Source organism: Leuciscus leuciscus (genome assembly GCF_965113295.1).
Source record: "Leuciscus leuciscus genome assembly, chromosome: 25".
Classification (NCBI taxonomy): domain Eukaryota; kingdom Metazoa; phylum Chordata; class Actinopteri; order Cypriniformes; family Leuciscidae; genus Leuciscus; species Leuciscus leuciscus.
The window spans coordinates 2,479,403-2,547,095 of record NC_138724.1 but is presented as its reverse complement, the minus strand read 5'-3'; the positions used below and the strand labels follow the sequence as shown (position 1 = coordinate 2,547,095).

The 67,693-nt window shown below is 41.2% G+C and overlaps 2 protein-coding genes and 1 pseudogene across 4 annotated transcripts; 2 read left to right on the top strand and 1 right to left on the bottom strand.

Moving 5' to 3' along the window:
* Positions 1–13,657: 13,657 nt before the first annotated feature.
* LOC309490519 (uncharacterized protein) lies at positions 13,658–28,109 on the bottom strand. 2 transcript variants are annotated; one of them, XM_082159735.1, is made up of 6 exons: positions 28,081–28,109; positions 27,211–27,380; positions 20,685–20,814; positions 16,160–16,278; positions 15,467–15,611; positions 13,658–15,384 (listed from the first exon to the last, which is right to left on the bottom strand). In XM_082159735.1, the coding sequence occupies exons 1-6, from the start codon at positions 28,094–28,096 to the stop codon at positions 15,284–15,286; spliced, it is 681 nt and encodes a 226-aa protein (XP_082015861.1). In that variant the 5' UTR covers positions 28,097–28,109; the 3' UTR covers positions 13,658–15,283. The 2 variants fall into 2 exon arrangements, with proteins under 2 accessions (XP_082015861.1, XP_082015860.1); XM_082159734.1 differs by having other exon boundaries at positions 13,658–15,611.
* A 492-nt stretch (positions 28,110–28,601) lies between these two features.
* Positions 28,602–39,415, top strand: LOC309489991 (uncharacterized protein; the record flags this gene model as incomplete). The annotated part of the gene is made up of 5 exons (XM_082158945.1): positions 28,602–28,610; positions 29,950–30,100; positions 30,291–30,421; positions 30,862–32,958; positions 39,392–39,415. The coding sequence occupies 5 exons, from the start codon at positions 28,602–28,604 to the stop codon at positions 39,413–39,415; spliced, it is 2,412 nt and encodes an 803-aa protein (XP_082015071.1).
* A 2,815-nt stretch (positions 39,416–42,230) lies between these two features.
* On the top strand, positions 42,231–43,632 carry LOC309489990 (annotated as a pseudogene). Its single transcript has 4 exons — positions 42,231–42,353; positions 42,551–42,576; positions 43,319–43,431; positions 43,622–43,632. The product of its transcript is annotated as an uncharacterized misc_RNA (transcript).
* The last annotated feature ends 24,061 nt before the right edge of the window (positions 43,633–67,693 follow it).

Below are 67,693 nucleotides of genomic sequence, written 5' to 3'. Positions count from 1 at the left end.
GGCTACCTGTAAAAATGTTGGTCAGGCGATCGAAGGACTGGTTTTATTCAAAATAAGTTATTTTAGGAAAAATATTATTCTAATTATTGCACTTAAGACTGATAGCACATTGCATTTCAAATAACAAAAAAAAAGTGTCATATAGCTACACACTATAATTTTGGCAGAATATGCCTTCCATAACACACTAGCAAGTGACGATCAAATGCACCTAAGTGAGTGACGTCATTCATTATGGCACGCAGCATGTATCCGTGTATCCATGGCAACGCTCAGCTGCGTAGTGACAGTTAACGTTCCTCCTCAGTGTTGCTCCTCAGGCCTTGTGTTTCTCTTTCGACAGTCTAAAAGGTATTTTTAATTTTTAGATTAGTATACATTAGATATCGTAACCACTATACATCATTACATATTATGAAAATTTGACCATTTAAAACGTTTGCTGAAGTTGTCCGCCGTTGTACCACTGCTAACCGTTATGCTAACACTACGAAACTAACGTTAAATGTTGCTGAAATGAAACGACGTTATATTTCACATATTCATATATAGACATATAACACTACTGAATGTGTTCATTTTGTTGTTTTAGATGCCAGGGGGAAGAATTGCCAACGGACTAACCCCACAGCTGACCGACCGAGACACAGACACACACACACACACACACACACACACACACACACACACACACACACACACACACACACGGAAAGAGCACAACACCTTTACAATTGTTTAAATAAATACTTTGTTCCTTACAACGTGTCTGTTTTCTTTGGTTAGCCAGAAGTAAAATAAAATAAAAGGATGTTAAAAGGACTTCTAATGAACGTTCTGTAAAGGTCCCCGAATGTTTTCCAAACGTCCCACTAAGGTCCCTCGGGACGTCGCACAACGGTCCTGCAAACGTCCTGCGCACGTCCCCCGCGACGTCCTGCTAACGTTTAAAGAACCCTACACGAAGACGTCCAGAGGACGTTCGCAGGGGACGTTCTAGGGACGTCTTTTTGTTAGCTGGGATCCTCGTCGACTTCAGTTCCAGTCTCGTCAAAAAGCGGCCTCGCCCTGACTGGAGGCGGGAATACCAAATTTCATAAAGGCTGTGAAGTGTGAACAAACCAAAAATCAAATGAAGCCAAAATATATAACCGTTAAAATGTGAACACACTACTACTAACTTAGTTTATACGTCAAATTAAGTTACCTTCATCCAGGAAATCCGAAAGTTTCGCATCAGAAACTTTAACATATTTCTGAACGTCTCCGAACTTAACTTTAAGGAGCATATTAAACCTTTCAAAAACACGCACATTTAGTCATTTCTAAACATGTTTAACGTAATTATATTTTTACTATAAATGTTAGCACAAATGTATATCCTAATTCATCTTAAAGAGAGAAACGCAATCACACTTACCGTCTCAGTCGCATGAATACAAAATGGCGTTGTCGTCGTCTTGCAAGGCAATTGAGGGGCGGAGTCAAAACAATTTGGCGCTTCTTTTTTTGCACTTTCAGTGTAAAAATAAAATTACATAATTTAACAGCCTGTAACTACACTGAAAGAGAGTACTCATTAACACTGTAGGTTGTTAATTCAACTCTTTGGGAATTAATAAAATGTAACACTGCTATTTTTACTGTGTATCAGCACTCTGAAATCTTTGTTGGGGATCGTCTAGCCCGGTGGGGCGTCAGGAAATAATTTGAACTGCTGTGGGAAAAGCTCTGTACAGGTGTCCCAGTTCATGCCGCTGTGGTAAAGAGAGGAGAAGTTCTGCTCTGTGTGTCGTTGTGAAGATCTGCATTCTGCCATTGCTGTCCTGTGGTAAGAGAAGACTCAGTTATTAACTGCTGGATTCTGTACTCACCATTGCTGTTCTGTGAACAGAGAGATCCCGTTATCTGCCTGCTGCTGGCCTGTGAAAGAAAGGTGACACTCAGTTATCTGATGCTGTCCTGTGAAAAGAGAAAGCCCACTGTCTGCCGCTACCTACCTGTAGTCCCTTGTGTCTTGCCCACCACCTACTGTTGTCTGCTGCGCTGTTCTGTGAAAGGAGAGGACTAACTGCCGGCTGGCCTGAGCCTTCCTCCATCGAAGACTCCTCTGACCTGTTTCAACGAGCAGCCCCTATGAGGAGTCCGGTGTCAGTGACATTCCCTTCAAGTTGTTTTTACATTCAATAAAAAGAATCAAGCTTTTATATCACGTCGTTGTCCTGCCTCGTTGGTGTGCTTTGGTGTAGCTCTTCCGGAGTGGTGGTTGTTCTCGGCCCTAGCGGTGACACTTATCCTGTTTTTTACTCTCAGTGTCACTTTCATTAAAAAAGAAGTCATTAAAAACCTAAAAAAGGGTGTGTGTGAGAATGACGCGAGTTTAACTTTAACAATGGGTTTATTTGTCCATTTTTGTTACAACAGGGTCCCATGCGCTACTTTTTAAATTATTTTTATGCAGATTGAATTATTTTGCCCTTTTTCCATAAAGAATTATGGAAGTATATAATATTTCCTTCAAACTGAACAATTACAAGACAACAGTGTCAGTGAAGATGCTCGAGATGAAATATGAGACATCTGATGAGTGAAGAAAATAAAGAAAAGTCTAAGTAAATATCAGAATATCTATGAACCATTTACAACTAAGCTGTGTGGAAAAGTATGAAAATATAATTTATAATTCTGTTTTAATTTTTTTTGGGATGCATGAAATACTAGCTGAAATTCGCCTTGGCAAGACTAAGGATTTGGCATTTATTTCAAAAATAGAAAAGAAAAAAAAAATGTCCATGACAGAATGCTATTAAACAAAACAAAACATTTGAGATTTGATGGAAATGACACTGATTTTGCTTCATCCTCAAAATGACATAATTGTTAATGTTCTATGAAAAGGAGATGACTGTCAATAATTCTGTAGTCTTCTACAGAAACATTAGACTGTATTTGATGGTTTGTAACCCCAGTATATCTCCAGAAACTAGAGAAGTAGTGTATTCCAGTAACATGAAGCTCCTGTGAGGACGCTGAACATCTGCTGATGGAGCTGCTCTATTCTGAGAGGAACACAATCACCCTGATGATGCAAATATGAGTTTCACTGTCTGACACTTTATTCTCTCAAGTGAGTCAGAAGAGTTGGACTAATGGAGAGATGAGGTTTGTTCATATTCATCAGTTTATAATGAAACACTGTCAGGGTCTGAAGCCTCTGGACTGCTGAGATCGTCTTTGACTCGGTTAGAGAGTAAGAGCTCGAAGAGTTCAATCCACAAAACTATTAATGATACGCTGGATTCATAAAACAGGTCACGTCTGTGAGCAGTTGTGTTTGTATGAGTGTATGAGTCTGAAACTATGCTAAATTATGCAAAATAGACATAAATATGAACAATCATTTTGTTAAATTGCTAGAGATATTAATCATTTCCCATCCTAAACATAAATGAATAATAAACCATTAATGATGTGAAATTCACTGGCACTTCCACAAATATCATGTAGTGTGTCAAAATAAATAATCTGGTAACATATTAACAGTTAGACATTAATATAACAATAAATGCATGATAGATTTGCATCAAAGCTTGATAAAATAACATCAACTTGTGCAAATACAAACTTAAAACAAACAAAATGATTAACGTGTATATCTCTACTTGAAATCAGATACATAAGCTTGAACACACACAGCTTTTATGATTCGAGGCTCACAGTAACTCAGATTGTTTAGTGTATCGAGCACATGGACTGAGTCTGAAATCACAGAGCAGGCACTTATTTATTGTTAACGAGTAATTACTTCACGGCCGCTAAAAAAGTATTTTCTTCATAGTATGAGTGTGTGTAGTATGAGTGTGTGTAGTATGAGTGTGTGTAGTATGAATGTAATCTGGACGTACTACATTCGCCATGATGTCATTATCATGTGATCTACTATCGTCAGTTGCGTCGCTTCACTGTCCTTCATAAATCCTCTCCTGTGGCCTCATGGGATAGTAAAGTGTCCATCATACACACACTTCAGAATCTCACTGGAAGTAGTAGATCATCCGGGGACTTTTTACCTGTTGTTTTATGAGTGAATTCAGACATACTTCTTTAGTCACAAACTATATTTCACCTACTATATAGTAGTGAAGTATGTGATGTCAGATGCAGCCACGGTCTTAGAGGAAAGGTGAACAGAAATCGAGCGCAGTGTTAGTTCAGACAGGCCACGTAGGCATAGGCTGCTGCGATCAGCTGTCAAATCACACCAACCACTACCATTCTCCTATTAGACCGGGAGGATATATATACGTGGCACTACTGCTCGGTAAGCACGCTCAAACCGCTCGCAACCCTCCCGCCCTCACCACTGTAAGTATCAAGCATATTTCTGTGCACCTTCTGGCTGTCGTCTCTTTGTTTCAGATTACTGAGGCTTTCAAGTCCTAGCTGTCACGGACATCATCGCCGAGAGACTGTCATCCTCATAGCCAAGCCACGCTATACGTCTACATGTTAAAACTGTTTTACTTTAAAGACATTACTGAAGTGTCTTAATCATCTGTATATCACTCAAGCTGATGGGTCCATGGGGGGTTAATGCTAAAGCTCTGTATGTCATTAATTATGGAGCAAGAACCCCCATGAGGAACCATACCGCCAAAGATAAATTGTTTAATAAACCCAAGTAACTTGAAAGAGTGTTCTTGTCTGAACTCAGTTATGAAAAAGACATGTGACCCTCTAGTGGTGAAGTATGGAAGTGCAATTAAAGAGATTGACTTTCCTACAGTTAATAATATAGATAATATTGTAGTTGCAAGTTTTGCAGGGACAAGCACCACTCACATCATTTTCTCCACATTTTAGTCCAGTTTAGTAAGAGATATAAGATTATATGTTAACTTAATTAGTACATCATAATAATCAGGGGCGTCAATTTGTTTTGAAAAGTGGTGGGGACAAAAGATCAGATGAAAAAAACATTACAGCAGGACGGGAAAAATATTGAATAACGGCGCATCAAAAATGGGCATAGCGTAGGCCAGTCAACGACAGGAAAATACTCAGCATAAATCCCTCAACAATGTCGACTGCACATGTAACAGTCCCTGCAACACCAGCTCAACCGAACAGTGCCAAAGCACCATACTGTAGAAAACAGCAGCGCGTTAAGTCAATGATTACAATGAAATTCATTACATATGTAAAAGAAAACACACCATAAGCATACAACGCAACATATCTGCATCAAATAACACCAGATAAAATTAAAACAATGTGGGATTTGCAACCAACATAGAATGCAGTGCAGTTAGAGAACCAAATCCACAAAATGTGAAATCCTCCTCTGCCATCGCACATCGCACCCTAACCAATATAAAGTGCCGTGATAAATACTGTCATTATGTATGCCACAAAAAAACCCACACTAAAATCCAAACTATTTTAAAACTATAAGATGGCACGCAGGCCTTCTCTCTCACGCACACACACAAAGTCTTTTTTTTTTTTATTGATCTGTAAATTACTTAATCGGCTACAATTAACTAAATCAATCACAGTGCAAATATATGCTATATAAAAACTCCCCTACCTGTACTGTTGATCAACATCTTCTCTTAAAGTTGAAAAATGTTAAAACTTCAAGAAGAACTAACGATGTTAGCTGGCTAATACATGGATAAATGACACCTCCTCCCCAACACTTCGAGGTTTGAACGTAGTGCATCATGTCCATCCATTCCTACTCAGGCCAGAGCGCAAATCCATGAAGCTGGAACCCATGGAATTTCTAACTAACGTTAGCTAACTTCCCGCTTGAGGGCCGAGAACCGGCTTCTGTTGTTTACAGACCACGCAGCCTCTGTGTAGCTAGCTAAACTTAGAGTTCAATATAAGACTGACATTGGTCAGTAGCCAATCTGCGTGTTCGGGGCGTGGTTTTGCGAATGGTCAATTGGACAGAAACCCGCCCAATATGGCAACACTGCACAGATAATCAATTGTAGAAAAATGCAGTAACTTATCTAGCTAAACATTTAACCCTTTCGCACGTACGATCACACCGGTGTGATCAGTCTAGGCTGGTCCCTGGAGCGTATGATCACACCGGTGTCATCAGTCTAGGCTGGTCCCTGGAGCGTACGATCACACCGGTGTGATCAGTCTAGGCTGGTCCCTGGAGCGTACGATCACACCGGTGTGATCAGTCTAGGCTGGTCCCTGGAGCGTACGATCACACCTGTGTGATCAGTCTAGGCTGGTCCCTGGAGCGTACGATCACACCTGTGTGATCAGTCTAGGCTGGTCCCTGGAGCGTACGATCACACCGGTGTGATCAGTCTAGGCTGGTCCCTGGAGCGTACGATCACACCGGTGTGATCAGTCTAGGCTGGTCCCTGGAGCATATGATCACACCGGTGTGAACAGTCTAGGCTGGTCCCTGGAGCGTACGATCACACCGGTGTGATCAGTCTAGGCTGGTCCCTGGAGCATATGATCACAGCGGTGTGATCAGTCTAGGCTGGTCCCTGGAGCGTACGATCACACCGGTGTGATCAGTCTAGGCTGGTCCCTGGAGCGTACGATCACACCGGTGTGATCAGTCTAGGTTGGTCCCTGGAGCGTACGATCACACCGGTGTGATCAGTCTAGGCTGGTCCCTGGAGCGTACGATCACACCGGTGTGATTAGAACGGTCAGTGCATGACGAAGACCTGAAGACCTGGCTGCGCTCTTCAATGTCACAAACCCGACTCAGTGTGGCTGTTTGTCATGTTCACAGAGAGAGAATGTATAACTTGGACAAGAAGAAACTGTGTCAAGAATTTGTTCAAGTTACTGATCGGCACATGCATGTTTTTGGGTCATTTTAGAATCAGTAATAGTTTATTTTGTTTAAGTTACTTTTTTGGTCAATGTACATTGTTTCTTTCTGTATCTAAACTGCATTGCATGTTTTATTTTGTGCAAATAAACCTTTAACATTTCTTGGTTCGCTTGATTTTTCAGAACATTTTAACCAAATGTTTTAAAAAAGTGGTGGGGACAAAATCAGCCAATTCAAAAAGTGGTGGGGACATGTCCCCAGCGTCCCCAGTGTAAATGACACCTATGATAATAATGAATAAAGTGTGTGAAAGGTTTGATATTGTGTAGTTTGTGATCCTCCATCAGCAGCTGCAGTTTCTCTCAGCTGTATCAGTGCAGTCACTGTGACGTCTGACTGACAGAGGTTTTTGTACGACTCTTTATCACTGTGTGAACACATACTGACTGTTGATCCAGTGTTCACTCAGACAGTAATAATCTCCTGTATCTTCAGTCTGGACTCCACTGATGGTCAGAGTAAAGTCACTGCCAGATCCACTGCCACTGAATCTAGATGGAGTTCCAGTATTACGGGTTGTTGCTGTATATATGAGGGGTTTAGGAGCTTCTCCAGGTTTCTGTGAGTACCAGGCTAAGTAATGATTACCACTACGATCACCAACATACACATCACTGCTGGTTTTACAGTTTATTCTGACTTCTTCTCCTGGTTGAACTGCTGGTATTGATGGACTCTGAGTTACAGTGATCTGTCCTCTACACTCTGAAAGAAAACAGAAATAAAAAATGATTAATACATATTTCACATTTTAAGATAATTAATAATCATTATAAAAACTGTATTACACAAACCTTGAATAAACAGTGCAATGGTCCAGATGAAGATGTTGATTGTGTTCATTGCTGTAGTTTAGTCTTGTGTGATGATGAAGATTGTGTTCTGCTCTCAGTCATGAAGTGTTAAACTCACAGCACTATAAACACTCTCAGAGCACTGAAGCATGTGCTGACAATGCAAAGTGACTCTCTCTATTTAAATCATTATCCTGAAGACTGTAGATCAGTCACAAACACATTTCGGTTACACTTTACAATAAGGTTCATTAGTTAACATTAGTTAATTACATTAGTTAGCACGAACTTATAATGAACTGCACTTATACAGCATTTATTAATCTTTGTTAATGTTAATTTCAACATTAATACTTTATTAAAATCTTAACAACATTGTTGAACAAACAATGAACAGCTGTATTTTTAATAACTAACGTTTACAAAGATGAACAAACACAGTAACAAATGTATTGCTCATTGTTCGTTCATGTTAGTTAACCCTCTGGGGACCAAGCTGTTTTTGGGGCCCTTGAGATGTTCTGACATGCTCTGACATTTGTGCTTTTTTCAGTTATTTATAAACATGTTAATGGCAAAGGTGTAAATTCACTCTATATAGCACAAACAGGCCTACCATAATATGCGAGCAACATGTATGTAGATGTTTGTATTTTTAAGAGAATAATGTTTATGCGTGGTTATTTAAAAAAATAAAAATGAAAGTTGCTGAAATAAGACCACAAAACTCATACAAAATATGTGCCCACAAGACTTTTGACTAATGGATGTTGTCCCTTTCAGTTCTAGCTTCAAAATTATGTGAAAATAGTCTTGCTTTATCGTTCACAAAAAAAAATACATTGATTTAAATGGTGTAAAACAGGTTTTGCTTGGAAAGCCAATATGCGAGGGGGAGGAGTAGTTTACACCTTAGTCCCACCCACTCTGCATAATGACTCTGCATAATTAGCCATTCATTCAGGTGTGACACTGACTGAGCCACAATACAAGGACAAAATTTATATTTTGAAGAAGACTTATATTGACCATTTAAGATTTTGCTTACATCTATCTTGTAAATATGTTTTGCTATTTTATTAAAAAGGTTACAATTACAACAATAATTACAATTTCAGCAATATTTCTGCAAAAAAGTACTCTTTCTTTGTAAAAAAAAAAAAAAAAGATTATAGGCCTACATTTTATCATATGTATTCATTAGTTTGAATATAGCCAACATTGGAACATCTTAGTCTATGACTTTATTTTTGACAAAATAGTATTTTATATATATGAGCAGAAAAGCTTATTTGATGTGACAGTATATTCTACAGTAAAAACTGTACCCAAATCTAGTCAACAAAATGTTGTCTTTCATACTTCGCCTGACTGTAACGCAGTAACTGTAACTGTAAAAGCAGTTTATTCTTTCACACACAGACGCGCGATTCATATTTAGGCTAAACACTCTTTACAAATATGTACCCTTCATTCATCTCACAGAAAACGCGATTCATATTATAGAAACGCGATTCATCTTTTTGTTTACATAAGCCTACAACGTTATTCCATAACGTTATTCCACATTAACACTTGAGAAAGGATAACTTAGCCTACCTCACTCCTCAGCGGGATCTGCTCCTCATATCAGCACGGAAAATTTTCTCCATAAGGTAGGCTATATTATGCCTCTTTGTTTACAGCTGATGTGGGGGCGTTTCACAGACTGAAATGGTTCTCAGAATTTGCGTTTGAATAGCACGCGCTCTCCGGGGAGTGGTCAAATTACTTTTGAATGGCTCGTAATGAGCTCGACTGGAGTCGCTCTCTTTTTATACAGATTACAGAAGCTGATAATATTTGTTTTTTATATAAATTACTTCTTTTAAAAGCTGCGATCTCAAGCTTTATGCCCGTGGGTCTGTTTGCCTGTTTGACTGAATTTTCGCGGAGTTATAGATAATTTTCGAACGCGTTTCAAATGGGAGTTTACTGACAGAGAGAAGGCAGAAATAGCATCATGTTAGTTTTTCTTTATTTGTCAAAAAGCAAAACACTTTATTTGTATTGTGAGTATACAGAAAAAAAATAGAAACTGAACAGGATCGATTGATGTATTACACGAAAATGAAAGATCAAAATTAACAGAGCATTTTGTGTTTATTTTTCATTGCTAAAAAAAAAAACGAGCAAAACGCGCGGGCGCGTTTTTGGTCCCCAGAGGGTTAATACAAACATACAATACATTTGTAATGATTCATGTCTGTATTCCTCTGTCTTGTCACGTGTTTAGCAGTTCCCCGTTATGTTGATTAGTCTCCCCAGGTGTTTCTGATTAACCACGCCCCCTTGTTATCTTGTTTAGCTTGTTTACCCAGTTAGTCTCAGCCTTTTTATACCTTGTACACTCATTCTTTCCCTGCGAAGTCTTGTTTTAGTGTCACACTGCAATTCCGAGCATTCTCCCTGGTTTCATGTCACTTGGTTTTTGGATTTCTTGCCTGTTCTGTGGATTACTCTCTTGCCTCTGCCCCCTGCCTGTTTTGTTTGTTTGTTTGTACGGACTGCCTGCCTGTGTTTGACTTTGCCTGTACTTTGGATTATGCCTTTGGATTGCCCATAATAAAGCTGCATTTGGATCTAACCTTCGTGTCTCGGAGCAGTTTGTGATAACATTAATGTAATACATTACACACAAGGGTAACCAAAGGAACTAATAAGACACACCTGGGAGACTAACCAACATGAAAAACTACAAAGAACTACAAAATATCGCACAAGACAGGAAATAACACACAAGACAGGAAATAACACACAAGACAGGAAATAACACACAAGACAGGGGAACACAGGCTGGGATCATAACAAATATTTTGTAATGTTGTTACACTTTCTATTGTTTATTCTGCGCTGTGCAATCAGTGTTTGGTCAAGATCTTGTATTGTCAATGCAATGGTCCAGCACTCAGTAAAGTCTCCTCTAGGACATCCCAAACACTTTCAACGAGTTTAAGGTCTGGACTCAGCTGTGAAAATGATTCTTCATGCTCCTCCCAACCATTCTCTTACAGTTTGAGCCTGATGAGTCTTGGCTTTGTCATCCTGGAATATGACCATGATGTGTTTTCCTACATGGTTGTTTAAGACATGAAAAGCTACTCACTCCATAAATTAGGGTTAGAAGAAGGGGTTAGGTCTTATATTAGGTCTTATATTAGGGTCAGTCAGTCGGGCCATCTGATCATTCTGATTGGCTGTTCATCTAGCGAACCAGTGCACGAGAAAAAACCCTGGAGGTAATGAAGCAAGTAAACGACGAATGTTATGTCAACCGTGCGGCGAAAGCTGAACTGTGACGTGAGATCAAAAATAAACTTGTCAGTTCTACCAGAAAGACTCGGGAGGCAAAATACCGTAACAAGTCTACATTTATTAACAGCCCAGCAAGCAAATATTATGATATAAAGTTCTTTGGCGTAGGGCCCGACCGTAGCTCATAATCCGAGGATCCAGACTCTGCATTTCCGGCCTGAAGACGACGGCAGGGGCGCAGATTCTTATGTTGCAGCACACTGAAGCCCCTCTGTCGCTGAGTGACCAGAGCGCGCTTCGCATTCAACCCCTAGCCATTCGTGCAAACGCATGGGCAAGGCTACCCGGGGTTTCGAAGTGGGTGCTAGACATTATAGAAAGAGGCTATTCGCTACAGTTCGGTCGACGCCCGCAACGCAAAGCGGCGCGAATCGAAACTACGGTGAAAAATGAAGTAGCACACCTACTTCAAGCCGAAATAGCGAAGTTACTGAGCAAAGGGGCTATAGAACCCTTATCACAAGCTCAGAGCGAAGGGGGCATGTACAGCAGATATTTTCTGGTACCCAAAAAAGACGGGGGTCTCAGACCCATTCTAGATCTAAGACGACTAAACAATGCACTTCTGAAATGACGGTTCAGAATGCTCACGACCAAGAAAATCCTCTCGCAAATTTGCCAAGGGGACTGGTTCATGTCGATAGATCTGAAAGACACTTATTTTCAAATACAAATAGCGTCACGTCACAGGCGATTTTTGAGATTCGCCTTCGAGGGTCAGGCATATCAGTACACAGTCCTGCCATTTGGCCTATCCCTGGCACCTCGCGCATTCACGATGTGCATGGATGCAGCGCTCGCACCCCTCAGGCTCCGAGGCATACGAGTGCTGAATTATTTGGACGATTGGCTGGTTCTAGCTTGATCACAGTCGGAGCTCATAGAACACAGGACCATATTACTCGATCATCTCGAGAATTTAGGTCTCACAGTCAATTGGGCGAAGAGTTCGCTGTCTCCCAGTCAGAAAATATCTTTTCTGGGCACAGATCTGGACTCGCTGTCTATGACAGCACAGCTGTCGCCGCAGCGCAGACTAAGTATTCAGTGCATGACAGAGATTTTTCGCCACGACGCTTAGTCCCGCTCAAAAAGTTTCAGAGGATGCTGGGTCTCATGGCTTCAGCATCCTCAGTGCTTCAGCTGGGTCTGCTTCGCATGCGCCCACTGCAGTACTGGTTGAGAGCGCGCGCGCCGCGCAGAGCTTGGACCTCCGGTCTTGCACACCTCAAGGTCGATCAGAAATGCGTCGCAGCTCTGAAACCTTGGACAGTGACCGACTGGTACCGGTCAGGTGTAAGCCTGGGGACTTCCTCGAGTGTGAAGGTGGTGTCTACGGACGCCTCAATCTCGGGATGGGGAGCGCTGCTCGAGGGCAGACCGTTATTCGGCCAGTGGTCGGAACGGGAGAAGCTTCTGCATATAAACTGCCTGGAAAGGATGGCAGTCGACAACGCGCTGAGGCGCTTTTGTCCCCAGATAAAAAGACACCACGTCTTGGTCCGTTCGGACAACATGTCAGTGGTGGCTTATATAACCCATACAGAAGTCACATATATTGAAATATATTAATAATAAATAGATTTTCATATATTTAAATGTCTTAAATCTAAATAGATTAAAATATATGTTATATTTATATGTAAATATATTTTGAAATATATATTAAAAATATATTTAAATATTTGATTTTGGCACCTTTTTTATATTTTTCACATATATTAAACATGTGTAAATATATTTTTATTGGAAATATTTACATATATTTCTTTATTTTATATGTAAATACATTTAGATATCAATCTATGTAAATATATTAATTTGCAAAATATGTGCATATATTAATTTCTAATATGTGTTAACATATTAGATTTCTTTATATGTAATAAGCGGGTTTCGGCGCCGAGTCTATTTTTGCTGCGCAGCTCACGCTCAATTAAAGTGAAAGCACACTTTTGATGGACAAAATAAATATGATTTCTCACAAAAAGTGCCTAAAATGCACATAATTTGCATGTCTAGTGTGTTTTAACAGAAAAGTGTTGATGTCAGAAAATGAAAACTCAAAAATATTTATAGAAAATGTACCCATTTAAACTTGTCTTAATTATTCAGTTTGGGTAAAACTATATAGTTTTTTATTTTAAAAAAATAGAACATTAATATTTGTGTGTGCTGTAAAGTGGTTACAAAAAATGAAATCGGAATCGGCTAAAATCTGTATCGGCAGGTCAAACTCAATGAAAAATTCTCTATAAACATCTCTATAATCTTTCTGATTGGCGTTTATCAAACACCATCACATAATGTGATGTTCACCTAGATGTTTTATTTATTTATTTCTACATTTGCCGTAGTATTGTCGATGGGTTCAATAACACATCCTGCAAAAGGGGGGGTTACTTGGTTACTTGAGAACCAAGGAAGTTGACTCATGAAACCATTTGTCAGGATTCTTTTATGAGTAAAAAGTTCAAAAAAGCACTATAACAGCATTATAAATCTTTTGTACTACCTTTCAAAAGTTTGGGGTCATTTTCTTTTTTAAACAAAAAAATAAATAAATACTTTTATTCAGCAAGGATGTGTTAAGTGATAGTAACGACCAGGGATGTGAATTTGAACAAATTCCCATGATCGATCGTTGTTTAAATTAACAATCAATTAATCGATTAAACGTTAGCCATAACACTGCGTTATGAGTCTGCTGCTTATGGCCAACAGCAGGACAGGGTGTGCAAATACTGCACAAAACGCTATGTTCCTCACCAAATGAATGAGAATGGTTTTTAATCTAAATAAAGGGCTAGTAGGATTGTAAAATGTTTCAATGTGATTGATCATTTAATTAAATACATTTTTTAATAATCAAATATAACGACTAATGAAAACCAACGGCAACGCCTCAGATGCGTGCTTGGAATATGTGACTGTTGTGGACGTGCTCTTCCTGGAACAACGCGCTGAAAATGGCAACTAAACCCAATGAATTCACAACGATTTCATAAAACAGTGTTCTCATGTTATGTAATATGACAGTCCTAATCATAGTTATTATTAACCGTACACTGCTGTTTGAGCTGCGCGCTGAATGAATACCGTTAAACTGAAGCACTTTGCTGTCACATTATTTAACTCAAAGAAACGCATCCTATATGAGATTAATCAGATATATACAAAATAAACATAATATTACAAATTATATCTGCACAAAATGAAGCGAATGCACAAGTGAACTTGAACTAAGTTACGTGCCATTCAGAATGATTCGTGTTGTGGACGCACTATTTCTGGAGCAACGCAACTATGGCAACTAAACCCAAATAATTCACAATATTTTATTACAATATTGTTCTCTTTATAATGTTATGTAATATGACAGTCCAATAGTCATTATTAGTCGTGCATTGCCGTTTGAGCTGCGCGCCCTGAAACAGAAGAGGGTCACCGTAAGCTTTACTACATTCATTCTTAACCAAATTCTTAATCAAATAACCATGAGATAAATCAGATATAGATACGTTAGGCCTACACAAAATAAACACAATATTACAACTTACATTTGCACAGAACAAAAGGCTGCGAATGCACACGCAAACTTATAGTCATGATGAAGGTGTAAAATGGCCCCAAACATAACTCCGGCGTGCTCGCTATACATGTTTTGCGGTTGAGCAGCATGAACCTGCTTAATCGATGATCGATAAGTTTTATCGATTAAATGTATTATCATCAATTAATCGATCGTCGATTAATCGTTAACATCCCTAGTAACGACTTAACATTGTTAGAAAAGATTTCTATTTTGAATAAATGCTGTTCTTTTTAACTTTTTATTCATTAATGAATCCTGAAAAAAAGTATCACAGGTTATAAAAGAAAATATTAAGAAGCACAACAGTTTCCAACATTGAAAAATACCTGAGTATCAAATCAGGATATTAGAATGATTTCTGAAGGATGTGACACTGAAGACTAATGATGTAATGATGCTGAAAATTCAGCTTTGATCACAGGAATAAATTATATTTCAAAGTATATTAAAATATAAAATAACTAAATATAAATATAACCGATTACATTTTTCCCCCCGTTTTTCTCGGGGGAGCACAAAATATTTGCGAGAGAAAGCAAAACCCATGTAATTTTTCACAAATTTTTCCCATCAAAATGTCTCTTTCAGGGCTGTTTATGACAGGCTCAAATACAGGAGGTTTCTATATTTGCAGTCTATGGTTCAGTCATACGTTTAAACAGACCAATTAATAAACTTACTCATAATTGCTTTGACCTTCCCTGAATCCAGGCCATCTCTTGCCTCTTCACCACATGCGGTCTTGGATTTTCCACCTAAATACCGGAAACAGTGATACTTGTAGGAAGAAACATTTAAAGTATAATGGTATATTACTATTAGTACTTGTAAATGTACCTCTAAGGTTACTTCGAAGAAGAGTCTCCATGTCAAAAACACTACAGAGGAGACACCGGACCATAGCAGTGGACGTATTAGCATATGATGCTGCCCTCCATGCACTTCTGGAAACAAACACTTCTGATCCAGGATAGATTTCAACCTAAGGATACAACAACAAAAATGACAAGATAACAAAAGAAAAAGGAAAGACAGACCATTTAGGCCAAAGTAGGGGTGGGCAATATGGCCAAAATCGTATTATTTTATCTTTGTTATTAAAAATAAGAACAAAGATGCCAATTACAAGTAGGGATGGGCACTTTTCAAAAATATTGCATTCGAATATTCAGGCTCATAAAAATCAAATGGTGCTTGGTGTCATAACCTTATTTTTTTATAATACAATAAAGATGCACAATTCTGGATAAATTGAGAATCACGATTTTTTTCTGAAAATTATTAAATCGAATCGAGAATTGAAATCTTGCGAATCGGAATCAAATTGAATCTGGACATCTGTATCGATCCCCAGCACTAGTGTGTGTCTGTATATTGTTAAAAACACTCACTGGGGTTAGGCTTATTCTTAAAAAACTGGAAAAGTATTAGAACGGTTAGAATAATCAAAAACAAGGAAGTTTTTTTTGGTCAAAGAAAACTACATATCAAAAGAAAGAATTTAAGTGATTTGGTGTCTGAGAAACTTACACTTGTGTTGGCTGCATTATCTGATGGTACTGGGTATTGTCCAGGTGCTTTTACCATGTTTTTAAGCTCCTCAATAGACTGTTGAATAACACGAAGAGACTCTTCCATGTTTCCCATTTCTAAAATGCAAAATCAACAAGATACTTCACATTGAGGGTACGAAGGAATTTGCAAAAGAAATAGGGCTGGACGATTTTGGCTAAAATCATAATCGCAATTAATCAAACAAGTTACCTCGATTACGATTATTGAACGATTATAAAAAAAATGTAAATCCTATGTCACTGGCAAGGCTTATACTGTAAATACGTTCACGGTTATTTTTTCTAATGAAAGAGTTAGGGATGTCCCGATACCACTTTTTCACTTACGATATGATACCGATACCGCAGCTTTGGCTATTTGCCGATATCTTTATTTTATTCTTGAACTAATACTACTACTAATAAAATATATGGAAGCACGTTGCTCAATTAGCCACATAAAAACATCTCACTCAAATGGAGAACAAATACTTCTCCAGTATACAGGTCCTTCTCAATAAATTAGCATATTGTGATAAAGTTCATTATTTTCCATAATGTAATGATAAAAATTAAACTTTCATATATTTTAGATTCATTGCACACCAACTGAAATATTTCAGGTCTTTTATTGTTTTAATACTGATGATTTTGGCATACAGCTCATGAAAACCCAAAATTCCTGTCTCAAAAAATTAGCATATCATGAAAAGGTTCACTAAACGAGCTATTAACCTAATCATCTGAATCAACTAATTTACTCTAAACACCTGCAAAAGATTCCTGAGGCTTTTAAAAACTCCCAGCCTGGTTCATATCTCAAAACCGCAATCATGGGTAAGACTGCTGACCAGAAGGCCATCATTGACACCCTCAAGCAAGAGGGTAAGACACAGAAAGAAATTTCTGAACGAATAGGCTGTTCCCAGAGTGCTGTATCAAGGCACCTCAGTGGGAAGTCTGTGGGAAGGAAAAAGTGTGGCAAAAAACGCTGCACAACGAGAAGAGGTGACCGGACCATGAGGAAGATTGTGGAGAAGGACCGATTCCAGACCTTGGGGGACCTGCGGAAGCAGTGGACTGAGTCTGGAGTAGAAACATCCAGAGCCACCGTGCACAGGCGTGTGCAGGAAATGGGCTACAGGTGCCGCATTCCCAAGGTCAAGCCACTTTTGAACCAGAAACAGCGGCAGAAGCGCCTGACCTGGGCTACAGAGAAGCAGCACTGGACTGTTGCTCAGTGGTTGCTCAAATTTTGCATGTCATTCGGAAATCAAGGTGCCAGAGTCTGGAGGAAGACTGGGGAGAAGGAAATGCCAAAATGCCTGAAGTCCAGTGTCAAGTACCCACAGTCAGTGATGGTCTGGGGTGCCATGTCAGCTGCTGGTGTTGGTCCACTGTGTTTTATCAAGGGCAGGGTCAATGCAGCTAGCTATCAGGAGATTTTGGAGCACTCCATGCTTCCATCTGCTGAAAAGCTTTATGGAGATGAAGATTTCATTCTTCAGCATGACCTGGCACCTGCTCACAGTGCCAAAACCACTGGTAAATGGTTTACTGACCATGGTATTACTGTGCTCAATTGGCCTGCCAACTCTTCTGACCTGAACCCCATAGAGGATCTGTGGGATATTGTGAAGAGAAAGTTGAGAGACGCAAGACCCAACACTCTGGATGAGCTTAAGGCCGCTATCGAAGCATCCTGGGCCTCCATAACACCTCAGCAGTGCCACAGGCTGATTACGGCCATGCCACGCCGCATTGAAGCAGTCATTTCTGCAAAAAGGATTCCCGACCAAGTATTGAGTGCATAACTGAACATAATTATTTGAAGGTTGACTTTTTTTGTATTAAAAACACTTTTCTTTTATTGGTCGGATGAAATATGCTAATTTATTGAGACAGGAATTTGGGGTTTTCATGAGCTGTATGCCAAAATCATCAGTATTAAAACAATAAAAGACCTGAAATATTTCAGTTGGTGTGCAATGAATCTAAAATATATGAAAGTTTAATTTTTATCATTACATTAGGGAAAATAATGAACTTTATCACAATATGCTAATTTATTGAGAAGGACCTGTATAGTCCACAACAACAGCTGATAATGAAAGACTGCCACACTTTATTCAAAAGGCCTTGAGATATGTTTGGTAACCTGAATGAATTTAAAATTAATTAGCTATATTTCAGATCAATATATTTGTTTCCTTAAAATTTAAATTAACTTTAACTTCTCATCTGAATTATAAATCATTTATTTCTGTATAAAATAATACTACCATTAAAAACACATTTGATTTTATTTTTTAATCAATGTAGAATGTGTTACTTAAAAATAAAAAGATTAGTGCTCTGTTTTAGGACAAGAAATGAAAACCAATGCAATATTATAAATGTCCAAAAGATGAGATAATTTTTGCTTTTTTGATAATTTTATAAAAAAAAATGTACACAGTGTGTGTGTGTGATTTTGGTTGGGTGACAGTTGTAGGTTACAGTTTGACAAGAGTTTACAGTTTGACAAAAGCACAATGTTTTACACATATAAGTAGGCTGAACACTTTGCAGTTTTAATGATGTCCTGTATGAACAAATTGACGTTGATGTTATAATGACGAATGATGTTTTTATGTTTCCACTGTTAGATCGCGCCCGTGCCTCTCTCTCTCTCTGACACACACACACACACACACATTCCAGCATCACAATCTTGACATCGCAGCCTGTTCATTATGCTGCGTTCACACCAAACGCGAATAGAGCGTCAAATTCGCGTCTATCGCGTCTAGTTCTACGCTTAAACATTTTGAATCCATTCGCGCGTCCAAAGCGAATAGGACGCGCGTAAAGCCTTGTTTATACTCGACGCAGCCGCAAGATCGCGAGGCGCGCGCGGCAAAAATGACGTCATTGCGGAGTGGGCGGTCTCGCGCGTTGGGTTCGCAAGACCCAATTTCGCCTGGCGGTGTGCACGGCACTTTTTGTAACATCGCGCGCGGCGCCGCATCCGAAGATGAACGATTTCGAGGCGACTTTGTCCGAGCTGGTACGTCTGTACCAGCATGTTTATGATCCTTCCATGCGGGACCATAGAGACAGTCAGATGGCACAGAATTCCTGGAGGGAAATTGCGAAGACGTTGGGGAAGGAAGACGTATTTTGTCGAAAAGTTTGGAAAAATCTTCGAGACAAATTTGTCAAAGCCAAGTTTTAGCTGACATGCTTGCAAAAGTGGACCCAAGGAAGAAGCTTGATGTAAAGTTCAAGCTGAATCAGGTCCTTTTTGATGCACTGAGGGACAACGATGCATAGACTTTGTTTGCCATTACACACATTACAAAGTACTTAGAATTTTAAATAATACACAATAGATAAATTTTTTTTAATTCATTTACAAAAGAGATTTGTATTTATAGTTTGCTGTGAAATAAAAACAAAAACTTAAGATTTTATTTTGTGTTTGCATTCATAAATGTCTTCATAAATAAAAGTGAGGCAGTACAGCTGTTACTGATGGTAACAGACAGTGATTAACCTCATTCTTTTGTCTCTATACACATAGAAACATTTACATTGATGGCGACCAATAAAAGCCTCTCATTTTGTGAATAGAAACACATTTCTATTAAGCACCCAGTTTGCACTTGTCTAAAGTAACTGCTTACATTTACAGTAGCAGAAGTTTGCCCTGCTGATAAAATTAAAGTTTAAACACTCTTCAATAAGGCTTCAGCTGTTTTATTTAGTTTGCATGCAGTGAAAGTACAATAAACCTACTGCATGTAGTTTTGTATTACAATCTCAGTTACTGTAAATGCTATATTAACAAAAAATAAAAACTAATATTTTTATTAACATTGCCAAAGAGTAAAAAGGTAACGCATGTTTTTATGTTAGTTAATGCCACATGACTACATTAGTCAACATTTTAAGTGGATCTTAAAAGTTTATCAAAGTTGTCTAAAGACAGCAACAGGTATCATTCAAAAATAATTGTAGAATTTTGATGAAAGGTTTTGATCCACGCAAACTACTTCTTCACTGCTGTTTCCCGGTGGTTTAGAGGTAAATTACTCCGAGTCGCCCCCTGTCGTTTCAAAGAATAACACAACGGCGCGCGCGTCAAGTATAAATGCCTCGTCCGTCTGGAGAGGTGCGCGCGCGGTCTGCGGTGACTCGCGCTCTTGCGGCTGCGTCGAGTATAAACAAGGCTTAAGCGAGTTTGAAGCGAAATAGACGCGCGTTCAGAGCTAAGAGACGGGGCGGAGTCACGTGACTACACACGCGGTAATATGTTTTAAGGGGAAAGTACATTAACACACAGTGGGAAATAACCGAAATAACCGACTTGGTAAAATTATGTCGGTTATAGGCTCTGAATTTCGGTTTCGATTACTTTTCGATTAATCATCCAGCCCTAAAAAGAAATATAAAATATTCCTAAAATGTTAGATCTTAAGAGACGTAAATAAATAAGGCACATATTGTGCAGATCTTACTCTCTACAACAAATTCTTGTAGCTCCGATATGTCCTCCCGTATGTCCTTGTGTGGTTGTGGCAAGTCTTTTTTCTGCATCTGGATCTTCTCCATAAGTGCTCTCTGCTGTGAGACTTTCATTGTCTTCATCTTGGTGTATAAACAATAAATAAATGTCTGAATAACATGCACCTCACAAAGAAAAAAATAATAAAATGAAATGGCCTCTGCACGGACAATAAGGAAATAATATGAAAATAATAAGAGTCATAAGAGTTCTAGTTAATAATAATAATGCATCAATGTTTTTGCAAAAAATATCAAACATTTTTAATATTAGAGTAATAGTTAACATCTTTAATATCACTGTTTCAAATAACATCATTGTTGTTTGAGCTGTGTGCGCTGAAGCTGAAGAGGTGAATTAACACCCGTAATCTGAAGAGCTTTGCTAGAAGGTTAATAACTCAACGGAACGCATCCTATAAAAGATAAATCAGATATTTAAACAAAATAAACAATATTACACCTTACATTTGCACAAAATCACGCACAGATGAACTTTAACTATGTTACGTAGTCAGAATGTGTAACTCCTGTTGTGGATGCACTCTTACCTTAACAACACACTGAAACGCCAATGGAAGTTGAGCTTTACGCTCACGCGCAAACAAGAAGATCAACTATAATTTTTTTTTTTTTTTTACTTTCATGCGTTTAATTTAAATGTTTGTATACGAATCAGTTCATTTTAACCTTCAGTATTATAGTATTGTAGAACCAACTGACTTCCTGTATAGTTTACAGAATTGTGATGTGATCTGGGAAAACCCGTCGGATGTCGCGCTGGTACATTTTCTGTAAGGTCTAAAAATAGGTAAAATATCAGTTTTTTTGTCAAAATTGGTTTTTCATTAAATTATTATTCTATAACATCTTGTCTATAATATCTCTGAATATATCTTGGCAAAATTCACTAGTTTAGTGCAGAAAAATAGCGATTTATAGTGGCAAGCTGAAAAAAACACTTTCTCTTTAAGAACACGCATGGCTGAGGTGCAAAAAAAAAAAAAGTAGCCCACAGCTCTCTTATTTCAGCCAGCGCACATACCTGTATTTACATCCTGTTTTCGGTCGAAGTCCATAGTAATCGATTGTCAAGTTCACGCGCATAGGTTTAGTTACATATGATCACGCGTGTGAACTCGACAATCGATTACTATGGACTTCGACCGAAAACAGGGTGTAAATACAGGTATGAGCGCTGGCTGAATTAACATCACTTTTATTCATATCTTTCACATCTACTGCAGTCAGATTCACCGTGTTCACTCTGAAGGAATCACTCACATTGGCTGTGCACTTGTAATGACACATCAAGGATGTTAAGAGGCTAAAAGCAGGTTTAAAATTTGCCCCACTGAAGTCAACAGGGTGCAAATTTTAAAAAGAGGATAACACGGTGTAGGCAACACCGATTTTTGTCGTTGTTCTCTGTATTGACAGCACTCCAAATTTACAAAAAAATGAGCTCAATGTTAAAATTGACCGGAGTTCTCCTTTAAGTTCCTTGATTATTATGAATGAGAGTATAGTTCCTAGCCATATCGGCCTAGAAAATCCCAACTTTACATTTTGCGTTGGTCTTAGTACACGATGTAACTACAGAAGAGTCAAGTTTTAAATAGGATTTAGGACTTTTTTGAGAGAGATGCTAATGGTCTAATCCGATTCAACGATCTATGCTAAGCTATGCTAAAAGCGGTACCACCAGACCCGAAGATCGGCTGAATGGATTCGAAAACGGTAAAACTCAACTGTTTAAAGGACAAGTTCGGTATTTTACACTTAAAGCCCTGTTTACAGATCAGTGTTTCCCCTACAATGTATTGCCGCTGGATTTTCAGCGCCGCTGCAAAATCTTCACATGATCAGTAATATCACGTCATTCACTTACACACCTAAAAACACTGAAACATGGTGAACGGCGGCGCTGCTAGCAGCTAATGGGCTCTGAATACACTTTCCAAATAAGGAAAGAGCAACAAATGGAAATATTTTTGATTAAGCTAATGTCACGTTGCCATAAGGGGCCGTTCACATGCAAATATTTCAAATGTGGGCGCGCAGCAAGCGCGCTCATAATAGAAGCGACAGTGTTCATGGTTGCATAGCAACAACAGACGCCACGGGAGAGCGAGCAAGCGCTTGTGGAAAGGAGAAAGCGGTACAAACTTTTCTCCGTTGAAGTCTATGGGGTCGCTGTGTCCATTTTTTTTTTTTACTGTCTATGGAAAATATGCCGTCCCGCCCCTCCGTGTTCGGCGATCAGGTTTCATTCTCGCGCAGCTTGTTTAGTAACTTCACGTGCGGGTCTTTTCCGCGCAGTGTTTGCGCCGCGCTCTCGGTTCCGTGTGTGTGTGTGTGTGACTGTGTGTGTATCGGCGCACTGCGCTCTCTGCACTGTTCCGCTCTGTGTTTGCGCTGCGTGTTCTACTCTGTCATTAACGGCCCAAACGCTCCAATCATGTACCGATCACGCACTGGAAAAGCAAAGTCCACTCATATAACGTGAAATTTCTCAGTAGTAGGCTTCTGTTTGCTGGGCAACAATGGTAAAATTACCTGCTCAGATCACATGCTCTGGTAATAATAGCTTTGTATGACTAATACTATACTTTATTTTGATAATTAGTCAAAAAATAAATCTGTTAAATCTGAGTATGTTTCATAGAACTGAATGAAGAATAATATATTGATATTTTATATTTTAATATAGGGCTATTTCTGTCCAATTTGTGTGGACATTTTTTCTTTTTTTCCCCTTTTTTGTGTGTTTGATTTAATTACTGATTCTACATTTAAATATTGATGACTACAAGTTTGGGGGAAATGCGATTAATTGCGATTAATCACAGCAAATTGTGCGATTAATCACAGCAAATTGTGCGATTAATTCGTTAATTTTTTTAAATGTCTACAGGATAAAATAAATGAAAGTACTGGTTACATGATGATGTATCTAAGTGCTAAAGTGTGTTACAGAAAAAAAGTTCAGTAGTGCAGGTGAGGGAGGAAAGAGTTACATTTTTTCACTATCAATTTCTACCTTACAGCTGAAAATTAACACAGAAGAAAAACATGAATAATCATGCCTTCTGTTGATGGTATGTCAAATTTGTATGTCTCAAAATGTCCATTTCTATCCACAAAACTTGCCAGAAGTCATGGTTTAAGGGGTTATTAAAAATAAAAAAATCTTCCGGGGGAGCATGCCCCCGGACCCCCCGCGAGCGGCTTGGTAACAACCTCTGGCAGGTCACAGCACCGCTGCTGGAAAATTTTATAGGGGAAACACTGCAGATCGTTTCTGATGAAATAGAACGGTTAAGATTACACATGCTGCTGTCCCGAGAATTTTAGGTTTCTTTCGCTTTCCCCCCGACCAACAGAATGGCTGCCTATGGGCACTGGAACAATCCTTCCTAAAACGCATTAAACTTTCGTTTACAAAGACGTTGAAACTCACCGTGTGGTCAGGGGTGTTCACTGATATGCTCACACAAAAATCGCTGCAAAAGATGCTTTCCAACAGGTGTTTTACCATTCGTTGTAAAACTGTGGACCTATTTTTTCAAACGCCTCACACCCGTACATTCATCCGTTGAGAGCTTGAATAATAGACTCTCTAGTCCGGTTTCCGGTGGCGGAGTAATACCGTACCTCACAGCACATCCAATACAAGTCAATGGAGTTGGGACAAAAACTACGATAAAACCTGTTGGAAAGCATCTTTAGCAAACATTTTTGTGTGAGCATATCAGTGAACACCCCTGACCACTCGGTGAGATTCACGTCTTTGTAAACAAAAGTTTAATGCGTTTTAGGAAGGATTGTTCCAGTGCCCATATGCAGCCATTCTGTAGGTGGGAGGGAAAGCGAAAGAAACGTAAAATTCTCGGGACAGCAGCATGTGTCCAAATTTTTATCTTAACCGTTCTATTTCATCAGAAACGATCTGTAAACAGGGCTTTAAGTGTAAAATGCCGAACATGTCCTTTAACTCTGGGGGAGTTGCAAAATGAGCCTATTTCCAAAAAAAGTAGAGTGTTCCTTTAAAATGTATTACAGAATTAAAATGTAAACAAAAATATCTTCTTTATGTCTTATATTAAGATAAAAAATAATTGTTAAAGAAACTCTTGAACTTAAATAAAATGTTAAAAAATTTGTGCAGTGTAAAAGTGTAAACGTACTGCAGAACAATCAAGGCAGGGTTCCAGACTGCAACCAAAATGGTCACATATGCGACCATTTTTAGAGAATGTGCGAGTTAAAATTTTATGTGGTCGCATTGGTGCGAGTGCACGGTCATGTAGCCTACTCAGTTAAAATCACGCATGAATTTTCCTGCATTAAACTTGTTTTAGCGCCCGCCAAAGTGAATTTTTAGACTAACTTTTCCACTGGTTGCACTGGTGCTACCAACTTTCTCAGTTGGTCGCACCTTTTTTTTTCTTTCTACATGCCATGGGATTAATCAATGCATGCTGATGAATAGTGGTCTTAATCTGCATACCCTAGTTTTGCACTGATGTAAAAAGACTGATAGTGACACTGACACAAGACCTCATGTTAGCAAAATGTTTTAATCTTTTAACTCTAAAAAAAAACAATAAAAAAAACATGTTCTTTAATGTTTGATTATAATTTAACTGTCTTCACATAGGGATGGGAATTGATAAGATTTTATCAATATCAATGCCACTGACGATTCTGCTTATCGATCCGATTCTTTAACGATTCTCTTATTAAATAGAACCTTATTGTAAAGTGTTACTGATTAGTTATACACCGATTCAGACGTCTCGTGAGTTCACTGTTGGAAAGATCAGTTGTTTTAACCATTTATTAAAATTAATCGGTTTCAAATGAGTCATTAGTTCGTGAATTGGACGTGTCATGCGCGTTGTGTGATTATCCCAGCAGTTAGGACATGGACATCCAAGATTTGTGTCAACACAGAAAACATTTCATCACTGGATAGTTTTTTTTTCCGTTCAATTAAAGTGTTGTTTTATGTCAGCTGAATGTCCGGAACGCTTTTCAGAGAAGATAATGTAACTTATTTAGCACAATTCACACCCAGCGGTAATTCAGGGGAAAAAAAATCTCTGAATGCTCCACATGAAACTTCCGACCTTTTACCACCGTGTCGATTTATTTTGATTAATATGTGCGACGGAGAGAGAGCAAGACAGCGCTTAGTTTGGAGACGGTGAAGTCTTTCACCTGGCTTCGAATAGAGAGAGTGCTCACGCGACCGTGTCTCTCTCTCTGCTCGTTCTTTCAGTTAAACATGCGCCCTGTCACAAGCGCAGCAGTTCATCTACATTACTCACTGATCAAATAAGACTTTGGTGGGACAAAAATTTACTTTGGCGGGCGCTAAAACAAGTTCAATGCAGGAAAATTCATGCGTGAATTTAACTGAGTAGGCTACATGACCGTGCACTCGCACAAATGCGACCACATAAAATTTTAACTCGCACATTCTCAGAAAATGGTCGCAGTCTGGAACCCTGCAGCGTCTCTTCCATTATATGCTACATTTGAAATAACGAACTTGAGCACGCTAAAGACGCGATATGTGCACGGCCCTAAGATCTACGAGCGATGCGCGCACATTTTAATGAAAATATCGAGCGCTATATCGAAAATGTTTTAAATATCATTATCGACAATGGTGTACCATTGATTAATACCACTACCACGACCGGAGTTCTCCTTTAAGAATTTGTTAGGGCTGGACGATTAAACATTGAGCAAATTTTTTTGTAAATTTGGAGTGCTGTCAATACAGAGAACAACGACAAAAATCAGTGTTGCCTACACCGTGTTATCCTCTTTTTAAAATTTGCACTCTGTTGACTTCAATGGGGCAAGTTTTAAACCTGCTTTTAGCCTCTTAACATCCTTGATGTGTCATTACAAGTGCACAGCCAATGTGAGTGATTCCTTCAGAGTGAACACGGGTGAATCTGACTGCAGTAGATGTGAAAGATTAAAAAATGATGTTAATTCAGCCAGCGCACATACCTGTATTTACATCCTGTTTTCGGTCGAAGTCCACAGTAGTCGATTGTCGAGTTCACGCGCGTGCTTAGTTACCTATGATCACGCGCGTGAACTCGACAACCGAAAACAGGATGTAAATACAGGTATGTGCGCTGGCTGAATTAACATCACTTTTATTCATATCTTTCACATCTACTGCAGTCAGATTCACCGTGTTCACTCTGAAGGGATCACTCACAATGGCTGTGCACTTGTAATGACACATCAAGGATGTTAAGAGGCTAAAAGCAGCTTTAAAACTTGCCCCATTTAAGTCAACAGGGTGCAAATTTTAAAAAGAGGATAACACGGTGTAGGCAACACTGATTTTTGTCGTTGTTCTCTGTACTGACAGCACTCCAAATTTACAAAAAAATGAGCTCAATGTTAAAATTGACCGGAGTTCTACTTTAATCTAATGTTACATACCATTTTACTTCTCCCCGGCTGTAGTGATTCTGCGCTGGTTGGAGTATTGCCCTGGTATTTAGGATTAGGCTTGGCAGATCTTTTGGACGGGTGCTTCCACTCCTCTCCCTCATCCTCATCCTCATCCTCCTGCATTGCCTGCAGGTACGACTCCAGTGTTGATGCCTTCTCTGCAACAGTTATATAACATAAATTGTGTATTACAAATCCTTAAAGAATGTTACTATATAGGCCTAATGGTAATGCTATATCATTTTAGGTTTTAGCTCTAAGGGAGTTTACCCAAAAATGACACTTAAGTCATCAATTACTCACCCTGGTGTTGCTCTAATGCCATTGTCTTGACAAAAAAATGCTGCCTATCAGATTGTGCTACCAACACTTTGTTTTAAGGGTAGGGTTAGGGTTTGGACAAAAACCTCAAAAAGCCTCAAACCACATGAACAACACAATCTTATTAATTATTTCCTAACTAATGTACTGTTGCAGGTAGCACAAATCGTCAGAACACCTTACATTGTACATTGAAACACTCTTTCATGGTCGATGAACTAGAGCGCATATTAAAGTGTCAAAACGCACGCAGAGCAAGACCAACGGCCTATGTCAAGATGTTTGTACGTTAAATAATACATTACATTTCGGTTCGTTTTTCACAAATCCATATCATACTTGGAATAAACAAGACGTGTCACATAGGACCATTATGTGATACTTTTTGCATCTTTTTAATAAAGCTTGTCGCAAGACGCACGCGGATTTTTTTAATTCACCTTTTGTGGTCAGAAAAAAAGATGGGAATATTTTACATTAACATTTAAATCGGCATAATTGTTTACAAGATTATATGAATTAAAAACAGCAACTTACCAGCAACTTTGATCATTTTGGCAGTGTAGACCGGCCAGCCACCTTTGGGTTTTTTACCCTCGGCCCACTCCACAACATAGATGCCATCGCTCTCATCCAGACGATCTAAGTAGTCTTCGCAAATAAAATCACGAATAAAGTCCGTTTTCACAACACTGTATGTTCCAGTGTCAATACCATCCAACCATTCGACGAGAGCAAACATACCTTCTTGATTTCTGTTGAACTGACGATAACCTCGGGAGAACTGACGATAACCTCAGGAGAACTGACGATGACGAGTGGGACGAGCGGCGGGAAAAGTTGAACGTCGGTTGGAAGTCAGACGTAAATAACCATATATGGAAATAAAGCTGGCAGTTTGACCAATCACAGGACTCTTACTGCCAAGGTGCAGACAGCCTTACTATATAATGTAAAGAGCAAATTATGTAAATTAACAATTAATAAAAAGTCCAGATGCAAAAATATAAAAAGTATTTGAATGAGAAGTGTGTTGTCCCTAAACGCACAGAGAGTAGATGGAAACGGTAAGTCACATGAAGTTTTGGGATTTTTTGAAGTTTTTGACTGGATGAAAACTCTTAACTGGCCTTTTCACCTACGATCAACGTGAATGAGTTGTTTTTTATAACAAATGATATTACTGAATGAATAAACTGAAATGTGTTTAATAAAACTCAATGTATTATACTTAAAACAAAGAATGCACAACATTTATTGATACAATCAATGTCCATGACTTTTCCATGGCTTTAAACATAGGCTATAGCCTACATAGGCCAATATATAAAATTGTAAATTAACAATTATATTTTCTTTATATAAATTAATAATTGTATTTATATAATTTAATAATTCTAAATTGTCTTTTTCATTTTCTTTTTTATTATTTCGTAATGACTGCTTTAAGACTGTTTAACATACTGTCCTAATTGTTTTTGAATGGAAAAGGAAAATTTTGCTGGTTGGGGGAATATGATATGAGTAAGCCTGAATTCAAGAATTTTCACTTCCTAGGGTAAAATTAGCTGAAAAATGTCCACATGTGGAAGAAGAAACAACTGTTTTTTTCATGTAAGTTTTTTTGTTCAGTCTTATTTTATTTTTTTTCCCCAAATGTTACAATAATGTTGCTTTAAAAAGGTTGTTCCTCATTAGCAGGGCTCTGGAGTTCAATCAACTTAGCCCCTTCTGGTGAGATATTTAACCATATATATCCATTTCTTTACATGAATGTAAATAATTGCAACTAAAATCAGTTCAGTATCAGTTATTTTGCTTTTACCATATGTTGACTAGGAGACACTGAGAAGGGGTTAACCAGCAAACCCACGGTGCAAAGCAGGTGTCTCTCTGCAGATTTGGAGGTAACATCATTTACGCATCAAGAATCCTCCAGTTCGGACTGTAGAGGTCTCAATGTTTACCAGGTAAAAGGGAGTACACTTATGCTGCATTTTCACATTAACATGTGTCACACACACATACGCTGTGACACATGTGCACACACAGTGGGTTTCTGTCTTTTATATGGGGCTTTCCATAGACATAATGATTTTTGTTCCATAGACATAATGATTTTGGTCATTTTTTCTTATCTTCTAACTCTAAACACAACCCTCACAAAAAAACATTCGGCATTTTGACATTAAAACAACAACAACAACATATATATAAGACCAAAAATGTCTCCACAAGATCAAATATTTCTGGTATTACTATCATTGTGGGGACATTTCATCACAACATTAAACAAGAACAATCATGCTCACCAAACAAAACATCAAAGAACCGTTTCAGTCTTTCAACCGTTTTCTTTTTACTTATGACCATATATAATGGTAATGTATTGTTCATCTCTAACAGGACTATGAAGATGAATCCATTTCCATTGCAGAAGAAGGGTCAGTCAGGGAACAAATGAAGGAGGACAACAAACTGAGGATGGTGAATCCTGCTGAACAAGGAGTGGTAGATCAGACCACATGTACTGGTCTACAACATAACGGTTCAATAGGTATGAACATTTCAATCTTGTATTAAGTTTTGTTTGGATAATGGTGTAAAAGGATATATAATATGGTATTGCAGCTGATAATTTGTGTGATACATAACCTATACATTTCTTTGCATGATAATTTCAACTAAAATCACCATCATCTTTATCAAGTATAAGTTATTTTGCTTTTACCATGTTGCCTCCATAGGACACACTGAGAAGGGGTTAACCAGCAAACCCACGGTGCAAAGCAGGTGTCTCTCTGCAGATTTGGAGGTAACATCATTTACGCATCAAGAATCCTCCAGTTCGGACTGTAGAGGTCTCAATGTTTACCAGGTTAGAGGGAGTACACTTATGCTGCATTTTCACATTAACATGTGTCACACACACATACGCTGTGACACATGTGCACACACAGTGGGTTTCTGTCTTTTATATGGGGCTTTCCATAGACATAATGATTTTTGTTCCATAGACATAATGATTTTGGTCATTTTTTCTTATCTTCTAACTCTAAACACAACCCTCACAAAAAACATTCGGCATTTTGACATTAAAACAACAACAACAACAACAACAACATATTTATAAGACCAAAAATGTCTTCACAAGATAAAATATTTCTGGTATTACTATCATTGTGGGGACATTTCGTCACAACATTAAACAAGAACAATCATGCTCACCAAACAAAACATCAAAGAACCGTTTCAGTCTTTCAACCGTTTTCTTTTTACTTATGACCATAATGGTAATGTATTGTTCATCTCTAACAGGACTATGAAGATGAATCCATTTCCATTGCAGAAGAAGGGTCAGTCAGGGAACAAATGGAGGAGGACAACAAACTGAGGATGGTGAATCCTGCTGAACAAGGAGTGGTAGATCAGACCACATGTACTGGTCTACAACATAACGGTCCAGATGATGGTGACCAAAGGAGAAAGCAGCATGAACTATTAATGTTGGCATTAAAGTTAAAACATAATCTAACTGATGCAGTCATTGAGGACATGCTTAAGGTAATCAATGCAGTTAGTGAAAAACATGTTGTGTCCACATCAAAGTACTGTTTCTACAAAACTTTTGGTAAAGTCAGAAACCATTTTCAGTTGCATCCAATTTGTAAACAGTGCTCTGCTATTATGCAGTCTGATGAGAAATTAGCTAAATGTAACAGTTGTGGGGAGACATGCGACTTGAACAAACACATGAAAGAGGGAAACTTTTTCATTGAACTACCCCTGGAAGGCCAACTCAGAAATATACTACAAAATGACGAAATTCGTTCACACATCGTAACACCTGCACCTACAAAGACTTCTGTCTGTGACATCTATGATGGACAGCTGTACAAGGAAGCTTTAAAAAACAGTAAATCTCATGGCAGTGTGAACCACCTTTCACTAACATTTAGCTGTGATGGCATACCACTGTATCGTTCATCTAAATGCAGCTGTTGGCCCTTGCTCTATACCATTAATGAACTTGACCCAGCAGTGAGATCAAAGCATGTGATGCTTGCTGCTCTGTGGGTTGGTGGAGAAAAGCCAAACATGAACACATTTCTTGAACCTTTTGTGAAAGAATGTGTTCACTTGGAACAGGCTGGCTTCAAATGGTCAGTTGGACATGCGACATACACAACTAAAGTTCTTCCTTTGGTATTAGTCAGTGATTCTGTTGCCAGGCCACTTCTACAAAATTTCAAACAGTTCAATGGGGAATTTGGATGTTCATTTTGTGTACAGAAAGGAGTCATGGTAGAAAAAGGACAAGGCCATACAAGGGTTTACCCTTTCGAAACAAAGTGTGATTTAAGAAGTCACACTCAAACCATCAATTTTGCTGAAAGTGCACTGGAGAAGTGCACACCTGTAATGGGTGTTAAAGGGCCCTCAGTACTCTCACTGTTGCCAGGCTTTAACATCATACATGGCTGTGTTCCAGACTACATGCATTGTGTTCTTCTTGGTGTTGCCAGGGCCTACACTAACCTGTGGTTCTGCAGTGAGAACAGTGGACAGCCATGGTATGTTGGAAGGTCTGTCTCAGAAGTGGATGATAGACTTTGCAGCATTCAACCACCCCGTGGTGTTTCTAGAATCCCTCGATCTGTGACTGAAAGGCATTTTTGGAAAGCACATGAGTGGTACATGTGGTTGTTCTTCTACAGTGTACCTGTGTTAAAGGGCACACTCCCTGAAAGGTTCCTTGTCCACTGGGCAAAACTTATGAAGGGTGTTGGTTTGCTCCTCTTAGAATCTATCACTTCAGAAGAGATCACAGAGGCTGACAAATTGCTTAATGCATTTGTGCAGGAAGCAGAAGGACTTTATGGTGTTTGTAATATGACATTCAACATTCATCTGTGTCTGCATTTGGCCCAAAGTGTTAAAGACTGGGGGCCACTCTGGACTCACTCTGCTTTTGTTTTTGAAAGCTACAACAGAGAATTGCTTGAGATGGTAAAGAGCACACAGGGTGTTGCTTTACAGATTTCCAAAACCTTTTTGTTAGAGAAGGCACTTCCAGTCTATGGCAAATCTTTGATGAGTTATGCTCCCATTGAGGTCAAAGACACATTTGAGATGTTAACTACATCTAAGAAGACAGTTCAAATGGTAGAACAGTTTGAAGGAGTCACTGCACTTGGCAGACCACAAAGAAAATTGCTAGAACATGACGACTATCTAGCACTCCACAGTCTTGTGCACTCTTTAAAGAAAGACATTGTCAACTACTATGACAGAGTAGTAGTTGATGGTCAAATAATACATGCAGAGAGTTATGCCAGGGAGACGAAGAGAAACTCTCACATTGTCTTCCTTAAAGATGATGATGATGATGATGATGATGATGATGCCTTCTTGGTGAGAAGGTTTATCTTTGCAGATTTGGGGACCGGAGGCATGTGCTATGCCATTGGTCACTATTTTCAGAAGCGAAAGCATAATTTTTTCTCATCCTTAAGCAACCCATGCCATTTTGTTGCTGTTGATAAAACTACTGGCCATCTAACAGCCATTCCTGCCAGTAAGATCAAACAGAAGAGTTTATTTGTGTGTCTACCAGGACTGAGAGTGGACTACATTTTTAAGTTTCTTAATCGCTATGAGCTGACTACATAATAGACCAACATCAAAAGGAAGTGCAGTGCTGCTGCAGAAAGAAAGAAAGAAATACTGGATTGAAAGACATTTCTAGGAAGATACAACATAACCATTAACAGTTTTATAACATTGTTTTTTCATTTTTGATCAAATGTAAATATTATCACTAAAATAAGAATGTTTTTTTAAGATTGAGATTACCACATGGAGGACTTGTTATACTCTCATTGACATAAGCTTTTACTTATAGATACAGGGGGTCAATACCCAATCTGCTTATAAGGTCATTAGGCCAGTACTGATGCAGTAAATAAAATCAGAATATAAGATAAAATGTTTTTTCTGAAACTTGATTGTGATATTGAGTGGATTGAGTGAATTGTAATGCATCTCAAGTGTTCACTGTAAATAGAATGAGAAAAGCATATATATTGACAATAAATATCACAATATATTCCCATGTTTGAATGTCTTCAATATAATATATAATATAATATAGCTTAATATAATGCATAATTGGTAAATGGTGTAGGAACAAAAAGATGAATAGCAAAAAAGTAACTCGCTTGATTAAAAATATACATATGCGTTTAAGGATCACTGGAGGCAAGTTGCAAAACTTAAGTGCAGTTTAATTAATAAACTAAAAACAAAGGCTTGACATGACATAGAATAAAACAAAGACCATAACCTCACCAACAGCAGTACAAGGCAAACATGACAAGTAACAAGGCAAACATGAGGGCTTAAATATACACAAGCTAATGACAAGACAAGGGACACCTGTGAACAAAACAATGAACCAATGAGAACAAGACACATGAACAGGGGAGTACATGGCAGGTTCAGAAGACATGACAAACCAGGGAAGCACATGACAAGAAACTGAAACATGACAATGACCTGAAACAAAACCCAACACCATCTGTGACAATGTGACACTATTCATGCCTCATGTATTTTCATATGACATGAGGCATGAAATATATTGTCACATATATGTACACATATTTATACATGCAACATGTAGATCAACTGTTATGCTTGAATTTTTATGCATGTTGAAAATATATTTTCAAAATATATTTCAATATATTTAACAGTGTTTCATATATATGTGAATATATTGCATTTCTGTATGGGAAATCATCAAGGAGGTATCAGATCCAGAATCCTTCACAGGCTGACGGAACGCCTCCTGGTCTGGGCTCAGCACAATATGCGCTCGCTCAGGGCAGCGCATGTGCCCGGCCATCTGAATGTGGGACCAGACAGACTGTCCAGAAACAATCTTCCGACGGGAGAATGGTCTTTACACCCACAGACAGTCAAACTGCTATGGAGGACATTTGGCAGAGCGAAAATAGACCTATTTGCGTCTCAAGAGAACGCTCATTGTCAGGAATTTTTCTCCAAGAGCAGGGACGCGCTGGCTCACGTCTGGCCCCGCTGCCCGCTCTATGCGTTTCCCCCTGTCACGCTCCTACCCCAGGTGTTAGAGCGAATCAGGGAGAGCGGATGCCCAGTGCTACTCGTCGCCCCATTTTGGACAAACCAAGTCTGGTTTCCAGTCCTGATGCAGCTGACGAGTACCGCCCCGTGGCCGATACCGGTGAGGAGGGATCTCCTCTCGCAGGCAAACGGCTCGATCTGGCATCCTTGCCCGGAGCGTTGGTCCCTACATGTGTGGGCCATCAACGGGTACCCGTTAACCTCCCAGCGGGAGTGTTAAACACGATCACACAGGCTAGAGCTCCATCTACGAGGCGGCTCTATTCCTCAAAATGGTCTGTGTTCACTAGCTGGTGTACAGCGAGTTGTACTCCGCCCTCACGCTGTGGGGTGCCGGAGGTTCTCTCCTTTTTACAAGAGCTTCTGGATAAGGGCAGAACCCCATCCACGCTCAAAGTTTATGTGGCGGCCATAGCAGCGTTCGCTGAACCACCGCTCGGCCAGTCATTAGGAAGGAACGATCTGGTCATTCGCTTCCTTAGAGGAGCTAAGAGGCTGAACCCTCCCAGACCTCCCTCAGTTCCCGTTTGGGACCTTTCCACGGTTCTGGAAGCCATGAAAGGTGCCCCATTCGAGCCAATACAGTCAATAGACCTGAAACTCTTGTCTTTCAAAACAGTGTTTCTTCTGGCTCTCGCTTCAGTGAAGTGCATAGGGGATTTGCAAGCGCTCTCAGTGAGCGCGACGTGTATGGAGTTTGGGCCTAATGACTCGAGAGTCATACTCAAACCAAAGCACGGATATGTTCCTAAATCCCTCAATACACCGTTTAGGGCACAGGTGATCTCCCTGTCGGCCCTGCCGGTATCTGAAGAGGAAGGGGACGCAGGCTTCCTTTGCCCGGTCAGGGCGTTAAGGGCCTATGTGTCTCGCTCATCTGTTTTCAGACAGACGGAGCAGCTCTTTGTTTTGTTCAGCGGACGTTCTAAGGGACTAGCTGCGTCAAAACAGAGTCTATCCAGATGGATAGTTGATGCTATAGCGCTAGCTTACACATCCAAGGGCCTGCAATGCCCGATAGGTGTCAAAGCGCACTCCACAAGAGGCATGGCCTCGTCGTGGGCTTGGTCCTGTGGGATTGCCTTGCAATATATCTGTATGGCGGCAGGCTGGGCCTCCCCGTCTACATTTATAAGGTTTTATAACCTCGAGGTTCCCGCTTTGCAAGCTAGGTTGCTCTCGGTTTAATTTTTCTCAGGATGCTGAAACTGCTAGAGCGTCGATCACTGATCGTCTGTATACTTCTGTGGGCAGTGCGTAAGTCCCCCATATTTATCAGTCCAGGCCGAGTTCGCCCTGGCTGTGTGGAACACTTGATATAACATGCTCTTATCAGAGCTCCATATTACAGGAATGATGCTATTCTAGCCCCTCTTCCCGGATTCTCTGTGAGTCTCTTGTGATTAGGCACTGTATGAGCCCCGGGCACCTGCCCTTGGGACTTTAGTGTTATGTCTCAAGCACGCACGGCGTTTTACATTGTGTTCCCCTAGCGTAAGATACTTACGCAAGTACGAGAGACCTCTCGTAAGAGAACGTACTCGGTTACTAACGTAACCTCGGTTCTCTCTAGAAGAGGGAACGAGTACTTGCGTATCTTGCCGTGCATGCGTCATGTTCTGATTCGCTTCAGCGATGGAAAAACTGACCAAACCAGCCTCTCTGGGCCGTATTTATAGCCCTAGCCCCACCCGCTTTCGGCGGGACATGACGTATTGGGCGCGAAGCACCCTCATTGGTTCTGACGTCATGAGGGGCCTCTATCGATAGGCTGGTGCAGTTGCCGCAGTGCAGCCAATGGGCGTGCAAGCTGTCTTGCCCATGTCTGCATGCTGCTGCAATGTGTTTTACATTATTGCAAAATTAAGGATAATTTTTGGCTTCAATATCTCGAGGAAAAGAGGTTTTCTCCTAGCGTAAGATACTTACGCAAGTACGAGAGACCTCTCGTAAGAGAACTACTAAATATGCATGATGCTGTTGGAGCGTTTACGCCCCATCCGCATATTGGCTTTCCAAACTAACAGTGTTTCACAAAACTTAAATCAATGTATCGTTTTATGTGAATGATTAGGCAGGATGATTTTCACATCATTTTGAAGAAAAAACTCTAGGCGACGACATCCATTAGTCAAAAGTCTTATTGACACATATTTAGTATGTGTTTTGTGGCCTTATTTCAGAAACTTTAGTTTTTAGTTTTTTCAATAACCATGCATAAACATTATTCTCTCAAAAATACAAACATGTACATGCATGTTGCTCACATATTATGGTAGCCCTGTTTGTGCTAAATAGAGTGTAATTATACCTTTGCCATTTATATGTTTATAAGCAACTGAAAAAAGCACAAATGTCAGGGCATGTCAGAACATCTCAAGGACCCCAAAAACCCCTCAGACCCCAGAGGGTTAATTTCACACACATGCACCTATACACAGGGTTCTCAAGTCTCACGCATTGGCCGTGAGACACACGCAATTCAACCAGTTCACACGCTCACACGCCACACCATGTATTTCTCACGCTGAAAAGGCAATGCCAACCAAGTTGTCCTGCAAGCTTTATATATAACGTTTTATACGAGGCGCAGGCGCACAAAGTGAAGTTTCCTACCGCCAGCACGTATATCTCGGCCAGATTGCGTTCGTTACTAGGCAACATAGATGCGCGAACACACAGAAGTTGACGGAACATTCTCGGCCACCGTTAGTGGGTATGGGAAGGAATGAAGATGTATTTCTTCATTTTATATGCTCTGCACGGAACACTGTCATCCATTATGACAGTGAAAATGTCTGGCATCGAGCCACAGTGCTTCAAGGAGGAGCCCCCTACCCCTGTTATCAAGGCATCAAAATGTGCAACAAACAACATAAAACACATTTCATAAGCTGGAGTGTGTAAGTTACTCTTGTGTACACACACACACAAACACAAACACAAACACACACAGCACACACACACACACACGCACACACACACACACACACACACACACTTTAATACTCTAATATGTCATTTATTCACAATGTCCCACCACACAATAAATCATTATACCATTTCGACTGGCCACATTCAAAATGCAAAAAGATTTGGAGCAATTTGTTATATTTTTGTCATTTTTGTATATTTGTAATTTTTAAATATAACATTAAAGAGTATATTTGATGTGATGAATTGCTCTGTCATTTATCAGATTTACCAATTGTTATAATTTCAATTTGTGCTGGTTAATTATGAACAATGGGTAAAATTGGGGGGCGGGGCTCCATTAGGTCTCCTCTCCTAACTGCATGTGATCTCACTCCAAGCTTTTGATAAAACTTGAGAACCCTGCCTATACAGCAGTTTATAGATTAACATGATGGCACAGGCTAGTCGATGAGATGAATAAACGTAATTCCACAACAACTAAGTTACATAAATGTATCCACTAACCATTCAGAAATGTCCATGTGCAGTCTAACAGTTGCAGCCTCTTCCTGATCTCTCCATCTGTGTCTGACTCCGGCTCAAACATGTGAGTCTGCTCTCGCCACTGGGTGTTATTGACATTTAGGCTGAGAGAAATTCGGCTGTTGTGTTGATCCAGTCTCTGAAGCTCGTGTAATGGATCGGCCTCTTCTGAACGGAGGCGGAGCAGAAGCTCATTTACATTTAAAGGGACACACACAAAAACGGAGCATTTTCCCTCACACCCAAAAAGGGACAACTTTGAAAAGCTATAATAAATGATCTGGATGGTATTTTGAGCTGAAACTTCACAGACACATTCTGAGGACATCAGAGATTTATATTACATCATGTGAAAATGGGCATTATAGTTCACCTTTAAATTGTTACCGATATTAAACATCATAGATTTCCATCAAAGCTTGATAAAATAACAGCAACTTGTGCAAATACAAACTTAAAACAATCAAAATGATTCACGTGTATATCTCTACTTGAAAATCAGAGACATAAGCTTGAACACACACAGCTTTTATTTATGATTCGAGGCTCACAGTAACTCAGATTGTTTTGTGTATCGAACACATGGACTGAGTCTGAAATCACAGAGTAGGTACTTATTTATTTTTAACGAGTAATTACTTTGCAACCTCTAAAAAAGTATTTTCTTCATAGTATGAGTGTGTGTAGTATGAATGTAATCTGGACGTACTACATTCGCCATGATGTCATTATCATGTGACCTACTATTGTCAGTTGCGTCACTTCACTGTCATTCATAAATCCTCTCCTGTGGCCTCATGGGATAGTAAAGTGTCCATCATACACACACTTCAGATCTCACTGGAAGTAGTAGATCATCCAGGGACTTTTTACCTGTTCTTTTATGAGTGAATTCAGACATACTTCTTTAGTCACAAACTATATTTCACCTACTATATAGTAGTGAAGTATGTGATGTCAGATGCAGCCGTGGTCTTAGAGGAAAGGTGAACAGAAATCGAGCGCAGTGTTAGTTCAGACAGGCCACGTAGGCATAGGCTGCTGCGATCAGCTGTCAAATCACACCAACCACTACCATTCTCCTATTAGACCGGGAGGATATATATACGTGGCACTATTGCTCGGTAAGCATGCTCAAACCGCTCGCAACCCTCCTGCCCTCACCACTGTAAGTATCAAGCATATTTCTGTGCACCTTCTGGCTGTCGTCTCTTTGTTTCAGATTACTGAGGCTTTCAAGTCCTAGCTGTCACGGACATCATCGCCGAGAGACTGTCATCCTCATAGCCAAGCTACAGTATACGTCTACATGTTAAAACTGTTTTACTTTAAAGACATTACTAAAGTGTCTTAATCATCTGTATATCTGTAACGATGCAGCGCATCTTTATTTATTCTTTATTTATCTTTATTTAGAGTGGTCAGACAGGCAGGGTAAAACAACAGCAGACAGAACAACGGAGAGAACACAGAGCAGATCGGGGTCACAGGCAGAAGTCAGGGCAGGCAGCAAAAGGCAAAGTCCAATTAACAATCCGGGTAAAGGCAGGCAGAGAACAATCAGGAGTCGAGATACACAGTCCAAGGTCAGTAAATGAGAACAGCAAACACAGGAATAAACGCTCGGAATTGAAAGCCAGGGCAATGCAATACTTCGCAGAGAAGTGGAGTGTGGAAGTGGCTTTTATGTGTGTGTGAATGAGGTGCAGGTGTGTGTAATCAGTGCAGTGCAGGTGTATGAAGTAATCAGTCCAGGTAGATGCAGGATGGGAATTGTAGTCTGAGTAAATATGATAGTCCGGTGTGGAGTGCCCTCTGGTGGCTCTCAAGGGCACTCCAGCTGGTGACCGTTACAATATCACTCAAGCTGATGGGTCCATGGGGGGTTAATGCTAAAGCTCTGTATGTCATTAATTATGGACCAAGAACCCCCATAAGGAACCATACCGCCAAAGATAAATTGTGTTTAATAAACGTCTCCGGTTATGTATGTAACCATGGTTCCCTGAGAGGGAACGAGACGCTGCGTCAAGCGCTGCGGGAACGCCCCTGCGTGATCGCGTCATGAAGCACTCGTGAAATCAGTCCAATGGCGTGACGGGACATCATAGGCGGGTGACGTCATTGACCAGGAAACTATAAAGCACCCCTGGACCAAACAATGTCAGCTTCTGATAGGTCGAACAAGTTGGTCACAGGCATGCCGGGAGTATGGCAAAGCGACGCAGCGTCTCGTTCCCTCTCAGGGAACCATGGTTACATACGTAACCTGAGACGTTCCCTTTCAAGGGAACTCGCGCTGCATCAAGCGCTGCGGGAACTGAATACCCACGTCGCCATAGTCCTCAAGTGCCTGTATATGTGAAATCGTAATGCACATTATACTAAAAACACCCGAGAACCCGGAGTAGAAGCCACATCCAGGTTATAAAACCTTACAAAAGTGTGCGGAGAGGACCACCCTGCCGCATCACATACCTCTTGAAGTGAAACCCCTGACAATAGGGTCATAGAAGCAGCCATACTCCTAGTCGAGTGGGCTCGGACCTTTAGTGGTGAAGGATGACCGGCCGACTCATATGCAAGTGAGATAGCCTCGACTATCCACTTACTTAAAGTCTGCTTAGATGCAGGCTTCCCTTTACTCGGGTACCCAAAACACACAAACAGTTGATCAGACTTGCGCCACAGGGCAGCTCTGTGGACATACGCATCTAAAGCCCTAACCGGGCAAAGTACGTTTAATTTCTCCTGGTCCTGGTTTTGGAATGGAGGCGGAGAAAAAGCCTGCAGCATTATTGGGCCCGCCACATTAGTGGGGACCTTAGGTACATATCCTTCCTTTGGAAACAGGAACGCTTTCACCATACCAGGCGCAAACTCAAGACACGAGGGAGCAACCGACAGCGACAGTGCTTGTAAATCCCCGATTCTTTTAACCCTCTGAGGTCTGAGCTGTTTTCTGGGCCCTGGAGGTGTTCTGACATGCTCTGACATTTGTGTTTTTTTCTGTTACTAGTGACATTTTCATGGCTAAAGTCTGATTACACTGTATTCAGCACAAACTCTGCTACAACTAGAACATCAAACTGGATTTATAACCTTTATTGCAAAGCTGAGTTACCACAGTCTGACAACTCATGTGCATTTATTTTCCATGTTAAACACAGGCCTAGTATTTAAATCACTGGACAGTCTCTCTCTTTACTAAAAGATAGCACAGCTAATGGCACCATCTTGTGACTGAAAATGGATAGACATGTGGCATTGTAATCAAATAGTTTAGTTAACTAGTGTAACCAGAAAAGTTAACACATAATGCAGATTAATAACGATAGGCTATATAAATTAACACATCAAAACTCTTCTAACCAGTAGATGTTGGTAGGACACAAAGTATTGTTAATTAATGTTATGTTAAATTGAATAGTCATCATCGTTAAAACAACTGACATTATTCAAACCATATTTCAAATTGAAGGTTGGTCATGTACCAGGTGGCTGTGGTGATCTGCAAAAAAACAAGCTTTAAAACACTTTTTTTCTTACTGCTGAAATTAGATTTCTTCATGAAATCAGAAACAGAACTAACAATCATTAGCTTAGATTATTACAAACCAATCACCAGAACAAATCACAGTGAAGAAGACTTGAGCGACATTGATTTTTACTGAATGCTTTGTTTAAGGTCGTCACCCATATGCTTTGTCTCCATTTCTAAGCACTGCCCTCTAAATGTACATAAACTACAATGTACACTGCCTTAGTTAGACTTGATGACTGCAGCTACCGACAGCTCGTGTTCTCAATAAAGAATCCTGCTGAAGATACAACCAAGTCTCCTGGTCTTCGCTTCTGAGTTTCCAACACAGTGATAGTGTTGGAAGACTATATCCGCCCTCGGGGTGAGGCCGTAATACTCTATTAATGATCCTGTGTCGGACCAGTGTATACCTGAGAAGGACGGCGAGAGTGTATAGATGCTTAAGACCTGGTGCTCACGTGTGGTTTGAGGTAGTGATAGCAGCTTCTTAATTTAAAGCAGAATCCATTAAAACAGAATGGATGTTTTAGCAGGTCCCCAAAAGAGAGAATATGGCTGGTACTTGTCTCTTATGGCACCAAACACAAAGGGACCGAAGTTTGCATAGCTTGATCCATCAAGACTCTATTGCAATTCACAGGTAAACAATCCCTCCTGTTGCATGCTAAACTTATAGTGTACAATATACTTTACTGAATAACCTAGCTTTGAAACTTTGTATCTTGAAGTCTGAAAGGTAAAGTAAGAATTGCTAGAATGTGATTGACAACCATGGGCTTTATTGTTTAAAGTCTCTGATCTCTGTTTTCTGTTTTCTGTTACTCCTGGCTGATCCAGGCACTGTCAGATTGTGTAAAAGATATGTAAGCTTAGCGTTAAGTTCTGCCAGGAAGACTCAATCAGCGCGTCATGAATTAACTCACTTCTAACCAATCATGTGTTAACACTCTCAGTATAAAAGAATGGTACTTACATCCGTCTGAGTTCGCAGATACTGACGGCGCCAATTACCTCCATCCTCCCCAACCACCTCCAAGATGGTCCTTTCCCTCCATCCTCCCCACCACCACCAGGATGGTCCCTTCCTTTGCCTCCAGGGGGTCGGCTGCGCCCCTGCCTTCATCTTCAGGCGGGATTTGCAGATTCCGTTACCCTCGCATTGCTTGCTAAGGACGGGGCCTACGCCAAAGACTATGCTTGCTGAGCTATTAATAAATTTACTTGTTATATCATTTTATCTCCCGAGTCTTTCTGGTAGAACTTCTAAAACCATTCAAGAATGAGACCATTGACCTGGTGGCTTGAATACATGCCATGGGCTTCATCCTCAGTATAAAACTTTCACTTTTGAAGCTGGTGTAGGCTAAGACTGAACTCGAGAGATAATATTTTTAGCTCAGTTCACATGTTCCAGGAAAAGTAAATATAACTCCTGGGGAAATAGACTAAATATAGAGTGGGATATACTCCACGGCCTGACTTAATGAAATGTATATACTAGCTTATCTAATCACTAGTTTGAGATGAATGAATAACTGAAAAACAGTTTACTTTTATTTTTTACTTTCTCCTCCAATTTCAGGGTCAGCTGTGGCCAAAATGATTTTTGGCCATTCGAAAAGCAGGACACTTGTGTGTTGAAACTCGCACTCATGACTACAGCGACTACTCTGGACGAGAGAAATGCATGGAAGTGCGTGTTGATGTGTTAAAGTCAGGTACTGATGTACATAAACTCATATGCCACTCTTAAAAATAAAGATTCCAAAAGGTTGTTTTTGCAGCAATGCCAAGGAAGAACCATTTTAAGCTCCTCAAAGAACCTTTCGGTTAACAGTTCTTATAAGAGCCATTTTCTCAGTTTGAAGAACATTTTAATAATCTAAAGAACCTTTTTCCACTATGAAGGTTCTTCATAGAACCATCAATGCCAATAAAGACCTTTACTTTCAAGACTGGTTGATAATGGAAACAGAATAATCAAATTAGTTATCTTTTTAAATATAATGTTTGCAGTGTTTCATAAATTATTGATCAGCTCTGCTGTCCTATTTGACTATATAATTCCATTGTACTACATAATGACTGCAGAACTGTGTATTCAACTATTTTTTTCGATCAATGACATCTAGTTCTATAACAGCAAAATGGGAAATTCTTTGATGTGTGTCACAGTGAGGATCTGTGACTAGAGACTCTTATTTTGGAAAAGACTCTTAGTATGACACTGAACTGAGAAAATGCATACATACAGACACTTTCACACTAACATCTTAACACACACTATCTGTTTTGCGCAGTTTTACACCAGTTAACGCAGATATATGTGTGTCACTGATTGTGTATTGTTTCGTGTTGTACCTGTCTTCACCATGCCTTTTTTTTCATTTACTGAGTTATTAATTTCTCGTTGTTGATTTATATATTGTAAAGAACTCAAACAAGACCGGTAACCATGTTATATGTTTATTGATTTCAATTAACCTCTTACATAATAATAAATTGTCATACTTACGTATAGGAACATTTTACTTTACCAAACAGACGAAACCCGGTCACAGGAACTGCCACCATTTTGAATGTCTCTTTCCCGCCAATAGGCACAGTTAATTGTGGTCATGTGTGAGGGGGAGATTGGAGTTCTGTTTGATTCTTTGATAACCGTTGTTCAACATTAATAATTAATTGAGTTGTTTTGTTTTCAATGTTTATATATTTTTATATTATTCAAACTGTTTATCTCTGTGTTACTGTTAAATCTATCTTGATTTGTCTTCTTTAAATGTCATTTATTATCTTTAATTACCAAATGGTTTGGTCCAAGTAGGAGGGGCTTAGCCTTTTTAAGAAGGCGCCTCAGTGTGATTAGAAAGCTCGTAGAGTGAGTGTTGGGGAGTTATTGCCCTGTTTTTGGGCCGATTTACTGGTATAGCCAAATTTTGTGTGCAGATAACTTTAAACAGTTTATTTTATTTATTTTTGTTTGATTAGTTTTTTTTTTCTCTCTTCTTTGTATTTTCACTGTAAATACCAGTTGCACCTATTGGATTAAACACTGAACTTTTGACCTCATCATCACGTCACTTCATTTTTTTCGCCTCCATCTGCCGGTACATACAGAGCAGTGGTGCTGCTGCTGTTGGGGCCTCTTTGTGGCACCCCTGTCTCTGTTACAGTTGGTGTCAGAAGTTTTTTGTACCGCTGAGGTGACGTGGACATTCTTGTTTTTATGCAATGCCACCAAAGACAAGGAGTCAGCCTGATGAGAGCACAAGGCCGGATGTGGAACAGAGTGAAGTGGAGGAGGATCCAGATGAAGGAGTGAAGGCTACAATGGTTTCTGGGGCTGGAGCTGATACTGCTGTTACTGCTCTGGCGCAGATGTTCAAGTCCTTTATGGAATATCAAAAGGATCGAGACGATCGACAAGAAAGAGAGACAGTACGACGAGAACAAAATTTTAAAGTGCTCAGTCACCATGTCACACAGATGCAACTTGACATGGAACGTATCAGTCATGGAGCAGTTTCCGACAAACCAGCACCAAGGGTGATAGACCGGGAGCCACGGCTTGCGAGACTGGAGGACTCCGATGATATTGAGCACTATTTGCTGACATTTGAGAGGCTGGCAGAGGTGTACCAGTGGCCTAAAGAAGACTGGGCCATTCACCTTATACCGTTGCTAACTGGTAAGGCCAGAGCTGCGTTTGTTGCAATGGACCGTTCACATACACAAGACTATGATGTTGTTAAGACAGCAATACTGAAAAAGTATGAAATCAATGCTGAAACTTATAGACTGAGGTTCCGTAGCTTAAATACCCCGGTCGACGAGTCACCACAGGAGCTTTACATCAGACTGAAGGACCTTTTTTGCAAGTGGGTGCACTATTCCAGCAGCAATAAAGAGGATATTATGGAGGCCCTTGTTCTGGAACAGTTCTTACGGGTCTTGTACCCAGACGTGAGGACTTGGGTCAAGGAGCGTGATCCAACGACTGCTGCTGAGGCTGCAAGACTATCAGAGGCATTTATCACAGCCCGTAAAGGAGCAGGAAACTTCCGCTATGCAGGGATCCTCCCTTCGGCCAGGGGTAAGTCTGAGGGGTTGGGGAGCTGTTCAAACTCTCAAGATAGAATCCTAAGACTCACACAAAGTAAAGCCACTACTCCGCATGTAACTTCACAAAGTGTAGTTAAGGAGGATGTTGTCTGTTATCATTGTGGACAGCCAGGCCATACTAGACCTCTTTGCCCCCTGAAGAAACCGAAAACGGCAAGCCTTTGTTATGTTCCTCATTCAGTTCAGTCATCCCCCATGAAATGCAACTCACAGCCAATTAGATCTGTCTTGTTAAATGGTAGACCAGTTTTAGCCTTGGTAGATACTGGTTGTACATATACGCTAGTGCAGAGCAGATTTGTGCCCAGACAAGACTGGAATGACACAGAAACAGTTACTGTTTGTTGTGTACATGGTGACAACACTCCATTGCCTACTGCAGAAGTGTATATTGAAGTCTTGAATCAGTCTTATCTGATGAAGGTTGGAATTGCTAAGACTCTGCCCTATCCCATCCTCCTTGGCACAGATATGCCAGTGTTGGCTGAATTACTGCAGGACACAGAATGGTGTGGGGTAGTGACAAGGGCTCAGTCAAAGCAGGCAGTGCAGACAACACACAACCCAGACCTAGACGATCCCTTACAAACCTTGCCTTTTTGTTCAGCTGATATTGAGACTGAGTCAGGAACAACAGAAGACAACAGGTTGCAACAGCGTAGAGATTGGGTAACAGACTTGTTGGGCACCTCAGAACAGGCTAACGAGGATATTGCTGAACCTGAGTTATGTGAGTCAGACATTGTGATTCCGAATGGTCTAGCCCAGCTGCAGAGGGAAGACCCAACCCTAGCCACATGTTTTGATCAGGTTAAGAAGAAGAAAGACTCTGATGTATTACTTGAGGATGCTTTTGTGTTGAAACATGAACTCCTGTATAAGCAGACTAAAGAGGGAGATCTTCGACTTGTTGTACCTAATACACAAAGAAGTGAGGTGTTACAGTTAGGTCATTCCATTCCATGGTCAGGTCATTTAGGGTTCGCAAAAACATGTTGGAGAATCTCTAAAAGATTTTATTGGCCCAGAATGTACACAGACATTAAAGAATACTGCCAAAAATGCCCTGAGTGCCAACTCACTATTGGTCGGACTCCTGCTTATGCACCACTAATTCCTTTGCCTGTGATTGATGTACCTTTTGAGAGAATAGGAGTGGATGTTGTTGGACCAGTTGAGAGAAGTCAGGCAGGAAACCGGTTTATTCTAGTAATCTCAGATTATGCCACGAGATACCCTGAAGCATATCCCTTGAGAGATGTTACTGCGAAGCAGATAGCTTCAGCCTTGTTGAAATTATTTTCGCAAGTAGGCATACCAAAAGAGGTTCTGACAGACCAGGGCACTAACTTTATGAGTCGCACACTGCAACAAGTTTATCAGCTATTGGGCATTAAGAGAGTACGAACAACCCCATATCACCCTCAGACTGATGGTCTTGTTGAAAGATTCAATCAGACTCTAAAGAATATGTTGAAAAAGTTTGTTTCAGACTCTGGCAAAGACTGGGATAAATGGCTGCCGTACCTCCTTTTCGCCTACCGTGAAGTACCCCAGGCTTCTACAGGATTCTCTCCGTTTGAATTGCTATACGCCCACCAAGTAAGAGGTCCTCTAGATGTCCTGAAAGAGAGCTGGGAGGCGACAGACAATCCAAAGAGAACGAACATCCTCACTTACGTGATGAAAATGAGGGAGAAACTTCAACAGAGTACTGCCTTGGCACGAGAAAACCTGTTAAGATCCCAAGTACAGCAGAAACACTGGTACGACAAGACGGCTAGATCTCGAAGCTTCGAACCAGGGGATGAAGTCCTGTTGTTGCTTCCAACCTCCGACAATAAGCTGTTAGCGAAGTGGCAAGGCCCATACCAGATAAAGAAGAAGGTAGGTCCAGTGACCTATCAGATCGAAATCCCCTCAAGAAACCAGCCTCTGCAAACATTTCATGTGAACATGCTGAAAAAATGGCATACGCATCGAACTCCAGGCCAAGCAGAGGAGAGCAATGATATTGCTATGCTGGTGAGAGCCATAGAGGGTGAAGAGGAAGTAGAAGAACAATATTTACCGACCTGTCGCAGTGACAGCAAATTGAATTTGCAGCACCTGAGTGAAGAGCAAAGACATCAACTATGGGAATGTATACTATCATCCTCACGGACCCTAAACCTGTCCGTCAGTCGGTGTATCGTGTCCCAGAGAAATTACTATCTGTTATGAAAGAGGAATTACAAACCATGAAACAACTGGGTGTTATTGAGCCATCATCAAGTGAATGGAGCAGTCCCATAGTGCTGGTGCCGAAGAAAGATGGTACCCTGCGGTTCTGCTTAGACTTCAGGAAGCTGAACAGCGTAAGTAAATTTGATCCTTATCCAATGCCACGGGTGGATGAACTGGTGGAGAGGCTGGGAAGGGCGAAGTACCTGAGTACGCTGGATCTCTGTAAGGGATATTGGCAGGTTCCGCTGAAACCAGCATGTAAGGAGCTTACTGCCTTCAGAACTCCCTTTGGCCACTTTCAGTTCCGAGTCCTTCCTTTCGGGCTCCACGGGGCCGCGGCAACATTTCAAAGGATGATGGATAAAATCCTCCATGGTACAGAGGACTATGCTGCAGCTTACCTTGATGACATCATAATCTTCAGCCAAAGCTGGGAAGAGCATCTGGAGCAACTTAGGGAGGTGTTGAATCGCATCAAAGCTGCAGGACTAACCATCCGTCCTGATAAATGTGCCCTCGCCAAACCAGAAACCCAATATCTTGGATTCGTACTGGGACACGGTGTGATCCGACCTCAGGTGGGGAAGGTGGAGGCCGTTAAAGGAGCAGGAAGGCCTGTGACAAAGAAGCAGGTTAGAGCGTTTCTTGGACTTGTTGGCTGGTATAGGAAATTTATTCCAAATTTCTCAGCCAGGGCAATAACCCTAACAAATTTGACAAAAAACAGCCAGCCCAACAATGTAGTGTGGACGGAGGACTGTGAAAAGGCCTTTAAAGACTTGAAGGATGCATTATGTCAGGAACCAGTTCTGCAGAGTCCTGATTTTGGGAAACTCTTCACAGTGCAGACTGATGCCTCACAACATGGTATTGGTGCTGTACTCCTTCAAGAGGAAGAAGGTCAACTCAAGCCAGTTGTGTACATTAGTAGGAAACTCCTGCCCAGAGAGGTAAACTATTCCACTGTGGAAAAGGAGTGCCTTGCTGTTAAGTGGGCCCTGGACTCTTTAAGGTACTATTTGCTTGGACGAAAATTCCGGCTGGAAACTGACCACCGAGCATTGGCCTGGTTAGGCCGCATGAGAGACACAAATGCTCGCATTACTAGGTGGTTTCTGGCCATGCAGCCATTTGACTTTGAGGTGCTGTACAGATCAGGGTCACAGAATTACACTGCAGACTTTCTCTCGAGGACACCATAGGCGGTGTCTGGAGAGGGAGGGGGAAATGTCACAGTGAGGATCTGTGACTAGAGACTCTTATTTTGGAAAAGACTCTTAGTATGACACTGAACTGAGAAAATGCATACATACAGACACTTTCACACTAACATCTTAACACACACTATCTGTTTTGCGCAGTTTTACACCAGTTAACGCAGATATATGTGTGTCACTGATTGTGTATTGTTTCGTGTTGTACCTGTCTTCACCATGCCTTTTTTTTCATTTACTGAGTTATTAATTTCTCGTTGTTGATTTATATATTGTAAAGAACTCAAACAAGACCGGTAACCATGTTATATGTTTATTGATTTCAATTAACCTCTTACATAATAATAAATTGTCATACTTACGTATAGGAACATTTTACTTTACCAAACAGACGAAACCCGGTCACAGGAACTGCCACCATTTTGAATGTCTCTTTCCCGCCAATAGGCACAGTTAATTGTGGTCATGTGTGAGGGGGAGATTGGAGTTCTGTTTGATTCTTTGATAACCGTTGTTCAACATTAATAATTAATTGAGTTGTTTTGTTTTCAATGTTTATATATTTTTATATTATTCAAACTGTTTATCTCTGTGTTACTGTTAAATCTATCTTGATTTGTCTTCTTTAAATGTCATTTATTATCTTTAATTACCAAATGGTTTGGTCCAAGTAGGAGGGGCTTAGCCTTTTTAAGAAGGCGCCTCAGTGTGATTAGAAAGCTCGTAGAGTGAGTGTTGGGGAGTTATTGCCCTGTTTTTGGGCCGATTTACTGGTATAGCCAAATTTTGTGTGCAGATAACTTTAAACAGTTTATTTTATTTATTTTTGTTTGATTAGTTTTTTTTTTTCTCTCTTCTTTGTATTTTCACTGTAAATACCAGTTGCACCTATTGGATTAAACACTGAACTTTTGACCTCATCATCACGTCACTTCATTTTTTTCGCCTCCATCTGCCGGTACATACAGAGCAGTGGTGCTGCTGCTGTTGGGGCCTCTTTGTGGCACCCCTGACTCTGTTACAATGTGTTATAATATACTTCAGGTCTACGTGTTCTTATAGTAGACCAGTGGATTGAGACTGGAGGAACTATGAAAGCAGCTTGACCTTTCAGCTGGCAGCTGGTTTGTTTGTTGTCGGATTCTGTTCCCCCCATGTTTCTTAGCAGTGAGGTCAAATATTCATCAAACTGTCGTTGAATATTTGTTCTCGAAAGCCAATTGGAAAGTGCACCGACATTTAGCACTTTTGGGCTTTGGACGACCCGAGTTCAAGTCCCGATTCGTGGATTTTTCTTGATCCCATACTGTCCTATCATAGCCTGACTACGTCAGACTTCGTACTTCCGCTCAATTTCAGTTCGCTTCTGTACTCAGTCTGAGATAGCGACCTATCTCCCAGTTTTCCTCCTGCCTCAAAACAGTCGGCCAATCAACAAACAGAGGGCGGGCTGAGAGCCGTGACGTAGACGCTGATTGTACCGTGGATGCGTAGATTTACTTCACATAATCTGCAAAAGTCGTTCACAGCCATGTTAACTCCGGTATTTCGCTCGATGGTTTTGTTTTCGCATCATACATGTGTTTACAGCGGCTGAGCCGGCGCATAACACACGTCATAACCAAACGTTATGTGATTGGCTTACGGGTAACCAATGATTTTAAACTTCAGACAAGCGCCCCCCCGCGAGAAAGAAAACGCTTTTCAATTATGCCCTTCCAGACTCAGTCTACGAAGCAAAGCGAAGTAGCGGAGTTTGGTATTACCAGGCTAGTCCCATCATAATAAAAGGCAAAAACTCCCAAAAATATTCTTTAAACTGATGGCTGTTAAGCTCCATCCACACAAAAAAGTGAATCAGCCTTTTTTTAAGCCACTACATCAACACCTCTCATAATGGTAGTGGGGGAACGAATTCCGACAGCTGATTTGTTTGCTGTCGGATTCTGTTCCCCCCATTTTTCTTAGCAGTGAGGTTCAAATATCCATTAAACTGGTGTTGATTAACTGTCCCCGATAGCCAAGTGGTCTGTGTCCTGACATTTAGCACTTTTGGGCTTTGGACGACCCGAGTTCAAGTCCCGACTCGTGGATTTTTCTTGATCCCATACTGTCCTATCATAATAAAAGGCAAAAACTCCCAAAATTATTCTTTAAACTGATGGCAGTTAAGCTCCATCCACACAAACATTTTTATCAGCCTTTATTTAAGCCACTACATCAACACCTCTCATAATGGGAGTGGGGGAACGGATTCCGACAGCTGGTTTGTTTGCTGTCGGATTCGGTTCCCCCCATGATTCTTAGCAGTGAGGTTCAAATATTCATCAAACTGTTTTTGAATAATTTTCTCTGGTAGCCAAGTGGTCTTTTCCCTGACATTTAGCATTTTTGGGCTTTGGACGACCCGAGTTCAAGTACCGACTCGTAGATTTTTCTTGATCCCATACTGTCCTATCATAATAATAAAAGTAAAAAACTCCCAAAATTATTCATTAAACTGGTGGCAGTTAAGCTCCAATAACACCCACAATTGAATCAGCCTTTTTTTAAGCCACAACATCAACACCTCTCATAATGGGAGTGGGGGAACGAATTCCGACAGCTGATTTGTTTGCCGTCGGATTCTGTTCCCCCATTTTTCTGAGGAGTGAGGTTCAAATATCCATCAAACTGCCACTGAGAAATAGTCCCAGATTGCCAAGTGGTCTGTGCCCTGATATTTAGCACTTTTGGGCTTTGGCCGAACCGAGTTCAAGTCGCGACTCGTGGATTTTTCTTGATCCCATATTGTCCTATCAAAATAATAGGCAAAAACTCCCAAAATTATTCTTTAAACTCATGTCAGTTAAGCTCCATCCAAACAAAAAAATTAATCAGCCTTTTTTTAAGCCACTACAACTACATCAACACCTTTCATAATGGGGGTAGGGGAACGGATTCCGACAGCTGGTTTGTTTGCTGTCGGAATCTGTTTCCCCCATGTTTCTTAGCAGTGGGGTTCAAATATTCATCAAACTGCCATTGATTAATTTTCCCACATAGCAAAGTGGTCAGTGTAGTGACATTTTGCACTTTTGGCCTTTGGACAACCCGAGTTCAAGTCCCGACTCATGGATTTTTCTTGATCCCTACTGTCCTATAATAATAAAAGGCAAAAACTCCCAAAACTAGATGTACCGCATCGCGGTACAAAATATGACCGCCGCTCAGGCCTGCACTGGCTTTCCACAAAAATAAATGACGTGGAGTAATTTGGCTGTATTGCGTGTTTATGTATATACCTAAAAAAAGTAATAGTATGTGCATGTCTGTGTGTGTGTGTGTGTGTGTGTATGTGTGTGTATTTGTGTATGTGTGTGTCTGTGTGTGTGTGTGTGTGTGTGTCTGTGCGTGTATGTATGTGTGCGTACATGTGTGCGCGTGTGTGTGTGTTTGTGTGTGTGTGTGTCTGTGCATGTGGATTTGTATGTGTGTGTATGGGTGTGTGTCTGTGCGTGTGGATGTCAGTGTGTGTGCATGCTTGCGTTTGTTTGTATTCCTGCATGTGTGTGTGTGACAGTATCATCCTAAACCAGCAACCCTTCGCTCAACAGCACCATCTACAGGCCGATGAGTGTACAGTCACTAAATGTGCACATAAATGAATTTATTTTATACCCCCCCATGGATGAAATTCTACAAAACTTAGCAGAGGATACCCCCAGAGGTTGTCAAGTTAATCATACACATGAAATATGGTGCAGTTCTGAACATCTCCACTGAAGATAGGGGCGATTAAAGCAGAATAATATTGCATTTTCATTTTTTATGGGAGGGGCGCAAATCACAAATGAGTGATTATGGGCTAGGTTGATGTGCCATAAAAATTTCTTCATCCTCGGTGCCACGGTTCAGGTAGTTATTTAGGAAAAACTGCATTTTTTTGGGTTTGGGGGGGCCCAGCGCGGGGGGGGGGGAGTGGCCCCCGGGGACCAAACGAAATTTTTCCGTAGAAGTCTAGTGGGGCTACATGCCCACCAAATTTCATGTTCCCCGGTGTTTCGGTGTCCCTGGTATCGTTGACGAAAAATTTACGGGGGCCCCAGCGCAGGGGGGGGAAGTGGCCCCCGGGGACCAAACGAAATTTTTCCGTAAAAGTCTAGTAGACCAACATACCATAAAAATTTCTTCATCCTCGGTGCCACGGTTCAGGTAGTTATTTAGGAAAAACTGCATTTTTGGGGGTTTGGGGGGGCCCAGCGCGGGGGGGGAGTGGCCCCCGGGGACCAAACGAAATTTTTCCGTAGAAGTGTAGTGGGGCTACATGCCCACCAAATTTCATGTTCCCCGGTGCTTCGGTGTCCCTGGAATCGTTGACGAAAAATTTACGGGGGCCCCAGCGCGGGGAGGGGGGAGTGGCCCCCGGGGACCAAACGAAATTTTTCCGTAAAAGTCTAGTAGACGAACATACCATAAAAATTTCTTCATCCTCGGTGCCACGGTTCAGGTAGTTATTTAGGAAAAACTGCATTTTTGGGGGTTTGGGGGGGCCCAGCGCGGGGGGGGAGTGGCCCCCGGGGACCAAACGAAATTTTTCCGTAGAAGTCTAGTGGGGCTACATGCCCACCAAATTTCATGTTCCCCGGTGCTTCGGTGTCCCTGGTATCGTTGACGAAAAATTTACGGGGGCCCCAGCGCGGGGGGGGAAGTGGCCCCGGGGACCAAACGAAATTTTTCCGTAAAAGTCTAGTAGACCAACATACCATAAAAATGTCTTCATCCTCGGTGCCACGGTTCAGGTAGTTATTTTGGAAAAACGGCATTTTTTGGGGTTTGGGGGGGCCCAGCGCGGGGGGGGGAGTGGCCCCCGGGGACCAAACGAAATTTTTCCTTAGAAGTCTAGTGGGGCTACATGCCCACCAAATTTCATGTTCCCCGGTGTTTCGGTGTCCCTGGTATGGTTGACGAAAAATTTACGGGGGCCCCAGCGCGGGGGGGGGAAGTGGCCCCCGGGGACCAAACGAAATTTTTCCGTAAAAGTCTAGTAGACCAACATACCACAAAAATGTCTTCATCCTCGGTGCCACGGTTCAGGTAGTTATTTAGGAAAAACTGCATTTTTTTGGGTTTGGGGGGGCCCAGCGCGGGGGGGGAGTGGCCCCCGAGGACCAAACGAAATTTTTCCTTAGAAGTCTAGTGGGGCTACATGCCCACCAAATTTCATGTTCCCCGGTGTTTCGGTGTCCCTGGTATGGTTGACGAAAAATTTACGGGGGCCCCAGCGCGGGGGGGGGAAGTGGCCCCCGGGGACCAAACGAAATTTTTCCGTAAAAGTCTAGTAGACCAACATACCACAAAAATGTCTTCATCCTCGGTGCCACGGTTCAGGTAGTTATTTAGGAAAAACTGCATTTTTTTGGGTTTGGGGGGGCCCAGCGCGGGGGGGGAGTGGCCCCCGGGGACCAAACGAAATTTTTCCTTAGAAGTCTAGTGGGGCTACATGCCCACCAAATTTCATGTTCCCCGGTGCTTCGGTGTCCCTGGTATCGTTGACGAAAAATTCAGTAAGGTGACGAAAAAAAAAAAAAAAAAAAACTTTGACAATCCCTATATGACCGGCTAGCTACGCTAGCGGCGGTCATAATAATATATCAGCAGCATGTATGTAAAAGTTTGTAGTTTTGAGATAATGACATTTACGCGTGGTTTGTGAAAATACAAAAAAAAATTCTCACTGAAATAAGGCCATGAAACCCATACTGATTATTTCTTCACAAGACTTTTGAAAATTGTATGACATAGCCTAGAATATTTGCTCCAAAACTATGTGAAAATCACCCTGACTGCTCATTCAGATAAGACAATATATTGATTTAAAATTTCTAAGACGTGTTTTGTGTGACAAAGCCATATGCGAAGAGGCGTGATCATCTCATGAATATGTAAGCATTCAACACCTGAGAAAGACAAAGACACTCCCCTAACTGCCCTATTAGGAGCGATCAGGCCCTGTCATTCAGAGCAACCTTGCACAAAGAATGAGGAGATTTAAAAAAGAATGGCTTTTAGATTGTTTGGATTTATTTACAACACAATCCAAAAATACAAATGACAAAAGAGCACATTGAAAACAATGATCCAAAGACAGAGACCTTTGTGCCATTCCTAAAAACATTGTACATACCATTTCCAAGGTGTTTGATTTTCACTTTACCATGTTCATGTACAGAGACTCATGTGAATGTTGAAGTCAGCAGGACTCAGTTGCATCTGGTCCCTGAAAGAAAAGAAAAAAGTGAACATACTGGTATCAAGAGAAACTAGGCCTGCACGATTTTGGGAATACATTTTAGATTTTTCTGGTTAAAATTGCTTTTTAAAATTCACAGAATACACACACACACACACACACACAAATGTTTCCAACAATATATAATATAAAGAACACCATATTTGTTGTGCCTTGTAGGCATAAGCTATGTGCAGTACTGCATAAAATAATTTTATTTTACAAAGCAGCCTATAAATCTTCCAAAAGATTTCAGTAACAATGCTAGAGAAAAATATATTGATTATCTTATGTTACTTCAAATGTTTCCATTCGTTATGATGATATGAAATGAGATAATAGTAAAAACATAAAGCCTAATATTTGGTGCATTTTTCCTTTCAAACGCAATCGCGCTCCAAAATATGATACATTCAAACCCACAGCGCGCTCCAAAATATGATCCTCAAACCCACAGCGCGCTCCAAAATATGATCCTCAAACCCACAGCGCGCTCCAAAATATGATACATTCAAACCCACAGCGCGCTCCAAAATATTAAACATTATGGTTATACATATCTATGCTTGAGCAGATATCCACAAACAGTATTTAACAGTAAACACGGGTCTAAATAGTATAATATTCACCATATATGTAGCAACAGTTCAACTGCAATGTGAAGTTTATGCAACAATACCATAAACTAATAAGTAAGAATTTCTTACCTTTACATCTTTCTTGTCTTCAAATCGCGTTCTTCTTCTTCTGATGTAAATCCAATGTAAGCTCACAGCGCGTCTTCCAAACTCGACGAAAAGCAGAGACTTGTGAAGTGTTTTGGTGTTTTGTGTTTGAGGTAACGAGGGCGTTCGCGTCCCATGTGGAGATTTGCATGTGAATCTCTTTTGCGCGAGTGGGCGTGGCCGAATTAAAAGTAATTAGCAAGCGTTTGAGATACTGGACATCCTGTTGGTTTTATACAAATTACTTAAACAGAGAATATTTGTTTTCAGTTTGAATCCGATCATTTAAAAGTACACACTTAAATGTGTATAAAGGTGTATGGCTCATAAATGTGTGAGAAGGATTCGCTGAGTTTTGTTTCAGTTTATAGACGTGCTCAAGAAAAAAAAGTTCACCGCGACGGAGAGGCAGAACGCACACCCTGTTTATTTTCTTTATTTTACAAAAGCACAATGTTTTGATTTGATTGTAAGTGGACACATACAAAAGTAGAAATATCACAGATTCTTTTTTTATATTTCTTTTTTCTGTATAACCATAAATGACGGAGTAATTTAAGTTTATTGTACTACAATGTGAAGAAAATCCAGCAAAACGCGGGGGCGCGTTTTCCGACCTCAGAGGGTTAACCCTCTGAGGTCTGAGCTGTTTTCTGGGCCATGGAGGTGTTCTGACATGCTCTGACATTTGTGTTTTTTTCTGTTTCTAGTGACATTTTCATGGCTAAAGTCTAATTACACTGTATTCAGCACAAACTCTGCTACAATAATATATCAGCAGCATGTATGTAAAAGTTTGTAGTTTTGAGATAATGACATTTATGCGTGGTTTGTGAAAATACAAAAAAAAAATTCTCACTGAAATAAGGCCATGAAACCCATACTGATTATTTCTTCACAAGACTTTTGAAAATTGTATGACATAGCCTAGAATATTTGCTCCAAAACTATGTGAAAATCACCCTGACTGCTCATTCAGATAAGACAATATATTGATTTAAAATATCTAAGACGTGTTTTGTGTGACAAAGCCATATGCGAAGAGGCGTGATCATCTCATGAATATGTAAGCTTTTAACACCTGAGAAAGACAAAGACACTCCCCTAACTGCCCTATTAGGAGCGATCAGGCCCTGTCATTCAGAGCAACCTTGCACAAAGAATGAGGAGATTTAAAAAAGAATGGCTTTTAGATTGTTTGGATTTATTTACAACACAACACAATCCAAAAATACAAATGACAAAAGAGCACATTGAAAACAATGATCCAAAGACAGAGACCTTTGTGCCATTCCTAAAAACATTGTACATAGGCCTACCTTTCATTTCCAAGGTGTTTGATTTTCACTTTACCATGTTCATGTACAGAGACTCATGTGAATGTTGAAGTCAGCAGGACTCAGTTGCATCTGGTCCCTGAAAGAAAAAAAAAAGAGAAAAAACTGTGAACATACTGATATCAAGAGAAACTATAGGGCTGCATGATTTTGGGAATAGATTTTAGATTTTTCTGGTTAAAATTTCTTTTTAAAATTCACAGAATACACACACACACACACACACGTTTCCAACAATATATAATGAACACCAGGTTTGTTGTGCCTTGTAGGCATAGGCTACGCAGTGCTGCATAAAATAATAATAACAATAAATTAAATCTCCCAAAAGATTTCAAGAACAACTACGCTAGAGAAAAATATATTGATTATCATATGTTACTTCAAATGTTTCCATTCGTTATGATGATATGAAATGAGATAATAGTAAAAACATAAAGCCTAATGTTTGGTGCATTTTTCCTTTCAAACGCAATCGCGCTCTAAAATATGATACAGTAAAACCCACAGCGCGCTCCAAAATATGATACATTCAAACCCACAGCGCGCTCCAAAATATGATACTCAAACCCACAGCGCGCTCCAAAATATGATACATTCAAACGCCATCGCGCTCCAAAATATTAAACATTATGGTTATACATATCTATGTTTGAGCAGATATCCACAAACAGTATTTAACAGGAAACACGGGTCTAAATAGTATAATATTCACCATATATCTAGCAACAGTTCAACTGCAATGTGAAGTTTATGCAACAATACCATAAACTAATAAGTAAGAATTTCTTACCTTACATCTTTCTTGTCTTCAAATCGCGTTCTTCTTCTTCTGAGGTAAATCCAGTAAGCTCACAGCGCGTCTTCCAAACTCGACGAAAAGCAGAGACTTGTGAAGTGTTTTGGTGTTTTGTGTTTGAGGTAACGAGGGCGTTCGCGTCCCATGTGGAGATTTGCATGTGAATCCTTTTGCGCGAGTGGGCGTGTCGAATTACTGGACATCCTGTTGGTTTTATACAAATTACTTAAACAGAGAATATTTGTTTGCAGTTTGAATCCGATCATTTAAAAGTACACACTTAAATGTGTATAAAGGTATATGGCTCATAAATGTGTGAGAAGGATTCGCTGAGTTTTGTTTCAGTTTATAGACGTGCTCAAGAAAAAAAAGTTCACCGCGACGGAGAGGCAGAACGCACACCCTGTTTATTTTCTTTATTTTACAAAGCACAATGTTTTGATTTGATTGTAAGTGGACACATACAAAAGTAGAAATATCACAGATAATTTTTTTATATTTCTTTTTTCTGTATAACCATAAATGACGGAGTAATTTAAGTTTATGTTGCTGCTATGTGAAAAAAATCCAGCAAAACGCGTCGGCGCGTTTCTCGACCTCAGAGGGTTAATGGTGCGTTCACACCGGACGAAATTTCGCTTCAAACTTTTGTTTTCACGCGCGTCAATTTCGCTCCCGACGCGCGAAATGATACAAAGTGGTCAAGCGTATCACTAGACGCGGTAGGCACGAATTTGACATATGATCCCTTTTTGAGTTTGACGCGCTATTCGCGTCCGGTGTGAACGCACAGTTAGGCATAGGCAGTAACGAAATGTTTATAAATGGAATGAATAAGGCCTGTTATTATTTTAATTTCCAGTTAGTTTCTTGATCTCGCGTTTCTGAAATGTTTTCCAGATGTGCTGTTAAGTGGACAAACTCAAGCCTAGGTACTTTTTGAGGACTTGTAAAACTAAAACTCTGAAGATTAATAATCCCCTAAAATCGCCAAAGGTTTTGAAATGTTGACTATATTCCAGTGTTCTGTATAGATTTCATATTCCATTGCTATGGAAATAAGCCTGTTGTTCAAATGAACCTGATTATGCCCTCGGGCGCTTGAGTAAATAAATAAATAAAATATGTGGCAGCCGTTGTGTGCAGTAAACTTTCTTTTAACAAGCCTGTTGTACTGATGTGATGATGACCAATGATAGTTTTAGAGCTAGTAAGCCTATTTAGAGGTGCAGATTAATTCAGGTAGGACTTTGTGTAGACATATTTTATTATGTGTATTATGAGGTGGTCCGCGAAAATTCTTGATTACAAATAGTGGTCCACACACACAAAAAGTTTGAAAACCCCTGCTCTAGAGGAACGTGATAGACAGATATAGCTGACACGTATACTTTGGTATATTTTGGTATATTTTTGGTATATTTAAGGTGGAGGGGGACAACCCCGAAGAAAACTTTTCTTGGAGAAAATCTAGCACTGAACCAACTGGGCAGTCAACTGGATTCACCGACTGGCCTGTGCACCAAGCAACGAAAACTCTCCATTTTAGGGCATAAAGCCTCCTCGTAGAAGGAGCTCTGGAGTGCAACATGGTCTCCACTACCTCAGTAGAAAGGATCTATAAGCTGAACCCCCTCAGAGGCCAGGCCCACAGTTTCCACAGCTCCGGACGCGGGTGCAACACTGACCCAGACGCCTGGGAGAGAAGGTCCCTCCTGACCGGAATTTCCCACGGAGGACCCTCGAGGAGGGACACAATGTCTGAAAGCCACACTCGGCCCGGCCAAAACGGGGCTATCAATAACAGCCGAACCCCGTCCCGGCGTACTCTCTCCAGAACTCCTGGTAGTAATGCCAGAGGGGGAAAGGCATACAGACGTAGCCTTGGCCACGTCTGTACCATGGCATCCAACCCCAAGGGGGCTGGGTGCGTTAGGGAATAATACAGGGGACAGTGCGTTGTCTCTCGAGACGCAAACAGATCCACCTGAGCTTGCCCGAATCGGCTCCAAAGGAGCTCCACCACCTCGGGGTGGAGTCTCCATTCCCCGGCACCACTCCCTGTCTCGACAGAGAGTCTGCCGTCTTGTTCATATACCCCGGAATATAAAGTGCTCGAACTGATAGCAACTTCCCCTGGGCCCAAACTAGAACTCGGTGTGCCAACTTCCAGATTTGGCGAGATCGTAAACCCCCCTGGCGATTTATGTAGGAGACCACCGCTGTGTTGTCCGTGCGAACCAACACATGGTGGCCCCTGAGGTCTGGGAGAAAGTGTCTGAGTGCCAGAAACACGGCCATCATCTCCAGCTGGTTTATGTGCCAGGAAAGCTGATGGTCGCTCCACAGACCCCGAGCCGAGCGACCACTCATGGTCGCCCCCCAACCGTTGATGGAAGCATCCGTCGTTAGCGTTAAGCGACGACAAGGAGCTCCCAGCACCGGACCCTGGGACAGGAACCAAGGATCTTTCCACATCACTAAGGCACGTAGGCATCGCCGCGTGACCTTGATCATGCGAAACGGATTTCCCCTCGGGGAGAATCCCTTGGTTTAACACGCGGATGCCCTGGAGTCTCAAGGGAGCCAGAGCTGCATCCACGCACTTTGTGAATGTGCGGGGTGACAGAGCTAGGCCGAACGGAACAACCCGATACTGGTACGCTTCGCCCCCGAAAGTGAACCTGAGGAACTTCCTGTGTTGCGGAAGGATGGAGACGTGAAAGTATGCGTCTTTTAGGTCTATTGTGACACACCAGTCCTCGGACCTGATCTGACACACAATCTGTTTCAACGTGAGCATTTTGAATTTTAGTTTCTTGACTGCCCGATTTAGTTGGCGCAGATCTAGAATGGGCCTCAGCCCCCCACCCTTCTTTGGAACTATGAAGTACGGGCTGTAAAACCCTGACTCTCTGCTGTGGGGAGGAATCCTCTCTATAGCCTCTTTTTGCAGAAGTGTCTGTACATTTACATTTAGTCATTTAGCAGACGCCTTTGTCCAAAGCGACTTACTAATTAGGACTGAATTCAGCGAGTCATCATAAAGAGGCAAAAGCAACAACAACGCAAGAAGTGCTCAAAATACGAAGTTCAGGTATTATTCAGAGTAGCATAAGCCTGATAAGTGATGTTTCAAAGGGAAAGGAAAATTTTTTTTCTTTTTTTTTTTTTTCTATAAGGTAAAGTGCTCACGGAAGAGATTGGTTTTCAGCTGTCTTTTGAATGTTGTGAGGGATTCTGCATTCCGGATGAGGGTGGGGAGAGCGTTCCACCAGCATGGAACTGTGAATGAGAATGTTCTGGAAAGTGATTTTGTGGCTTTCTGTGATGGAACCACGAGACGTCGCTCGTTGACCGATCGTAGGTGTCTGGTAGGGATGTAGACTCGTAGGAGTGAGTGAAAGTAGGAGGGAGCTGAGCCTGTGATAGTTCTGTAAGCAAGCGTCAGTGCCTTGAACTTGATGCGAGCAGCGAGAGGTAGCCAGTGCAGAGAGATGAACAGAGGAGTGACGTGGGCCCTCTTGGGCTCGTTGAAGACAAGCCGAGCTGCAGCATGCTGGATCATCTGTAGGGGTTTGGTTGCACATGCTGGAAGTCCAGCCAGAAGAGCATTGCAGTAGTCAAGCCTAGAGATGACCAGGGCCTGGACGATAAGTTGTGTTGCATGCTCAGTTAGGAAAGGCCTGATCTTCCTGATGTTGTGCAGTGCAAACCTGCATGATCGAGCTGTCTTTGAAATGTGATCTGTGAAGGTCAGCTGGTCATCAAACGTTACTCCAAGATTTCTGACCGATCTTGATGGGGTGATTAATGATGACTCTAGCTGGATGGTGAAGTCGTGCTGTAGAGATGGATTGGCAGGGAGGACGAGAAGCTCAGTCTTTGCCAGGTTGAGCTGCAGGTGATGTTCCTTCATCCATGTGGAGATGTCCGCCAGACAGCTTGAGACCCGTGCAGCTACTGTGGGATCATCTGGTTGAAAGGAGAGGAAGAGCTGCGTGTCATCAGCATAGCAGTGGTAGGAAAAACCGTGTGCCTGTATGATGTGTCCCAGTGATGTGGTGTAGATGGAGAAGAGGAGGGGACCAAGAACTGAACCCTGGGGAACACCTGTGGTCAGCTGATGTGCTCTGGATACCTCACCTCTCCATGCGACCTTGAAGGACCTACCTGTGAGATAGGACTCAAACCAGTGGAGTGAAGTTCCTGTGATGCCCAGTGATGAGAGGGTGGACATAAGGATCTGATGATTCACCGTGTCGAAGGCAGCAGACAGATCCAGGAGAATGAGGACTGAAGATTTGGAAGCAGCTTTTGCGATCCGTAGGGCTTCTGTGACTGACAGTAATGCAGTCTCAGTTGAATGTCCTTTCTTGAAGCCAGATTGGTTGACATCCAGCTGGTTGTTTAGAGACAAGAAGGATGTTAGTTGGTTGAAGACAGCTCTTTCAAGTGTCTTCGCAATGAATGGTAGGAGAGAGATAGGTCTGTAATTCTCTACAAATGATGTGTTTAGCGTTGGTTTTTTCAGCAGTGGAGTAACCCGAGCCTGCTTGAATGCTGTAGGGAAGGTGCCAGTATGGAGGGATGAGTTGATGATGTGTGTGAGTGATGGTAGAAGTGTGGGAGAGATGGCTTGTAGAAGGTGTGAGGGGATGGGGTCAAGCGGGGAGGTGGTAGGGTGACTGGAGAGGAGAAGTGTAGATACTTCTTCCTCGGTTAGCGAAGAAAAGGAGGACAGAGGGGTATTGGCTGTGGAAGGGGTCGGTCTGGGTTCCTGTGTGTGTGGAGCTGAGAACTGACTGCTGATAGCTGTTGTTTTGTTGGTGAAGAAGTGCGCAAAATCGTCAGCAGTTAAGGAGGAGGCGGGTGGTGGTGGAGGTGGACAGAGGAGAGAGTTGAATGTCTTGAAGAGTAATCGTGTGTTGGAGGAGCTGTTGATCTTGTTGTGGAAGTATGAAGATTTTGCAGCATGAACATCAACAGAAAAGGAGGAGAGGAGAGATTGATACATACTCAGGTCAGATGCGTCTTTTGATTTGTGCCATTTCCTCTCCGCTGCCCTGAGTTTGGTCCGGTGTTCCCGAAGAACCTCAGATAACCAGGGGTTAGAGGGAGTAGCGCGTGCAGGCCTGGAGGAGAGAGGGCAGATAATGTCTAGAGAAGAGATTAGAGTGGAGCATAAGGTGTCCGTTGCGGTATTCACATCCAGAGATGAGAATTGTGAGGGTGGGGGAAGAGAGGATGACACGGCAGAGGAAAGATGGGAGGGGGAAAGTGAGCGCAGGTTTCGTCTGAAAGTGACTGGTGGTGGGGGTGGTGGTGCAGGGGTAGAGAGTTGTAGACTGAAAGTAATGAGGAAATGATCTGAAACGTGGAGAGGTGTCACCAGGATGTTTTCTGTGGTGCAGTTGCGTGTGTAAACCAGGTCCAGTTGGTTGCCTGATTTGTGAGTAGCTGTGGTGATGAGTCGTTTGAGATCGAAAGAGGCTAGGAGAGAGGTGAAGTCCGTTGCATGTGGCTTTTCGAGATGAATGTTGAAGTCACCGAAGACTAGAAGTGGGGTGCCGTCCTCAGGGAAAGTGGACAGCAGCACATCCAGCTCATCTACAAAGTTACCCAGCTGACCTGGGGGGCGATAAATGACTACAATATGGATTTTAATGGGAGTTGTAAGTGTAATAGCATGATATTCAAATGAGTTGTTGTTGCATAGAGAAGAGAGCGTGGAGTATTTGCAATTGTTAGAAACGAGAAGCCCTGTACCCCCACCTCTCCCAGACTGGCGAGGGGAGTGGGAGAAGGAGAAATTGCTAGAGAGAGCAGCAGGGGTTGCTGAGTTTTCTGGACGAATCCAGGTCTCAGTCAGGCCCAAGATACTAAGAGTAGAATGAGATGCAAAGGCTGGAATGAAGTCAGCTTTATTGACTGCTGACTGACAATTCCATAGACCCACGGAAAGAGAGAGAGGAGTATGTGAGGATGTGAGGATGGGACGCAGATTGGCAGTATTGCGCTGTCTATTGTGCGTGATGAAAGGACGTCGCCGAGAGATAACAGGAATGTATTGAAAGCACATGTTGATTAAGGTGAACGATAAGATAAGTAGAGGAAAAAAGAAGGGAAGAGGAGATACGTAAGTGCCTTTCTGGTGTCCTTGCTCGGTGGAGTCGCGCAGGTAGAGTCGCTGGTCTTTACCCGAGTCGGTCTTCACACGAGGAGGCTGACCACGAGAGCTGAATGCTTCCGCTGTCGCTTCCGCGGCAGCGTGCAAATTACACAGATATACAGATAATGCTCTCACCGCTTGAGTGAGTACAGCTGTTTCGTTCGGGCAATTAAGTCAATAACGCCAAAATGTGTCAAATCTAAAGTGCTAGGTGCAAGGGCTTAAGTTACGTGCAAATTAGATTGCTATAAACATTTACATTTGTTTCATTTGCGGCTATTTCTCTAAAGTGCCAATGCGTCTAACTGAAATACAGGATTATGTGAAATTAAAATTACAAAATAACAAGAGAATCGAAGATGGCCTTACCTTGACTAAAATACAGCACTGAAATATCAGGAGAACAAGGTATTCTAGAGAAAACCACTTGCGAGCTGCGTGCCTCTAGTATGCTGCCCGCTGGTCCTATTGAAGTGATCTGAAGCCCTTCTATTTATATCTATCAATTCTTACAGATGCTGTTTCGTTCGGCCAATTAAGTCAATAACGCCAAAATATGTCAAATCTAAAGTGCTAGGTGCAAGGGCTTAAGTTACGTGCAAATTAGATTGCTATAAACATTTACATTTGTTTCATTCGCGGCTATTTCTCTAAAGTGCCAATGCGTCTAACTGAAATACAGGATTATGTGAAATTAAAATTACAAAATAACAAGAGAATCGAAGATGGCCTTACCTTGACTAAAATACAGCACTGAAATATGAGGAGAACAAGGTATTCTAGAGAAAACCACTTGCGAGCTGCGTGCCTCTAGTATGCTGCCCGCTGGTCCTATTGAAGTGATCTGAAGCTCTTCTATTTATATCTATCAATTCTTACAGATGCTGTTTCGTTCGGCCAATTAAGTCAATAACGCCAAAATGTGTCAAATCTAAAGTGCTAGGTGCAAGGGCTTAAGTTACGTGCAAATTAGATTGCTATAAACATTTACATTTGTTTCATTCGCGGCTATTTCTCTAAAGTGCCAATGCGTCTAACTGAAATACAGGATTATGTGAAATTAAAATTACAAAATAACAAGAGAATCGAAGATGGCCTTACCTTGACTAAAATACAGCACTGAAATATCAGGAGAACAAGGTATTCTAGAGAAAACCACTTGCGAGCTGCGTGCCTCTAGTATGCTGTCCGCTGGTCCTATTGAAGTGATCTGAAGCCCTTCTATTTATATCTATCAATTCTTACAGATGCTGTTTCGTTCGGCCAATTAAGTCAATAACGCCAAAATGTGTCAAATCTAAAGTGCTAGGTGCAAGGGCTTAAGTTACGTGCAAATTAGATTGCTATAAACATTTACATTTGTTTCATTCGCGGCTATTTCTCTAAAGTGCCAATGCGTCTAACTGAAATACAGGATTATGTGAAATTAAAATTACAAAATAACAAGAGAATCGAAGATGGCCTTACCTTGACTAAAATACAGCACTGAAATATCAGGAGAACAAGGTATTCTAGAGAAAACCACTTGCGAGCTGCGTGCCTCTAGTATGCTGCCCGCTGGTCCTATTGAAGTGATCTGAAGCCCTTCTATTTATATCTATCAATTCTTACAGATGCTGTTTCGTTCGGCCAATTAAGTCAATAACGCCAAAATGTGTCAAATCTAAAGTGCTAGGTGCAAGGGCTTAAGTTACGTGCAAATTAGATTGCTATAAACATTTACATTTGTTTCATTCGCGGCTATTTCTCTAAAGTGCCAATGCGTCTAACTGAAATACAGGATTATGTGAAATTAAAATTACAAAATAACAAGAGAATCGAAGATGGCCTTACCTTGACTAAAATACAGCACTGAAATATCAGGAGAACAAGGTATTCTAGAGAAAACCACTTGCGAGCTGCGTGCCTCTAGTATGCTGCCCGCTGGTCCTATTGAAGTGATCTGAAGCCCTTCTATTTATATCTATCAATTCTTACAGATGCTGTTTCGTTCGGCCAATTAAATCAATAACGCCAAAATGTGTCAAATCTAAAGTGCTAGGTGCAAGGGCTTAAGTTACGTGCAAATTAGATTGCTATAAACATTTACATTTGTTTCATTCGCGGCTATTTCTCTAAAGTGCCAATGCGTCTAACTGAAATAAAGGATTATGTGAAATAAAAATTACAAAATAACAAGAGAATCGAAGATGGCCTTACCGTGACTAAAATACAGCACTGAAATATCAGGAGAACAAGGTATTCTAGAGAAAACCACTTGCGAGCTGCGTGCCTCTAGTATGCTGCCCGCTGGTCCTGTACTTCTCCTTCCATCACCAGAGCCTGCTCGGAGTTTACTACCGTGTTTACTACCCCGTTGAACCTGGGCGGGCACGACCCGAACTGAATTCTGTACCCTTTTTCCACTGTACGCAGGACCCAATCTGAGACATTTGGCAGAAGTTTCCACACTGCCAGAAAATCTACTAAGGGAACCAGCCTCTCGAGGCTGGTCTCTGGTGTTCTTTGAGCGGCCAGCTCGGTGAACCGAAACGGCGCACCGGCCGGAAGCAACCGAACTGACCCACTTCGAGCCCTCCTCGGAGGGTGCGATCTTCCCCACGCCGCTACGTTTCCGGGCGGACATGGAGATGTGTACTCGCTGAGCATCGCTGCGCCCTGAAGCACCGGAGGTGGCAGGGTTGGCAACATGGCCCTCTGATGGCACCGAGAGGAAACGGGTGCCTCGACACACCGATTCCCTTCGGAGGGGACTACCATCGAAATCCTGACACCCTCGGGCGTCAGGACTTCTTCGTCGAGGCCTTCCTGGAGATAATCACAGTCCTCAGATCTGCTCTACCTCGGGAAGACCTCGGCTGAGCGCGCTGTCCCGACCCCCAGTCTCTCTGTGGGGGAGCACGGGCAGCCACGCTCACTTTTTGCTGGGCTCTATGAGAGGAGGACGTACTCGCCTGGGGCTGCTCCCGCCCAGCAGACCCAGAGACATAGATTTTTCGGGGAAGAAATTTCTGAAATGCAGCTGCCTGCTTTTTCGTTTCTTGAAATCTTTCAACGACCGAGTTCACTGAGTCGCCAAAAAGACCGGCAGGGGAGACAGGGGCATCTAAC

Bases quoted from the DNA above. Each gene is read 5' to 3' on its own strand.
- LOC309490519 (XM_082159734.1), bottom strand. The intron at 20,815-27,210 runs GTATGTAACATT...TTATACACCAAG, and splicing joins AGCCGGGGAGAAGTAAAATG to ATGAAGACAATGAAAGTCTC. The intron at 15,612-16,159 runs GTAAGTTTCTCA...TTGTATCCTTAG, and splicing joins ATAATGCAGCCAACACAAGT to GTTGAAATCTATCCTGGATC.